At 45.4% G+C, this 72089-nt stretch overlaps 1 long non-coding RNA gene across 1 annotated transcript; it reads right to left on the reverse strand.

Annotated features, from left to right (window-relative positions):
• Positions 1-8900: 8900 nt before the first annotated feature.
• Positions 8901-27700, reverse strand: LOC126505293 (uncharacterized). Its single transcript, XR_007592851.1, has 2 exons — positions 27213-27700; positions 8901-9251 (listed from the first exon to the last, which is right to left on the reverse strand). It is a non-coding gene; the product is annotated as an uncharacterized lncRNA (long non-coding RNA).
• Positions 27701-72089: the final 44389 nt, after the last annotated feature.

The following is a 72089-nucleotide window of genomic DNA, read 5'->3' on the forward strand; positions in this document are numbered from 1 at the left end:
ATTGTCTGTTTTTGTTGGCCTGAAATATATTTCTTTCATCTCTGTTCCTGAAACAAAGTTTTAGCAGCTGGGCATTCTAAGTCATCTTTTTCTAAGACCTCCTATTTTTCTTCTCTTGAGATAGGGTATCATTACATCCTGATGCCTGTTATGGGTGAGTGGATTGGTGTATATCTGTAGCCCAGGATGGCCCTGAACTTAAAGAAATTCTCCTGTCTCAACCTCCTGAGTACTGAGACTTAAAGGAGTGACCCACACACCAAGATTAAATCCTTGTAAACATTATTCTATATCCTGGTTGCATTTGCCACTCTTTAGAAATCAGAACAAATGGCACTGTGTCACAGGCAATGAATCACTCTCTTGTTTTTGTAACCAAATACCTGACAAGCAGCAATCTGCATGAGGAAGGGTTTATTTTGACACATGGCCCAAGGAGTGCTTGATGGCATAGCAGTGGGAGCTTGAGGCAGTCGGTCATATTGCATCCCAAGTCAGGAAGCAGAGAGCAGACAGGAAGTGGGGCCTTAGCCACTCCCGTTACACTTTCTCTAGTTAGGTCCCTCTTCAAGGGCTATCCCCATCTGAGGACAGAGTGCTCTAACACGTGAGTCTGTGTGGACGAGTATTTCACACTCAAAACACAATTCATACTTCCTCTTTGCTCTCAGATTAATCTTTTGTTCTTTCTTTTTAGAATTAAGAACTGTTCTGTAAAAGCCTTAATGAGGATTCATTCTTATGTCTACTGCTTAAAATTCATAGAATTTTAACTTTATGATGCTGAGAGTTTGTGTTTTTCATTTTATTCATGGAATAATTAAGTTAATTCTTACTTCAAATATTACTTCTTTCCATTATCTCTATGCTCTCGTTCCAGAATTCCAAATGACTGCATGCTAAATGTTTTAAAATTATCGAAATTCAGCTTACATTTAATAATCATTCCCTTACAGCCCACCTACAAGGGCTTTATCCAGGGCAGGCTTTGGAGTCTCTAAATCTGTCATATACTACTTTTATTGGCCGCAGCTAGTATTCTCTTCTAGCCGATAAATGTATGAACACTATTTAATATAATCATGGTAGGATAATGCCAAAAGGAATTATTATACTGTGTTCAGAATGGCTAGACTTGAAAATCGGGCTAATTCAATGTGATAAGAATATGCAGGGGGGGAGGAGAGGAGGGGAGGAAAACTCCACGAATCCAGAGGTAAAATAAATGAAAGAAATTAATTAAATAAAAAAGGAATGTGGAGAAACAGTGTCACTTAGCACAGCCCTGTGACCACTACCTACGGATGCTAACTCTTCTCATGCCCTTTGGGCTAGCCCGTCTACTCACAGGTGTGCATGAACTGACATCCAAACATACATGCACTCATAAACCCGCAGGATCTCAGAGCAGCGTTGCTCATTATGGCTCCGAATTGGAAAAATTCAAGTGTCCCTCGGGAAAGAACGGTAATTAAACTGTGACGTATTCATAGAGTGAAAACCTACGAGGGCCATACTGGACAGCCAGGGTGACACCTGATAACATGGGTGCGTCTCCCAAGCATGGTAACGGGTGACAAATGAGAATCAAGAGTATGTTTTGGATGGATGAAGCTGTTTATATAAATGAATGAAAAGCAATCGACCCAGAATTATGAAACTACAGTAGCATGTGTAGGGGTGAGCGCAGAGGAATTTTTTTAAAAAGGAAAGGAAAAGAGCTCCAAAGGTCTAGTAGTATGTGGATCAAGAGTGGGGAGGCTTAGTGACTGAGAAGGGACACTGTTTCCTCCCGTAGTGATTACCCAAGTGTCATCTTATGATAGAGTATGGACAGTATGCTTTCAATGAAAGGCAAAATAATTTTATCTGTAAAATAACAAAGACACTGTAAGCCTAACTGTAAGAGACACTGACATACGGTGAAAGTGGCGTTTGGAGAAGTTTATAGACTTAAGGTGTCTATATTATAAATCAGAATGGCAAATACCAAGGAACGTAGGGAGTTAGTAAAAGAGGGCTGGGGAGATGGTTTAGCAGTTGAGAGCCTCACTGCTGGTTAGAAGCCTCTGCTGAAGTGGTTCTCACCCTGTGGTCATGTCCTCTTTGGAGGTTGCATAGTAGATACCCGCATTACAAATCATAGCAGTAGCAAGATTACAGTTATGAAGTAGCAATGAAATAATCTTGTGGTTGGGGTCACCACATGAAGAACTGTCATGCACTAGGGAGGTTGAGAACCACCACTCTACTGCTCTTACAGAGGACCCGAGTCCAATACTCATCACTTGTACCAGGTGGCTCACAGCCCCCGTGACTCTAGCTTCAGAGAGAATGCTAGCTGTATCTAATTAAAGTTTCCAAATGTTGCTTGCAGACGCAGACCCCACTGACTTGTTTATATTGTTTATTTTTGGAAGTTTTGTTAACATAAACCCCCTTGAGTTCTCTTTGTCATCCCAAACTCATGATTCTCTGCGAGCATTACCAACAAGTAAAGCCAGTTGGGCTTATTCCGTCTGGTTCCTATACCATCTTATCTTCCCCGCTTCCTCGGTCCAGCTGGGAAGTGGTGAAAGCCAGCCTCGTTGTCTTCTCCCTGCTTTCTGCTATTTTACATTGTGGTGTGTTTGCCGTGAGTCATTTTATAGAGACAAAAGTAGATGTCCTTTATCAGGTCCCTGGTTTGCCAAAACTCTTTACCACAAACTGCTATTATATATAATTTGGGTAGGTTTTCCTCTTTCAAACTGAGAGAAATAATACCATGTGGATTTTCTCATTCAACTTGTGAATATAATAAATCCCAGAGACTCAGGAGATTGCAAGTGTCGGATCAGTCTTCCACTTCTGACATTAGTTACAACCATTTTCAAAACTATTGATAAATACAAATGTGTGTATGTATATTCATACATATATATACATGCTTATGCCATATATACATGGATGTATATATATATATAAACCTGTATACCACATACACATATAAATAATTTGCTCAGTCTCTGAAAAAAATTTCCAAACAGGGTCTTATATAGCCCACTCTTTCTAGTTGGCTTTGTAGCCCAGGCCGACTTGGCCTGATAATTTTCCTGCCTCAGCCACCACACCACCCAAGTGGTTTGCTAAAACTCTGTGGTGAACATTGGCATCCATGTTCAAGACTACGACCAGCCTGTAATTTTCCTTTCTCATTGTTTTTGTTCACTTTTGGCATGAAGAATTTTTGTAACCTCAAACTGAATTGGAGTGAGCCTTCAAGTGTTCTCAGGGTTTGTCAAATATTTTGGTAGTAAAGTCTAATGTCTGATCGAATCTGCTTTAAAACTATCTAAGGTGGCAACTTTTTAAAGGGAAGTTTATTTATTTACTCCTAATTCAATTTATTTAGTGATTCTGGAACAACTGAATCTTTCTTTCCATTGGAAACCAATTTCCATAATTCATATTTTCCCACTAATTTCTTCCCTTTTGCTGGCTTCTGTTCACTGGTTTAAGTTTGTCTCGAGCGGTTTTTCTAATCTTGGCGAATCTGCGGTTGCATGTTTCTTTTCTATTGCTAATATTGGTTTAATTTTTTTCTTTCTGTTATTATCAGTATTGCCAGAAGTTTGTTAATTTTGGTAGTCACAGCAAAACAAAAATTCTCTGTATTTTTATTCTATATTTGAACGGTATTTTTAAATTATTAATATCTTCTCAAATCTTCATTGTTTTTATTCTATTTTCATTGAGTTGTCTTGATCTTTCTTCTGTTAATTACTTTTAAAAATATTTATTTTAACTGCTTGGGTTGTGCATATACATGTGAGTACAGAAGCCAGAGGAACTCCTGGGAAAAATTAAGACCCTTAGACATAAATATAATAAAAATAAATAAGATCTAAATAAGTAAATGTGTGTATCTTTAGTAATAGAAAACCCATAGAGAAAATATGTCAGTGGAGGAATATATGGTCTTAGACAGTCTGTCTTTCTTTCTAATTTGAGATCTAGATTGAAACCATTTTTCTTAAAAATACCAATATGGTTTTTCATGAAAGTTGGTAAGATGATTCTAATATTTATTTAGAAAGGCAAGGTTCCAAGGACAACCCACTCTAGAACAAAAGGAGTTGAAGTATTAAGTCTCATTATAAAGAAATAATCATTAGGAGAGTGGATTGTTAGTGTCAGAGTCTAAAGGTGTTGTGGGACACACTTTTACACCTTTAATCCTAGTACTTGAGGCAGAAACAGTCAGAGTTCGAGGCCAGCCTTGTCAACTGATTGGGTTCCAAGGTAGTTAGGGCTATGTAGAGACAACCTATCTTAAAAAAAAAAAAGATAGTGGCTTGTTAGGATAGGGCAGGAAGAAAGCAATCTCATAGGAATGTCAGAGTCCAATATGGAAGCAAGCATTTGCAAACTTGACAAACGATGAAAGTGACGTCATAAGAAAGTAGGGAACTTTAGACTATCCAACCAACATCCACAATGAAAATAAATAACCGGAGCCCCGTACCACATCATGTACAAAGATCCATCCATTCTGTACTGATTAAGAGCTCAAAGACGAAAGGCAGAGCTTAAGTCTTTAGGAAAACATGAAGTGGGCTGGAGAGACGGCTCAGCCGTGAAAGGCTAGGCTCATAGCCAAAAATATAAGAAAAATGCGAAGCCTCTTTAAGATATAAGTAAGAATTTTTTTCTTAAAAATAATGATTTTATTCCTTGGGAATTAATGTATTTCTATCATATTCACCCTAACTCCTCCCATATCCACTCTCTCCACCCTCACCTCCCTACCCACCCAATTTTGTGTTTTTTTTTTCTTTTCTCCACCCATTGAGGTTGGCTTGCGCTGCCCAACTGTTCTTGGATGCCCAAACCTCAAGTTGGCAGCTTGACAGGTATTCAGTCTTGCCAAAACCAGCCCCCCTTATTTATCTCTTAGCACATTATGCGCATATGTTACTATTTTTACATTTCATACACAAGGACATGGTCTGAGAAGTGGACAGGCGAGCATCTGAGCACAGCGAGAAGACATGCAAGGAGCCAGTTTCTGGGGCAGTAGTGTCAGAGATCTTTGGTCTAGTTGGTCTAGTTGGCCTCATAGTGATGAGGGGTCATGCTGAACTCATGGCCCTGCTCCTTCTCTGCTTGCCAGGGCCGTGGTTCTGGTGTGATGCCGAAAGGTAAGGAAGAGGAGAGGAGGGCAAAAAGGGACCTAAGGCAAGGGGACCTAAGGCAAGGGGACCTAAGGCAAGGCAAGGCAGAGGAGGAGAGCTGGCACCCAAGGCAAGGAGAAGGCGGCGGCGGAGAGATGGCAGCAGGCATGCCAGCAGAGCCAGTAGATCCCCAACAGAGCCTTCATTCATCCTGACTGTCCATTTTTCCCCACAGAAAAGGGCCATTCATTAGCTTACAGTAGCTCCTGGAATGCAGCTGGGGAGCTCAGTCCAGGGGACCAGCCCTCCTTTCCCCATGACGCCAATCACAGCCTAAAAATAACCTTCACCATTCCCCCAGTCCTCCTGAGCCAGGCTTTCCAGGGACTCCCTCTCCCATGTTGACTCAGTTTGGGACAGGGCGTGTATTTCTGGGAAAATATTCCTAGCCTGAATTACCTTTTTCTTCCGAGTCAGACAAGCTGCAAGCAGTGATCTCAGTAAAAAGCTGAGATGCTACACAATTTGAGCACCTGATTCAAAACTGCATTCAGCCAAAGGCCAGGTCCTAATGTCCAAACACAAGCAGTTGTGTGGGGTTTGCGGGGTGCGAGTTAGGCCCGCCTGCTAGTTGCCCTTGACAGTCGCTTGTCTTGGGCAGATATATTAGTGCTGGGAATAAAAACTGATCAAGATGGAGGAGTTCAAACAGTGAGCGAAAACGCGAGAGGAAACGCTCACACTTCGTCAGCGCATGAGCAGATGAACTTAATATAAATGTTACCGACTCTGAGTTAATGAAAGGCAGTGTGGTGGCCAATAGGAAGGTCACTCAGGGTCCCTCCAAGTCCAGACGCACCCTTGGGACTTAGTACGAAAGTCTGTCATCGCCTCCCTGCTCCCCACAATCTTAGTAATTGGCTTTATTCATCATTTCCGTCCCCAGTTACCCCATTCTTACCAGAGAAATTTCTAGTTTTTCAGGCAAGGTTATAGACACATATAGACTGTTGCAGTAATTCTTCCTACACTCAAACCTTAGAGCCAGTCTGCCCTCAAGACAGCAATTATGGTTATTATTTTTGAAATGAGAATGAGACAGCCTGAATTCTCCCTACTCCCCATCGTTCTGGCTTGCTCTTCAGGAAGGCTCCCCGATTAGCCCAGCTGCTTCCCTGTAGACCTGTAACTTATGCCCTGAATGTCTTTTTGTCCAGTTGATTTTATCAAAAAAAAAAAAAAAAAAAAAACCGTCGCTTTGGCCATACTCTTTCTTCAGAGCATACCATAGCTCCCCACTGCTCCCTCTACACAGAATTTTGCTTGGATGACTCTTCTGTTTCCACAGTCGCCATGTGCCCTCTGTTCTAGTCAGACAGGGCTCTGTCCTCTGCATCTTTGCTAACATTGTTCCTTTTCTTGGGTTCTGTGTCTGATTGCTTGCTTATCCGTGCTAGATTCTGGCCACCTTATCATAATTAGGCTTTACTACTCGACTCCGTGTTTCTTTTGTGGTTTATAGTACAGGACGGTGTCTCAGGCATAGGTCCTAACTGGACCACACCCAGGCTAGCGAGTAGTAGATGACCCCGAACAGTAAGATGTTGCTTCCGAGAGTCCCAGAACTCCGACATCCCATCTTAAACGTGCAGGAAGATGGGAAGCCAGTGGGTGTGGACATGTGGACTCACTTCAAAGCGAATTTGGACCTGACTCCATAGCTACCAGTCATGTGCCTTTATTAAGTGCCAAACTTACATGAATTCATTCTCAATCTATCATACGGTTTTAGAAATTTAGTTTCCCAAAGAAAGCTTTCTGGGGTCAGGCTTCCCCTTTCTGCAGCCTTTTTTACTTATTCAGGTACAGCTGGGGTGCAGTTTCAAAGTAGGGAACGTCAGTTGACTGACAGCCCTTTGTCCTTATCCTCATAGGCTGAGCAAGGTTTCCCTCCAAAAAGGATGTGCTCCTAGACGCCAGTTCAAGCTCTAGGGATAAATCCTGGTCCCACTGTCAGTGGCCCCACAGACTGCCCAACCCTCACAACTGTCCCCACATTCAGTGGGCCTAATCTGGTCCTATGCAGGCTCGCCCGCTCTCAGTCCAGAGGCAGTGAGCTCTCACGAATATGTTAGTTCTGAAATCCCAGGCTCTGCTAATGTTTCCCTTCTTCTTGAGAATACTCTGAGGGGATTTTAAAATGATGCTTTAGACTTATATTGACATGATAGATCTGGGAATTCACGTCAAGAGTGCTGTTATAGCATGATTTGTCCTTTCCTTTGCCCAATCCTCTTCTGCTTCCTTCGGGGATGTTTGCGAGGTTTTTCTTTCCATCTAGGGAAGGAAGACAAATATCACATATCACTCCTGCACACCGAATCCAGATTCATAGATACAGATATGGATTGGAGAAGACAGCAGAGGGGGAGCATTTAGAGCAGTGGGGAGTGGGGGCGGGGGTTTCTATGATAAGTGGAGTTCTCCCCACACGTCTATCTTTTGACTGATTCTGTAGCATACTAAATATTCTTATTGTTCAGGTAGCTTTTATGTTGCTTTTCTTGAGTTTTCTGACATATCATCATAGATCTTGTGAATAGTGATTTTTAATTTTTTTTTTATTAAAATCTAATTACAACATTTCTTTCCCCTTCAATCCCCCCCCAGGGTGAATATTGGTGTTTTAATTTTCTTCTCAACTTTTTCATCTCCACTTTTCTTGACTTCTTCTAGGCAGTTCAGTTCTTGGAATGTCTATTAGTGGCACATGCGTGTCTCTGTGGTGACAGACTTGGGAGAGGTTCCATCAGAAGCACGGGTATGTCTAGAGGAACAAGGCGGAGACCTTGGCATCTGCCTGGTAAAATCCACTGTTGCTAGAAATGTCCACTGTGGGCTGAGTCGGCCCAGCAGGTACAGGTGGCGGGAATGGATAGTGGGAAGTTCTGGAGAAGAGCTCAAAGAAGGAGTCAAGGTTGGAGCTATGCTTGACCCGATTCTAGATGCCTTGGATGTGAACTTGGGAAAATATGGATGTGGTATATGTTTGCATGTGTATATGTGTGCATTTGTATGTGTACATGTGTATATGTGTGCATGTGTATGTGTGCATGTCTATATGTGTGCATGTGTGTATGTGTGCATGTGTATATGTACACGTGTATATGTGTGCATGTGTATGTGTACACGTGTATATGTGTATGTATACATGTGTATGTGTGTATATGTGCATGTGTGTATGTGTGCATGTGTACTTTCCTTTAGGTATGCATAGAAAAAGTAGGCTTTGATGCCCTCTAACATTTGAAGCTTGGGTTCTGACCCTCTTCCATGGCATATACCATGCCTCGGTATAGTTCTAGGGAAAAGAGCCTTTGCATGGGCCACAGCTGTAGCTGCACTGCCTTTATTTCTGCAGGATGGAGTTTCCACCACTCTGTTGGGTGACTTGTAGATATATCTTTCCTAGTGCTCTGGTATTGGAGGCATGTTGCTTAGACACAGAGACACATGGGTTGAGCCTGGGTCTTAGGGAAGACGGAACAGTGCACACAGCTTCGTCTGCAAACTTCCAACCTGAGGAACTCCAGAGTTGAGCTCATCAGCCTTACCCACTCCTAATAGGTGGTCACAGTGGACACTACGAAGAGCCCCTTGGTGGCAGCCACACTGTCTAATGTTTACTATGTGTGTGCATATGTCAGGGAGGAGAGAGAAAATATTACTACTGAATGCTGAGTCTCAAGGACAAAGAACAGCTTTACAAAAAGATGTTTGTAAAATAGCAAAGAGAAAGGGGCAAGAGGCTGCTGAAATCAAAGACATTTACATTGAGACAGATTGAGAAGATGAACACTGCCATTGGTTGTCTTGGCCTCATATTGGTTCAGGAGATGGCCCGGAGTTTGGTCAGGACCTTGAAGTCCCTTATTCAAGTCTCATGGTGGAACCAGTAAGTCATAGCCGACTCACAGATTCAAGGCTAGTTGGATTTGCTGAGTCTCAAAGAGTAAGTGGGAGGGAGTGAGACAAGATGCAACATCCTAAGATCACAGTCTTGCTGAGGATTTTGACTGACCTGGAGAGCCAACCCTGGAGGGGAGAGATAATGACCTAATATCAGCAAGACTGTCCCAAAGAACACAAGCCATCCCCCCAAATTAAAACTTCACATGTTGGAGTCACTACCTTTTAAAAAATAATGCTTTTAGTTAACATATTAAATAACACACTTCATTATGACATTTTATCCGTGCATACCAATATGGTTTGCTCATCATGATGACCCCATTGCCTGCTATCCCAGCTCCTGCTGGGTCCCTTCCTACCCCTAGTCTCTTCTGCTTTCATGTCATGGCTATATCTATAAATCTAGATTCCATGATTGGGAGTGAACATATTAGTAGCTATCTTTCTTTCCCCAGCTCCATTACCGTCCCTTTTCCCTTGCTGCCTTTTAGACCATTTCTCCCCGCTTCATAGTCCTTCTATTTTTGAGTCATTCAAATCTATATACACAGATTTATATTACATATAGCTGTATTATCTATATTACATGAATGCTGTTTAGATTAATACAAAAGTACAGTATTTGTCTTCCCAAGTCGGGCTTATTTCATTCAAAACTGTGACCTCCGAATCTACATTTATGGCTACAAGAAACTCCACTATGTGTATGCACCAGATTTATTGCCCCTGTTGATGGGTCGCTACGTTGGTTCCATGTCTCAGCGAGTGTGAATCACAATCCTTCACCGAGTGAACCCAGAGATGGTGTGTTAACTTCAGGACTTAGGGTCCTTGGGATTCTGACTCACAGCTAGCAGGGAGCTTGTGTATCTAGTGGCCATGTAGTGAGCTCAGGAAGGACAGCTCTTGACCTTGCATAAGCAATCCTGAGGTTTTTTTTATTTTTATTTTTGAGACAGGGTTTCTTCGTAGCTTTTTTGGTTCCGGTCCTGGAACTAGTTCTTGTAGACCAGGTTGGCCTCGAACTCACAGAGATCCGCCTGCCTCTGCCTCCCGAGTGCTGGGATTAAAGGTGTGTGCCACCACCGCCCGGCCAATCCTGAGATTTTTAAAATACATTTTGAGAAGGAAGGTTCTAGAAATCGGAGTAGCCTGGATGGCTGAGGGCTTTGAGATGAAGGAGAAACATGACTTTCTTTTGTATCAGCCCCTTTCCGTCAGCACGTGGAATATTCCATGGCTATTTCTTGCTCTTTAAATGAGGTAGGGTGGTCTTCATGGCCATGGATTTCTTCCTTTTCAGCGTTCATTTTGCCATGAGAAACAGGCGACCTCGTAGGCCCTGCAACGTGCAGTAGTAATCTCTGGTTTGACAATACTCTTATTTCTCCTGGGGGAAGCACAGTTGCTAAGCCACCGAAATTGGCCAGAAGCTGTGCCGGTAGCTGCCCTCTCAGGCAGCAGATATGTGAGCCCTAGTTCTTAGCCTTGATGTGGTAGCCAGCATGCGAGAATGAAAAGAACCAGAAGCCTCAGTCCAGAGCCTTCCACTCTGGCCCCGTGTCAGAACAAGAAATGCTCCTGGAGCCTTTGCAGATCCCAGTTGCTCCGGCTGCTTCCCCAGAATCTCGGTGCAATGAGTCTGGTCTGGGCCAGCGAGTGAGTCATGTTCAGCTAGCCGTAGTAGCCACTGATCGAGGTGGCCCTTGGCACAGTCGCTACACAGCTGTGTGACCATTGGCAAACTGCTCTCCCTTCCCTGGGTTGCAGTTTTGACAATGACTTGGGCTGGAGGGATAGAAATTGGCTATAAAGCAACATCTCCCAGGGAGTGTTAGAGACACAGACAGATTGCCGGGGCCAGAGAGATGGCTCAGTGGTTAAGGTCAGTGGCTGCTCTTCCAGAGGACCAGGGTTTGGGTACCAGTACCCACATGGGTAGCTTACAACCATCTTCAACCTTTAGTTTCAGACACACATGCATGCAAAACACCCACATATATAAGACAAAACAAATATCTTTAAAGAAAGAGATACAGAATATACAGTCCCATGCCAGAACTCTTGAACAGTAATCTCTGGGACCCAGGCTTGGAGACCTGAAGTTTTAGGAAGTTTCTGGTTGGTCCAGATGTAGCTGCTCACTGGTCAGGACCACTTGGTGTCAGTGACGGCCACCATTCCTGGCCCAATTTTTTCGAGGCAGAGCCTTTCTACATAGCCTTGGCTGTCCTGGAATTCACTATGTAGACTGGGCTGGCTTCAGATTCATCCAAAGATCTGCTTGCCCCGCCTCCCAAGTGCCGGATTTAAGGCAGGTGTCACCATGTCCAACTATTTGTTTAGTTTCTATTCTATGTGTGCCCATGCCATGGCAAGTATGTAGAGATAAGAGGGAAGCTGGTGGGAGTCATCTCTCTCTTTCCACTATCTGTGTCTAGGGGATTGAACTTAGGTCTTCAGACTTTGCAGCAAGCTCTCTGACCCACTGAGCCATCGCATGGTCTTCCTGAATGTATCTGATCCATGGTTGGTTCGATCTATGGCTGTGGAATCCAAGAACACAAAGGGCCAACAGTATATTTGTAGCCCCGGCAGCAGGAATTTCACAGCCATGGTGAGCATCTGCACAGTGTTTTCTAAGAAGCCACCTGACCTTTCATTTTACAAAGGGGACAGTGAGGGTCTTCAGTGGCAATGACTTGCCCAGAGATAGCATAAAACTGAGGATTCAAAGTGTACTGCTACTCTTCACTGGCATTTGGCATGTTCACAGTTTTGTGCAACTTTCAGCTCTTAGGCATTTTAATCATCTCCAAGGAAACCCTATGCCCATTCTGTCACAGTGGATTTACCTATTCTGAACATTTAATACAAATAGAATTGCTGAGTAGGGAACCTTTTGTGTCTGGCTTCTTTCACTTAGCAGAGTGTTTGTGAGGCTAACCTGTATTGTGGTACATATTAGCACAACAGTCACTTTGATGGCTAAATAATATTCCACTGAATAGATGTACCACATTTAAAAAATCCATTCGCCTGTTGCTGGGCACTTGGCTTGTTCTTAATGGTTGATCATTTTGACTAGCAGTACTATAAACATTTGTGCTTAAGAATTTAAACACTAGTTTCTCTGTCTGTGTGTGTGTGTGTGTTGTATGCACTAAGTGTAGGTGTGTGCACCTGTGCACATATGCAGAGGCCAGGGGAGAACATCAGGTGTCCTGCTCTAGCTCTCTGAGCCTCATTTCTTTGAAACAAGGTCTTTCACTAAACCTGGAGCTAGGCTGGTGGCCAGTGAGCCTCAGGGTCCTCCTGTCTCCGCTCTTCGTAGTGCTGGGATAGTGCACATGGTGCTTCATGGTGCACATGGAAGAGGTGGCTTTTCACACGGCAGGGGATTTGAACTCAGGTCTTTGTGATTGTTCAGCAAATGCTCTTTATCTGCTGAGCCATCTCTCTGACCTCCTAAATAATGGTTTCTAATTAATTTGTCTAAGTAAGGGTTCAGCTGCCAAATCAAATATCGATTATATGTTTAGCTTTTTTAGGGTCCCTTATAGCACTTTTGAGTGGACTGGATCCCCTATGGCGCTGAGGAGTGGGCCCGTCTTCTGTGGGCCCAATGCAGGCAACAGAGTTGACATGAACTGGTTGGATCAGATCCAGAGAACAACATTTCACAGCCTTCACTCCTCATCTGACTCTTACATACTTTTCATTCCCGCTTCTGGAATGTTCACTGAGCCTTGAGGAGCAGCATACGGGACTTTTTAAGGCTGGGCCCACAACTGTCACTTAATCTCTGCATTTTGGGCTGGAGCACAGTTCTTAGAAAATCTTCCAGCAAAACCTTCATTTCCTCTCACCTGGTCCAGGAAGGGCTTACCACACAACACACGGCTCTAGCCCATATTTCCGTGCTCCTTCTTGTGTGTGTGTGTGTGTTTTAATTATTATTAGTTGTATTTAATGCTCTACCATATCCGGCCTTATTTGTGTTTCCTCGAAAGCACGCGGGGTTTTCCCACTTCTGCACCTTGGCTCTCTATTCTTGGGGTTGCTTTTGGCAGCTCGTACCTTCAGATTGAAGTGACAGTGGCTGAGACATGACAAGCATTCACACGAGGAGACAGGAGACGTCTGGGGCAGACTGGGCTGTCGCAGCCTCTCAACTGTGTCTGTGGGTGCTTCCCGCATCTCAGCAGACTGGGTCACTGCAGTATAGCTGCATAGAGTCTGTTGAGCAGCGAACATCGTGCCCTTGCTCAAGTTAGGAGGAACTCAAAGGCGTGACCAGCAGTGAACTTCCCTTCTTTCACCCTATAAAAACCCTTTCAGAAGTCCTTCTCTTGGATGGCAGCAATAACATTGTATTCCATAGCCTTAGCCTCACCCCCATGGGAGGGTGGAGCCTGTGTGTTCTGCTAGAAAAGGAGAGAGGAGCGAGGTGGGACTTTGTGGCGAGCAAGGCCACCATCTGTATCTACGCTGCTGTCCTCTTCTTCTCGACCACGAAGTTCCATTTTCTTGTTTACACGCAAGGACACCTTTCCCGGCTCATATGCACATATTCTTATTTTAGCTTCAACCCAAACACACTCTCTCAGAGATGACAGTGAGCTCTTGCTTTTGTATCCATCTTCTCTTCCCTCCTGGATTAGAAGCTTCTCAAGAGCAGAGACCATGTCTAGTTTCTCCTCGAGCACCCAGAAGTGGTCCTTCAGACAAACTCAGCAGGAAGTCACAGCAACTGGAACTAAACACTGTACTTTTCTGCTGCCCGCTAAAAACTCTATGCATGGTTTTCTTCACAGATGTTTCAGAAATACAGACACTACACCCGACACCTGAGTGTCTTAACCATTTGCAAAGGACGTGACGGCAGCCCTAAGCCCTCAGCATTCTTCCAGGCCTGCCCTCTGAGCACACAATGTTCCCCTGAAGTCATGGCTGTCATAATGCTTTTGCCGTCATCGATGGGTCTTTCTTTTCACTCAGTAATAAGCCATGTTGGAAGCTCTGTACTCTTTCTTAGAGAAGGTCAGTTTCTTTTTTTTTTTTTTTTTTAATTTTTTTCGAGACAGGGTTTTTCTGTAGCTTTTTGGTTCCTCTCCTGGAACTAGCTCTTGTAGACCAGGCTGGCCTTGAACTCCCAGAGATCCGCCTGCCTCTGCCTCCCAAGTGCTGGGATTAAAGGCGTGCGCCACCACCCCCCAGCCTAGAAGGTCAGTTTCTTGTGTACAAACATCAGTTATGTTGTAGAAACTGGGATAGGAACCTGGAATCTAAGGACCATAATGTGAACCATTTGCTGTGCTGTTTTCAGACTACATTTCCTTCCCGAACTCTGCCAGTCTCTGTAGTTTAGTATGTGTGGGGTTATGCGCTGGGGCATCAATGTATTAGTCTATATGTTTAGTTAGTATATATTAATTGTCTAACAATGGGCTTTATGGAGGAGAGAGAAATGACTCAGCAGTTAAGATCACTCTTCCAGAGGACCTGGGTTCAATTCCCAGCACCCATAAGATGGTTCACAATTATTTGTAACTCCAGTTTCAGGGGATCCAATGCCTTCTTTTGGCTTCCATGGGCACACACATGGTGCACAGACATACGTGTAAGCAGAACACCCCCTATGTACTTAAAAAGGAAAACAAAAAAATCCAAACCAGTGGGCTTCTTTATGACATTTGCATGCAAGTACATAATGGATTTCAACCGCATCCACTGTCCTCTTTGCCACCCCTCCCCCCACTTGTGCTCAGCCCCTTTCTCTTCCCAACTAGTGTCACGCTAACTTATTATTTTTTTTTTCATATCACTCTTCGTTCACTGGGTCCAGAATTTTGTAGCCCTGACTTAGATGAACCTGGGGAAAATAATTTGTTCTTGTTCGGCTGAGAATGAATGGACACAGCTGATCTTGCCAGCCGTTGGGTTCCGTGACTGAGTCCCCGTAGTAGCCATTCTTAAACAGAGCCAGAAGACCCAAGGCCAGCACAAGGGTCCTTCTCCAGCCAGTCCTGGTGTGAGTCTGTTGTAGTCAAGGCCCAGCGCTTCAGCCCCATTCACGGAAACCATTTTAGGATGTGTCCTTGGCCTTGAACGATTGTTCCTCGATCTTTAACCGTGTTGGCTGTGCTTTGGGCAGTAATCTGGGCTTCTCTAGCTTCACTTCAAAAGCTTTTTTATAGTTTACCTACCCTTTGACCTCCCTGTCTTTGGTGACAGCGGGCCAATCTGAGTTGACCTCAGTCCCGCCGCAGATCTACCTGCTTTGATTCTCTGGAATGGAAGAACCTCAGACACAGAGCTTCAGCCCTGTGAGAATGTTCTCCCGCTTTAGAGATATAAATTGACTTCCACGGAGCGCCAGCCTGCCGCTACCCAGCTCTGGGCACCCTAAAGCTTTATTATTAAAAGCTCACCGTCTTGCACAGTGCCAGATATCTAAAGGAAACCTCAACTGTGTGGATGTTCTTTCTCAGTGTTGCGCAACCCAAACATTTGGCCCTGGAGAGAATCTGGCATCTGTGTGTATTCAGCACACAGACACCCAAACGTTTGGACAAAGAATGGAAAGCTTCGCAAACACAGGGAATTCTGGCATCTGTGGAAAGGAGAGTTGCAAGGCTGAGGCAGTTTCGGGCTGGTGTTGACAGCCCCAGCACCTCTGAGACTCTGATGAGAGACCCATCCCAGCCTCAGGAAGTGACGATAGGCAGCAGGGTCCATACTCACCTCCCTGGACGACCTCTCTGTCCTTTCTAGCTTCTGGGCTAAGAAGCGTGTGTCAACTTGCACAGCCCCCGGCAGTCTGCTTTCTCGGCCCTGGCTTACCTTAGAAGGCAAAAACAATGTCTTTGTTCCAACATACCACAGCTACTTAGGTGTGGAAACTTAGCCTTCTTAAGAGCAAAATCCCATGACTCACCCCGTCTCCTACTTTGTTAGAAAGCCTGTGGCCCTACAGTGAGCACTGTTTGGCTAGCTGAGAATGTACCTATTTTAAGAATGGTGGGGACCAGTCAGGAGCTAGCACAATTGCCCCGAGGTTGGCACACAAGGACCTACACACAGGCGGACTGTTTTGCAAGCTTTTGTCTTCATTATTTTTCAAGGGCAGAAGACAGAGAAGGGGCTAGGCTCTTTGAGCTAGGTGCTTCTTTTCACCTAAATGACTCCCAAAAAATAATTTGCCTTTACTAGTCTGAGATTGATTGCCCTGACATGGCCTTGGCCAGTTAAGGCTCTATGATCTGCAATCCTCCTGCCTCTGTCTCCTGAGTGCTACGAGACAGAGTAAGTTCAAGGCCAATTTGAGCTACCTTGTCTTCAAAAGCTGGGAGTAAAGCGGAAATGCAAGGCCCTGGGTTCGAGCTCCAGCAGGGTCACAAAGACAACTAGAAAAAGAAAAATGCACGCGGCTTCTTGCTACGGAGGTATAACTGGAATGTGGCGTCCCTCATCTTGTCCTTCCCTTTCACTCTACTGTAAGAATTCTGTTTCTCAGAAGGCACATTCTTTATCCAAAACATCAACAAACCCTATTGCCTTTGAACGTCGGAATCAGAGCAAAGCAAACAAGCAAACCAAAGAAACCCATAGTGACCCTGGGAGGAGCTTGGCTCCCAGCCTAATGCTGGTTGTAGTCGGCTAGTAGAGTCCTTGGGTCAGGTCCTTCTATAGTCTCTGGAAGAACAGCGCCTCCTATTGTTAAAACCCTTAACTTTTCTTTCACAACCTCAGGTTGTGAACTCAGTGCTTGCTTGCAATCCGCAAGCTGTTCGGAGTTGCTTTTCTGGGTTGGAGGAGACATGTTTATCATACCACACACGGCAGAAGGAAAACGTTTTCACCCAGCCCCCTTTTCTTTAATTAAAAAAAAATTATTATTCTAACTTTCTGTGCCTTCGCCTGAATGTATGTCTGTGCCCTACATCCTTTTCCAGTATCTACAGAACCTCAAAGAGGGCATTAGATCTCCCTGGAACCGGAGTTATAGACGGGTGTAAGCTGCCATGTGGGTGCCGAGGAATGCAGCCCAGGTCCTCTGGGAGAGCAGCCAGTGCTCTTAACTGGTGAGTTCTCACTCCAGTCCAGGCCTTTTTCTTATGATGGAAAACTGCTCCCTGCTCTTTCCACCCCAGGTTTCTTCCTCTGTCCTCCCACAGGCAGGGAATGTCTGTAGGTGAACTGGGTGAGGGCTCAGAACGCGCGCACTGCTGCACCCGGGTGACTTAAGCATCAACCTGATTGGCCCCATTAGTTTTCCCTGAACCTCCTCTGCTGGAATTGCTGTTTTCTCCTTCTGTGGTCTACTCTTATGTAAGCCAGTGTCAATGTGGGCCTCCTAAAAGCATAACAAATACTTTGACTTGGCTTGACCCTTCAACATCCTCAACTCCGGGGGTCCAGTGCAGATAGGGCCACTGTGGACTCCAGTCCCTAAGCCCTCATTTTGTGCACTCTGTCCCCCATACCAGGGCCACCAGATGTGACCACAGTTGCTTCTTCATTGCCAAAGACCCACTCACAGTATGGCCAGTGGTTCAAATAGGTTTCCTTGTTGCCTCGAAGACTCCTTGCAGCTGACTCCTGCTTCCTCTTCCCTTGCTAGGTTTCCCTCATCCCCTGCTTCCACTTTGCCCGCACCTAGGCCAGCAGCCCCGGTTTTCCTTCATGCCTCTCATCCTGGCCCTCAAGACTCACCATCCGACTCTGGGCTCACCAGATCATCCTTCCAAATAAGGAGCTGAAGCGGAAAGGTTCAAATACCAAGTGTTTCCTTGGTATTTGGTTCTGCGCTGGCATAGGATGGAGAAAAGAAAACAGACCTGGGATGCAGGTACCAGAGAAGAGGGAACAGAAATTCACACACGGCTCTGCCAGGGTACAGAGGAGCCACCCTGCCTAAACCCAGAGGTCTGATTTCACACAGGGATATGACATGGAAAACGTCTCCACTGTGTTCCATTTTCTTCCACTGTAGGCGGTATGTATGCAGAGACTGACACACTCTGAATTCTGAAGGCCACCCAGGAGTCACCTCAGCTGGGCCACCATGTCACTGAATAGCAGCTCCCTCACTGTCCTGGAACCCCACCTTCCTTATTTAAAAATTGTCTGTCCAGAGTTGCTTCAAGGCTGAACTGAAATGAGATCTTCTGCCAGCTTCCTAGCCTGCATCCGGTGCTGAATAAACACCATTGTCTCAGAGGCCTCTTCCCTGCTTGAAGGACTGTTTGCCCATCTCACTATGGGTTCTTTCAACGTGTAAAGTTCTCAGAACCTCCCAGGAGACACAGTAAGAGAATGGGGGAGGAGACTGTTCCTAGAGCTTGTTTGAAGAAAGTCACACATCTATCGAGAGCTTTGAAGAATTTTACCAAGAACCACATCAGCACCTTCTACTCTCATGAAATCCAGAGAGCAGACATCTAAGACATGAAGTCTCTCTAAATGAGTGAGAAGGTCCAGTTTCTCTGCTTGTTATTCCTAATATTGCTTAGTAATTTACATCTTTAGGTTCTAGATCTGGCCTCTTCTAGAGCTTTTTGTTTGTTTGTTTAATTGGATTTTTTTTTAAGACAGGGTTTTTCTGTGTAGCCTTGACTGTTCCGAAAGTCAGTCACTCTGTATACCAGGCTGGCCTCGAATTCACAGAGATCTGCTTGCCTCTACTTTCCGAGTGTTGGTTTTAAAGGCTGTACCACGACCATTCAGTAGATTTTTTTTTTTTTGAGGCAGAGTCTTTCTGTGTAGCCCAGGCTGGGGTCAAACTCTCAACCTTCTTGCCTCAGGCCTCTCAAGTGCTGCCATTACAAATGTGAACCATGGCACCCAGCGCTTTTCCCTTTTGTTGACTTCTGAACAGTGAGCAGAGCTTAGCTACAGATGAACACAAGGTGTGTGGTCTCTGGTGGCATGATGGAGTCAGCCCATTCCGGATGCAGTGGTCATGGCACGTGTCTCTTCTGCAGCTGTGGCATCAGCGATGCCGTGGTCACTGCATGTGCCTCTTCTGCAGCTGTGGCATTGCTGGCACTGCGGTCACGGCACGTGTCTCTTCTGCAGTTGGTGCCGCGGTCATAGCACGTGTCTCTTCTGCAGCTGTGGCATCAGCGATGCCGTGGTCACGGTACGTGTCTCTTCTGCAGCTGTGGCATCGCTGATGCTGCGGTCACGGCCCGTGTCTCTTCCGCAGCTGTGGCATCACGGAATGTTTGTATAAGAAAAGTCAGCAGATACTGAAAACCAGGGCGAGCTCACTCCTAAGAGCAGTGTTGGGAATGCCTGAACACTGTGCGGAAGGGCTTAACTGGGGGCTTCAGACTTAGTTAATGTGTGATATGATGTGTGTGTCTATCCTTCTGTGTACAGGTGAATCTATGTTGTGAAGCACATGTGTGTGTATGTGTACAAGTGGGACCCAGAAGACAACGTCAGGTGTTGTTCCATAGGCACCACCCACTTTTTCTTGGGACAGTGCTTCTCAGTGACCTGGGACTCACCAAGTAAGCTGGCTGCTAGGCTGGTTGGCCAGGGTACGCTTGAGTTCCAACTGTTTCTGCCTCCCCAGGATTAGGTTACAACTGTGCACCACCATGTGTGCGCTCTCTCTCTCTTTCTCTCTCCCTCCCCTCCCCTTCTCTTCCCACCCTCAGGGTCTAAATGGTCGCATGCTTCAAGGCAAGCACTTCATAGACTGCTATGTTCCCAGCACATGCTTTAAAAGTAGCTTTCATTTTGGTTTGCATTCTGGGGTCTGGGAGCTTCTTTATTATCATGGTCTGTTCTTGGCAACATTGTAAAATACTTAGCAGTTTCTTAGGCTTCTTGTAATGCAATGCCTCTGTATATTCTGGAAATTAAAGAGGAGGAGGGCAGAGACTAGGAAATCTGGCCAACTACAAGACTGTGGAGTAGCATATGCCTAACTCCTTTAATTCTCCACAAGATGGCGCTCTCTTCTTAGGAGAAAAGGACCTTTAAAAACCTAGGGCTGAGCCAGCTGCCTGCAGGCTGGGCTCCCGTATGCCTGCTCTAATCCGCTTCGTTTGTGCAGTTGGCTTGAGTTGAGCAACATTAAGGTCAAAATCAGTGGTCCGATACCTTATAAATGTGTCTCTGCGGCCGTTTGTGTCCGCGTTAATTATTGCCAGTGCTAGGGAGGGGAAGGCAGTAGAATATATGCAGCCCAAGGGCGAACCCAAGCTGGTGGTGAAGCTTGTGTTTGCAAGGTTCTAATGTGAGGACATTAGAACTGACCGTGCAGCTCTAGGATGTGACCGAATGGCTCTTCACGGTCCAGACGGAAGGCATCGGAGGTGTCTGAGACCCTTAGTAGGTTCTGAGTTCTTGGCTTCGCCTTGTCCCTCCTGGTTGATCCACACTGACAATGAAACCTGTACTTCTGGGGACTGAGGAGAGAGCCTTGCCATCCTGGCAGCTTGGCACATATTTAACCAACCGTTTACCCCCTTTAGGTCTTGGACATTTTCTGGCCATGGTTGATAGGATGCAAGGGGACTCTTGCCCCTCTTGGTTCTATGCTGTGTCTGGATGCCCCAGCCTAAACAAGCTTTTTCTTTTGGCCCATCTTGGTTACAGATGCTAATGTTCTCTTCGTACCCCTGCTGGAGCAGCATCCTGGATTCCAGTTCCTTTGCTGGTGGCCCTTATAATACTTCCAAGGCTGCTTGCTGAGTCGAATGCTATTGGTGGAGCCTCCGAATCCTCTTGGCCCAGACACACTCAGCCTTGCTTTGGGAGCCTTCCCAGGCGACATTCCTTTGGTTAACAGCTTCCATTTTCCTCAGATGCCGATGGCCTGGGTTCCTGGACATTTCCTCTGTTGTGCCCAATGCTGCAAGTCCCCTCACCAGGAAACCAGGAACCCTCCCTGAGCCCTGCAAGTATGGTCCTTGTACCCGCCCCCATGGATATTGTCTTCAGAAAGTGGGCTATTGGGGGTTTTGTGAAATGGTGCTCGCTGTTCTCTCTGCTAAGTTTCCGAGGAGGCTGTGGGTCGTTGTGACTGTTGCTTCATTTCACATCTCAGAGTCAGGAGCAGCAAGATGGCTTCATCTCTTAGCCTCACGGACTGCAGCAAGGCCAGCGTCCTCCCCAGGCTGTCGTGGCCTGGTCGCTTATGTCTCATTGTGCTGCTTTGAAAGAAGCGACCATGTCAGGACACCAGGATCTCTTGCCCATCCCTTCTTGTTCTCCCCCCCCCCCCCCATTTAGAGAATGGCAGTGTCTGGAGAGGCACAGAAGGTCAAGTGTGTGTTTGTTCAAGGTGAACAGATTGTGTTTGAACGCCAAAGGGAAAGAAGAAGCCGGCTCTGGAAACAAAAGTATTTGAGGTTGTTGACAGAGAAGAAGAAGAAGAAAACAGCCAGGGCTTTTAGCCACCCACCAGCCACACTCTCTGCAGGCTCCGGCATGGAGAATCTGAGATGAAGTCACTAGGTCTGTCTGTAACTCCATCCATCCTGCTGTGAAAGACTCACTTCTCTGGTGACCACGCTTTCCTAATTCTGCCACAGAGCTTTCTCGTCTCAATTCAAGCTCTTGATCTGCTCTTGGTATTTTAGCCGCTTCCAGTCTTTTTCCATTCAGGCTCTGGAGCAAACCAACATCGTCAGTGGTCCGCTAAACGGCCTCTGTAAATCTTGCCCTTTGTGCTGTAATTCTCTGGCCCCTGCCTACTCCACTAGGCTGAGTCTACCCAGTTTAGGGTGTGCGGTGCACTCCCTGCCTCCACCTCTGGCCTCCCTCCCCCACTCTAACTATAGCGGCACATTTGTGAAAAGGAATTTTTCTTCTCTTCATACAAACAGTGGCAAGACGAAATTTGATACAAACCCGAGAGTGTCACAATGCTAAGCTTGTCTTCAATGAACGAGCTCTCCAGTGTTCTCAGAGGATACGGCTCTGGGGCAAGCAGTTGCGAATTTCATGCTTGTGAGTTTTGGTTAAGTCTGAGGCCTGATTATTCTCGACCAGCAAAGCCTTGAAATCATTAATAAAATAGATGTGAGCAGTACTCTTCTGTAAATAGGCCCTTTCTGTATCAAAAGACAAACTGCAAAGCTGATTAAAGAAAGAGCCAGTCCTGAGGTTCTATTATTGAACTCAACACTGCTAATTTGGTTTCAGCAAAAACACCACCATTAAGCTGGTATTGTTAATTTGGATATTATTAGTTTTTCCAAAAGGTTTCCTTAGTGTGCCTTTTCCAGATATCTCCTTGCATTTGTTTGTAAGCTAAAAAAAAATTGAACCAAGTTTTATACTTAGACATGATAAAATCATTTCAAGCCACCCAGGAAGGTTCTGCATTTTCTTTTCCTTTGAGAGGACCCCCTATTCACTATCCTGGTTTGAGAAAACCCAGGTGGACATAAAGACCCTTGGATTACGTACATATTATTGACATCAGAAATTGTCTTCCAGTCTCTCCCGCTGATTAATTTATTATACATCTTTGGTATACTGTACCTGGAATATGTAGGTCAGTAAACACTGACAAAATGGGAATGGTTGCCTTGATCTGAGAAGTGTGAACTGGCTTGGGATTGGTGTGAACTGGTTAGAAACGGATTGGGAGAGAGTGAAGAGTCGTCCCTCTGGTGCAGAATTCCCTAACGAGCCTGTAAGGTCCGATAGTGTCAGGACTGGAGGTGCTTAATTTTATTGCCACCTTGATTAGATAGAGAGATGTCTAAGCGATTAGCAGAGCACACATCTGGGTGTGTCTTTGAGGACTTTTCCAGAAAAGATTGAGGCCGGTTCAGTGTGTGTGACTGCAGCTGAGACCAGTTCTGAACATGGGAGGCTCCATCTAGGAGCCAGAGGCACAGATGGACTGAAAGGGAAGGCCAGGTAGCATATGGGAACCCTTCTTCCCAAATAAGCAGTCTGCCAAAGCTGTCATTCCCCTGGAGCTCAGTCTGACTTCAGACTTCGGTTCTTCAGGACCATCTAGCAACTCTCCAGGGAGGAGGTTCTAGGCCTTCAGCTTTGGTCTAGGGCTATGTCATTGGTCCCCATTGATATGTGGCTTCTAGCTTCTCTGACTGAGTAGCCATTGAGTTTCTGCCTTACCTATGTGCAGAAAGTCACTGTGGGACCTCCCAACCTCCAACACTGTAAGTCAATCTCGTAAAAACATCTATTCTCTCAGTTCTGTCCTGGAAAAACCTGACTAATACAGCACTTTTTCCTCTCTCATGGTTCAATACACAGATGCTCTAGTGGGCATGAGGATGAAGGGTTTTATCTTCAACTAAAGAAGGATAAAGTAATCACCCCCAAAGTTAGACACACACACATACACACACACACCCATACATATTCTCTCTCTCTATATATATAATATATATCTCTATAAAATATATAAAAACATATTTTTATATATCCACTGAGAGCCATTGTTTCTATGCACTCCAAGTCTGTGAACACACACACACACACACACACACACCACATACACACACAAAGTTGAACACGGTAAATGACAGAGGAGCCTTGTCCCCACACGGCCTCTCCTGCATCTGGAAATCTGACCAGACCAGCTCGAAAAGGCGGTCATCTAACCCTGGCCACACTGTCGGCGAGTTCTCGAGTGTCACAGTTTTCCTGACACATACCCGCAGCTGAGTTTCCCCTCAGGTGAGGCCAGGCCAGCTGGCTGTTTCAGAATAAGGAGATCACAGCTCCTGCCAGTGTAGGTTTAGCTACAAGCCGAGTTTTGAGGGCCAGCTGACCTACCGGAGGCTCACTTCTCCATCGCCATTTCTTACACGCCAAACAGACCGTGGCTGAGGAGCCTGTGAGGAAGCCATGAAGAGACTGTGTCATTTCCTAATCACTCACAAACAATCTAGTATTGGGGCAAAAAGCCACTGTGGGAGGGCACTGGGCGCGTGAATTTTAGCAAGCTTTCTGGGTGATTTTAGTCAGTAAAGCTACGGATGCGCTTTGTGCTCTCATATCCGCACAGGTCGGAGCCCCTGCCTTCTCTCAGGGCAAGGCGCTGCTCTGGGAGGGCCCGGGGTTACCCACCAAGCCAGGCCTTGAGCTGTAGCCCAAGACAAGCTGCTCCAATAGGCGTACCTCACTCCCCTGACGCAAAATGTCTTAATTGCCCACTGAACGTTTCCCCTGCCTTGGCCTCCTCCTTGCCTCTGCAGCTGACCCCCCCCCCCTTTTCTTGTGTGTGCAGAACCACACGCCTGACACGGGGAGAGAAAAGAGCTCAAGTGACTGGTGGTTGTGATATCCTATCTCTTGCTCGTGTTAAGAGCTACGAGCCTCGTCTAGATCAAGGGAACCCCTGTCAATTGTTAGCAGGGCAAAGTGCCAAGGACACCTAATTTCCCTAGTGGATGTTGTGGGGAACAAAAGATTAGAAAAGGTCCAAAGACTTTTCTCTACCTTTCCAAACCTCCCTCTTCGGGCACCTTATTGCATTCTGACATCTAGCAAACATGGATGACAGAAAGATGTGATTGGCCAACGGCACCGATTGCTGTCTTCCTATCCTTAGGGTGGCTTTGTCCCCTTAATAGCCACGCTCCTTTTCTGTACCTAAAAGCTGATGGAAGGATTTGGTGCTTGGGAGTTCTTCATTTACTGTTCCTGTCACTCCATAAGTAACAATTAGAATCCTGAAGGGCAGATATAGTTATTGCAGAGGGACTAATCAGAAATGGAAGCCAAGAAGCAGACCCGGCTTCACTCCTCCAGCCTGGACAGCCATGGGATTTCTTCCTCACAGAGAAATTCTTTCCTTTCTGTCTTCTTTTCTTTGCTGACTTGGTTGACCAGATGGTCAGATTCCAATATACAATCAACAGAGGAGTACCTACCGTATGCTTTCGTTAAACCGTGTCTTCCGAAGCTCACCTCTCACTAGAATGAATCATTGGGGAACTTTGAAAAAGTATGGCAAACTGAGTTTGAGCCCATGTGAAAGCCGGGTGTGGTGACACAGGCTTTTAATTGGAGTTTGGAGGAGGTGGAGAAGGGGCATTCCCCGAGGCCTGCCGCACAGCCAGGCTAATTTGACAAGGGTCAGGATGTCTCCGTTTCCTCTCTCCTTTCTTTAATGAAGGACCCTGGTGAAAGTGATGTAAGGGAGAAAGGGCCTATTCTGGCTCACAGTTCAAAGCACAGCCCACCACAGAAGTCATGGCTGCTGCTCATGTCACATCCTGTCAAGAAGCAGAGAGCAAGTAGTAGAAGCTTTCCGCTGCCCAGCTCCCTTTCTCCATTTATACAGACCAGGGTCCCTGCCCAGGGCATGGTCCCACCTATGGCTAAGAAGTGTCTTTCCTCATCAGTTCATGTAATCAAGATCACCCAAAGGCACACACAAGAACCTGTTTCCACAAAGGCACACACAGGTTATTCCAGACCAGTGGTTCTCAACCGGTGGGTTGCGACCCCTTTTTACAAACCTCTTATCCCAAAACTACTTGCATTATGATTCATAGTAGCAAAATTACAGTTGTGAAGTAGCAACGAAAATATTTTATGGGGGGGGGGGCGTCACCACAACATGAGGAACTGTGTTAAAGGGCCGTAGGTTGAGAACCGCTGCTGTATGTTCTGTCAAGGTGAACGAGAGACAGTCTCTTGCAAAACAGGTAGATGACAACTGGGGAAAGATCCCTGAGGTTTTCTGGCCTTTAAACTTTATGCCCACGTGTGTACACCTACTGGCATACACACATGCATGTGAACACAAAGGAACACACATATACATAAATGTACATGCATGCATACACCAAACCCTGCCCCCAAACCAAAAAAAGCAGAAGCCCAAAACAAAACAGTTTTCCGTTCCTCAAGATTCTGAGCAAGCTGTCCCTGAGATGAAGCACAGTGCCTAGGCTTTTGCTTTAATACATTTGAGAACCTGCACCCTACTCTATGGGGGTTGTCGTGAGGACACGGAAGAGTCCTGGCAGGCTCATCAACTTTGAGGAGCTTAATGTCCAGTAGGGGACTATTAACCTTCCAGTATCATGTGCCATTATATTTATAAGGTTGCTGTAGAACCTACCTATGTTGGAAAAACCTTAGTATTGGGCAAAAAGCGGACTTTCTCCACAGTGTATCTGTGAGTAAAATGTGTAGACTTTTCTATTGCCTTCGCAGCAGTAACGCTTTCGGGGTCCGAGGAAGGGAGAATGTACCAGGGTCACCTTGCTGAAGTGTCTTAATCCCACCTGAACTCCTCTGTTGACAATTGACACACTGAGTTCCGGAGAGGTCATGTGACTGCAGAAGTCTGTAGCAAGCTCTTGGCGGTGGCCGCCTGTGTGTGAGAACTTAAGGCTCACGTGAGTGTCTTGGCATTGCGTATCCTGGGACAGACAAACTCAACTCATCACCAGGCAGAAGCAAGAGCTTTAGGACAGAAGTGAATGGAGAACATTCCCCAGAAGGCTGCCAACCTGCTCCTCAGAAGTTCACACAGGTCTGGTGCCCTGGGCTGTGTTTCTCTTCACTTCCATTTCCCCAAGCTGAGGGAATTCACAGGAAAGCCTGTTAGCTTTGTGCCATTACAGCCCCGCTTGCCACTTGAAATGACTGCAAAGTGTGTTGCACACTTGGTTGCTAAAAACCACCCCCAAAGGCATTAGAGGGGAGAACATCCCACACCATGGGACACCCTGCTCTGACCTGTAGTGCTTCTCTTCTGGAAAACTGTAGCTAAAATAAGCACCCAGAGAAGCTGCTGTCATTGGCATAGAACCCACAGATCAGCCAGGGTCCTCTAGTCAAATACATCCAGTAGGATGTATGGAGAAAGAGATGTAGGGAGGTAAAGAGACCTTGCCTCCTGCTGTAGGCAGGCTTGAAAACCCAGTACAGATGGTTCCTAATGTCAAAGCCCAAAGATTTGAAAGCCCAAAGAGCCAGTCCAAGGACATAAAAAGATTAGAACTCCAAATATCAAGCGGGTGGCAGAAAGTATAAGAGAAATTCCTTCCCATTTTACCTTTTTGTTCTAGTTTTGTGGGTGGCAGAAAGTATAAGAGAAATTCCTTCCCATTTTACCTTTTTGTTCTAGTTTTGTAGACAGGATTTGGCTATGTGTCCATCCAGGCTGGTCTGAAATTCCTTGACTCGAGGAAAAAAATGCTCCTGCTCCATCTTCTGAGGCTGCCAGGGTCGCCACTACAAGTTCTCACTTTTTTGTTCTTCCCGGTTCTTCCACAGACTGGATGATGCCATCTGCATTAGGGAGGGTGATCTACCTTCTCGGGTCCACAGATTGGGATGCTGGGAATACCTTCACAGACACAGTTTAATTTGGGTACCGCCACCAAGGTGCAGATTGACAATTAAAATTAATCAGAGTAACCAGCCAGCAGGAGAACTCACAAGGAGGCCAGAGAAGCCAGAACGAGAAGTGGCCTCTGGGGTCTGGAACAGGGGTTGGAGTGCAGGGCGTAGGATAGAAACACACACCCTTGGTGCAGGAAGCCAGAACAATTGTCCTGCCTCTGATAAAAGGGGAGGCGGTGCTGAGAGCTTAGATTCATTTTGAATTGTTTCTGTGCATGCTATGGGGTCTTCCTGTCACCTTCACTCACCTGTCCTGAGTGACGTTCCACATGGTGAAATTCTTGAGGGAGCCCTCTGGTGACTGTATTTCCAGCAGCCAACAGTCTTCCCACATTTTTTGTTAATCTTCATAACGGGTAGCAGTATAATTAGCATCCTCTCAGGTAGAGGGGCTGAAAGGAGTTGGTCTAGTGTTAAAAATTAAAGGCACACACACAGCACAGCACAGGGAAAGGAAGCAGGATTCTTCCATGGTTCAGTATCCCGAATATTTGCAGTTAGCGATGGTGCTGCAGTGAGGTGATCTGAGGTGACGAGGACTTCCCTAGCGCCCTCCTTCCAACTCCAAATTCATGCAATAGGAGCACGGGAAAGCGATCTAGCTCTCTAGGTTACCCTCTTCTAAGTCATGCAGTTGGAAGGACCTCTGACTTGGCAGTCCAGGAAGTCCAACGCTTAGTCAAACTTCTCCAGGCTGCTCTGGCTGTGTGAGCGCAAAGTCTATGAGATTTTCCCAGCAGCAGTCTACTTCCTGTTTGGCTGCTCTGGTTTACGAACGCCGCCTGGGCTGTTTACATTGCGGTCCATCTCCAAATGGTGGCACCTTGGCACTTTACTAATTCTTTCTTAGGTCTGGAGGCCTGCCTCTGAATTTGGTCTTTCTAGTTTCAATTCTTTGTTGCTGTATCCTGCTGAAAATATGGGTTTTTCTAGCACAGAGCAGGAAAGTCATTCATCACCAGGAGTGGCCCAAGAGATGGCCTCCAAAGATGCCCACATGCAAAACCCAAAGCCTTTGAATGAGTAGATTAGAGAACATAGCAAAGGGAACTTGGAACATGTAATCGAGATAAAAGTCCCTGAAACATGGAGATAATCATGGATCATCTGAATGAGTGGACCCATTATGATAACACAGGGTCTTAAGTAGTGAGAAAGGTATACCAGATGCGGCAGAAGCTCAAGGCAGAGATGTTGCGGGCAGAGGCATATTTGACATGTCATTGCTGGTCCTGAGATGCAGGTGCCCCCTACAAAGACCTATGCAAGGCCTCTGAGAGCTAAAGACAGCCTTGCTTCCCACAGCGAGCAACACAACGGAGACCTCTTTCCCAGAACGCAAGGAGTTGGATTTATGTGTCCAATAAGCTAAGGGAGCTTGGAATAGAGTTCTTCCTCAGGGCCAGGAAGGAATGCCGCCCTGATACATTAGCTTTGATTCCAGTCCAGTGAGACCCACATTGGCCTTATGAACCGCAGACACCACAGCAATAAGCTTGTGTTATTCCAATCTCCCGAGTTTCTGGCAATTTGTCAGGGCAGTAATAAAAACAGGGGTATTTAAATAATAACAAGTATAATTGTCATGGAATACAAGAGCTCAGGAAAATAGCGGCGGGTTCTTTGCTTTTCTATTTGCAGTTTCCAACAGAGGTAAAAATTAAGACGCCTACGAACCATGCTTCATCATGCCTATCTTACATTTATCAGTGTTTTTTACGACAGACATATTCCTAACCCAGCAACTTCTGACTGCTGCAGAGAGGCAAGGATTGTGGGGCTCTGTGGGTGGTAATAGCTACTGTTTGGTGCTGCTTCTTATGGACCATCAGCTGTGCAAGCACCATTGCATTTGCGATGCATGGTAGTCATGCGAGGAGACAGGGACTGATGCAATTACATTCTTCTTGTGTGGATATCTCAAAGGCTGATGAAGGGGAATTAGAGCAAAGCAAACAGTCAGGAGTCTCCCTGAGAAGTCAGAAGGGGATGAGGCAATGATAAAGAGCCTTGGTCTTGTTCTCCATGCAGCTAAGGTGTCTACCGGAAGGAGATGGAACATTCTTGACAAGGTTTAATGCACGCCTGGTATCTTAGATTCTCCTGTTTCTGTGATAAAAGTCTTACAAAAGGACTTTAAGGGAGAAACAGTTTGTTCCAGTCACAGTTCCAGAGTACAGTCATGATAGCAGAGAAGTCAATGGCCCCCTCAGTGAGTGGGGCTTCCCACCCTAACTAAGGCGATCAACATAACAGGCATGCCCGGGGGAACCCTTTTTCAGGTGGCTCTAGATTAGGTCAGGTTAAGGTTAAAGCTGACCGCCACACCCAGCACTGGGGCTCCTTCTCAGTTACTCTTGGTCTGCATTTCCTCATGAAGGTTATTAACAGTCTGGGAATCTAATTAATATTTTCATCTGGTTAGTTTATTTGTGAATAGGTTTTTTTTCCTTCATAATCATGAGAAATGCAAATAGCATCTGGCTTCTGAAATGGATCTTGAAATGACAAAAGACAAGGTGGGTGCTGGGATGTTCCCCAAGGAATAAAGGCAGCCAAGGGCACTGGCAGAGACATCGTGTGCCAAGACTCCACTTGGGTGGGACCAAGGAGAGAAGTAAAAGGCAGCTCCCCCGGCTCCGTGATAACTTTAGGCCGATACGAGTTGCAGCAGCAGTCAGAGAGCCTTGCCAAAGCTCTGCTTGTAATCAACCATGCTGCTCTACAGTACCCTGGGCTCATCAGGCTTCCCTCAGCCAAGTTTCCCAGAGCACTCCATGAACTCAGAAATTGTTTGGGAGAAGATCAGTCCCCTAGAGGCAAGTTCTCCATCACTACCATCACCACCACCACTTCACGATCGTCATCACCATCATCATCATCATCAACATCATCCTCGTCATCAAAATAATCACTGCTACTATATCATCATCATAATAAAAATTATTGTTATAATCACTGTCATCACCATCATCATACTTATCACCATCAAAAATACTCCACACATGGGCCATGCTGAAGATCCTGACTTTAAATCATGCAATAAAACTTCAATAGAAAGTTAGAACATGACTCCTACCAGGAAAGAAATATTGAAACTGGGCCGGATCCCTGGAGTTAGTGTTAATGCCTCATAGAGGACTCTAAATTTCTTATTGGCCAACAAGAGATTCATGATTGTGTCCAAATTAAAGACTTTTACACTTCAGGGTCTGGGGAGTTTGGTTTATAGATAGAGTGCTGCTGAAGATGGCCGATTTGGGTACCAGGTGTCTGATGCTGAAGATAACCGATGTGGATACCTCATGTCTGATGCTGAAGATGGCTGATGTGGGTACCACATGTCTGATGCTGAAGATGGCTGATGTAGGTACCTTATGTCTGATGCTGAAGAAACCGATGTGGGTACCTCATGTCTGAGATTATTCTGGCCTTGAACACTCCATCCACATCTCTTCGTTTTTCCTAGTTAACAAAGACTGTGTAGAGAGCTGTCCTTGGGCATCTGTGGGCAGGAGCATCTGTGAGAGCAAAGAGGGAGCGTGTCTCATCCAGCTGTGTTCTCTGAGATGCTTGTGGGGGTCCTTTAGCATTGCAGTTTGAAAGGAAGTTGGTTTTGCTTTGACAGAAGTCTGGAACTAGAGGACCCTGGATTTCAACATTCTTGGCTTTTGGTGGTTCCAGGACCTTAGCCTTTGCAGTCAGCAGGACTTTTAGAATCTCTCTTTTTCCTGCCCTGCTCTCTCAAGTTAACCAGTCTCAAATAGTTTTTTATAGTAAACAGGAAATAGCGATATATTCTGAAATCCCCCTCTCTCTTATAAATTCCCCATTCTCAGGTATTCTGTTAAAATAGGCATGAAACAGATAAAGATACATTATGGTTAAGACCTAGAAGAATATCTGGTTTAAGATATGTGTTTTAAGACTATTTGTTGAGCAAGTAATTGTCTCTCCCAAGGAGGCGCTGTTGTGTTTTCGGATGATGGCTGACATTGCTTGCTCCATGCTGTACCTAAGGTGAGTGACTATGGAAACAGGGAGCATAAGGGATCCCTGTCTCAGTTTTGAAAGGTTGTTTTGGTATTTTTTTTTCCTGTCTTCCTCTGACTGTGTTAATGAGCTTAGACTGTGAGATGGAGGAGGTCTAGGAGCCATTTTGGGGCCATTTAAATGAAGCACAGAAGGAAATGCTTCTGGGGGAGCAGAAGAAAGGGGCCTCTATGTGCAGAGAGCAGGTTGGTCCCAGGTGGGACCCTTCCAGGCTCATTAAAGATGACTGGCTTCCAGCCCCTCTGGCCTCCTCTCCACGGAAGGTAAGTGACTGACTTACTGGAAGCTGGGGAATTCAGAGGGGCTCTGAGGCAGACAGATGAGCAATTGCTCAGGGCCCCTTCTTGGCTGGGTAAAATGAGTAACTCCTGGGTGCCAAGGGAGCCAGTGGATGTTACATCTATGCCCCTTCTCCTCCTGGTTAACTTGCCAATTAAACCTCCTCTACCATACGGAGTTTGGGTCACAAGAAATGGGACCAATCTCACTGACCTCCCTGAAGGCCAGACACAAATAGAACCTTATCATTAGCGTCATGGGTACCTATCTTCGCTGGTGGCTCCCTGCTGTCTGTTGTAGGGTGGCTGTTTCTTCACTAGCTGAATCAGAGAGCATGCATTCCTGTGTCTGAGAGTAGTTGCTAATGGTAGGTCATGAAATAGCAGGGGAATACATTTAACATACACTCAAATTTGGAACCTTCAAGCCAAACGACCCTTGTATTCTTTAAACAGAAACAGATAAATCCTTCCTGTCCTGCTGTGTTGCACGTAGTCCTGGAGATAATGATGCCTGGGCTGATAAAAGACTTGCCCAATGGAGACTTTCCCAGGGTGGCTTTGTCTTTGTGTAACCCCAAGTCAAACTGTGTGTTTAAGTAATGAGGCCCTGCATGGTCTCTGAGCCAGGAGCAGGGACTCATGACCAGACAAAACGATGATCTAGGACTTAGTGTCCCAAGGGGCAGTGGTGTCTCTATCTGGCCTTTGTTAGGTACCTAGGCAGGTTCTGTGATACCTATTGTTTCACAACAACTGACCAGGATGTGCTGTGCTCTGGGAAGAGTCAAGAAGGCGCAGAGCAGTTTTTTTCTCCTGAAGTCCAGATAGTTTTAAGCACTTTGTGAAGGCTGGCGGAAGGTCATCTGTCGATTCTGATCCTTTGGGGTGCTACGTGCCCCTTTATGCTCCATCCCATCCACCTGGCAAGGGAACAAGAGGCAGAACTAGGCAGAAATGGGGTTTCGAAATGCACTGTGCATCACAGCTGAGGAAGCCACAGGAGGTCGGCGTGCTCTGGCTCAGTGATCCGCCTCAGGGCACAGGTCTGGGCTGGGGGTGCCTTTGCATCTGGCCAGCAATTCCAGCCAGTACGGAAGCAAGCAGGGCCTCCCCGGCCTCCTGTTCTCTCAAGAGAGCAGTTCTCAGCTGAGCAGCAGCAGGCTCACAGACTGTGGCGTCCTCCCTCCATCCCTTTTCTGATTTGGAGGGTGGTGGTGGTGGAACGTGGGAGTCTGAGTTGGAATGAGTACAGACCTCTGAGAACCTCCACTGTGGGAGTAGGGTCCATCTCAACACTGACAAAAGACCGGGCTTCCCGGAGAGCGAGGAGTCCTTCGGGCTGGTCTCCTTACTGAACAGGCTGCTGAGCGAGGGCACACCAGATAATCTCCGTCTGACGTTTTATCATCGAGCCTCAGCCTTGTGCAAAGCCATTTTATTCCTCTCTGTGAAATGAAAGCGGGTCCTCATGTCCTTGCGACTGTCACCCTTTCTAGCTTTGCTTTGCCTTTTATTGTCCACAAGGCAAGTGTCTTAGGGATCCTGCCTCTCATGTGCCTGGCAGGACGAATGGCAAGCAAATGGTCACCATGCTCTCAAAGGTCAAGCCATGTGCCAAGCGTCTAGTATCCGGGCCCCTTGTCCACCACTATTCTAATGCCCGTGTTGAACGGTGGCACTTGAGATGGTAATGAAGGTCAGTGCACGAGAAAGCCCCTAGCAAGTGTGTGTGTGTGTGTGTGTGTGTGTGTGTGTGTGTGTGTGTGTTCTTTTATTTCCACAGCTTGGAGGAAACTCTCTAATGAGATTTTCCTGAATACTCTCTGGTGGAGGGGAACTGCAGAGAGGCGGAGGTTATTGCTAAGGACACAGGTCCAATTTGCCTTAATCTCATTTATACAAGGGCACAATGGAAGCCTTTGAAAGGGCAAGGTCATGTTGAATCTTGAACCCCGGGCCCTGCCTGTGCTTAGGACTCGGCTCTGACCAGCAGTCACGCTCGCCACTTGCAAACACGCCGACTCTTGACGGTGGCCCACCCAGGTCAGGCTGGCTGCAGGTCTTTTTGTCCTCAGCTCGGAACAAGATGGGCAGATACGGGCAGGGACAGCTTCCAGCTGTAAACCTGAGCAGTCTCCCAGGGTTTCCGACACTCTGGGCAAGAGTTTAATTCTGAAGTCATGTGGCCCTCAGGAAAATGGGAGCTTAGAGAGGCATCGGGGGCTTTGACAACATCCAGCAAATGGGCCCCATCTTCTGCTTCTGTCCCATCCAGGCTCAGCCGGAGCACAGGCCACTGCCTTCCAGGCACACTGCTATGGCCTCATTGGTTCCCTTGTAGTTGCAGACGCAGGGCAGGGCTACCTCCCGATAGCCACAACGAACACTTTCCTTAGCTTTTTACAAACTCTGCTGAAGACCTAAGGGTCCTTGAGATCTCAAAGTGGGGACAGTGGGGACATAGGCCTGAGGATGGGTCCTGTGCTGCCGACGGTTCCCTTTCCCCTGGCACCTGTTCCTGGCTTCACCATAGTGAATTTCACTTTGAAATGGGCTTTAAAGAATCTGTCCTTTATAACTCAGTAACGGGCCTCCAGGCCCACATGCTTCCACGCCCCAGGGGCTCCACTTCAGATCCACAGCGTGGAGTAAAGCAGGTAGGCGCTGGACCCCATGGTTCAGCAGAGAACAGACAGGCCCTGTCTCTGGCCAGAATTCCAGGCTTCCCGTGGCAGCCCAGAAGGTGACCTCTGCATCCCCACATTCTCTGCTGGCGTTGCCTTGCACTGGAGCAGACTTGTTTCTCAAAAGAATTTCCCTTGGGCAGTTTCCACGCAGGGAAGGCAAACACCAGGACTTATGCTTAGAGTTCCCTGCATGGGGGACTTGTGAAGGGGCAACGGTCCCAGTATCCTTGAAGAGCCAGGTCACTCCCTCCCCAGCTCCCTTTGGGGCTCTGCTTGCCTCCGTTGATGCCTGGCTGAGGTTAGCAAACACTGTCTTCCGTCTATTTCTGAAGGGTTCCATGGACTTTTCAGAATTTCCTAGGGTGCCTGAGTGTGTTTGGAGAGGGGGGCATTATTAAACTTAAAGCCCCAAATACATTTTAAAGAGATTTATTTTATTGTTGTTTTGTTTTGTTTTGAGACAAGGTTTCTCTGAAGCTTTGGAGACTGTCCTGGAACTAGCTCTTGTAGACCAGACTGGCCTCGAGGTCACAGAGATCTGACTATTCTGAACATAGCTGAGCACATGTCCTTGTGGCGATAGATATGCCTCTATTTGTATTCTTCTACATGTTGACATCCAGTTGTGCCGGCACCATTTGCTGACCGAGCTTGTTTTCATTCTCTCAGATGACTCCAGCTTGGGTCAAGTTGACCCAAAACCATTCAGCACAGTGTCTCAAGGTGAAACTTTGAGAACTTTGTTGGAGGAAAAAAAGGACTTTTAACCCCCCTCTTCACTTTGGATGCTGTATTGTTAATTTTTTTTATGTGATATAATTCTGGGCCATTTGGGAAGAGGGAACTTTAATTGAGAAAATGTCTTTATCACATTGGCCTGTAGGTAGGTGGTCCTGGGTTAGATAAAGAAGCAGGCTGAGAAAGCCATGAGGATAAGCCATTAGGCAGGATCCCACCATGCTCCCTGCTTCGGTTCTGGCTCTGCCATCCCTTCGTGATGGACTATTAGCTGTAAGGAGAAATAAATCCTTTCCTCTTCACTTTGCTTTCAGTCATGGTGTTCGTTCCAGCAATAGAAACAGACAGAACAGATGCCATCACTGTTCCTCTGAGGTCCCTGCCTCATATAAGATAAAGAAGGTTCCAGTGTCTCCTATAGCGTTTTTTCTCAGTTGACCAGGCCTGGATGCCCAAAAGAACATGTTATGGGTTTAATCCTGAAGGCAACCAGCTAACTAACCAAAGGGAGAGCTAGCCATAGAAGACATTTTGCAAATCATGTGCACAGGTCTAGAAGAGAAGGCTTAGACTAACCCAATATATAACACGATATCATAAAAAATATATATGATTCTTCATCCAAGACAAACAAAATGTGGTATTTGTTGAATTATTTGGTCTTGTTTAACCTTTTGTTATTTACATATTTTAGATATTATCTGTTACAGGTATACCTGGCAAAGAATTTTACCCACTCCACAGCCTGTCTCTTCGTTCTTGTTTTCTGTACAGGGCAGAGGCTTTTTAATTTCATGTGACCCATATGTCAGTTCTTGCTATTATTTCCCAGATGATGAGAGTCCTTCTCATAAAGTCTCTGCCTATTTTTCTTTAGTGTTTTGAAAGCTTCATGCCTTACATTAAGGCCTTTGATCCATTTTGAATTGATTTTTGTAAAAGGTGAATGATGGGGACAGTTTCATTCTACCTGTGGATACCCAGCTTCACATCCTTGCATCATTAAAATAGTTTAATGATGCTAACACATCTTCAGCTAATATTCCACAACACTTCTCCCTTCTTGTCTGGTCTCCAAGCTCAGGCCCTTGCAGCCCCCTTTTGACTGTTCCCCTTATCCTCATAGTAAATCAAAGTTTTCTGTGGATTAGAAGTATCTTCGCTAGGAGCAGCTGCAGGACTGTTTTTAGTCAGCTCTACCCATTACCGTGAGGTTCATCTAGTCTGGTGCAATTGGCCTCTAGCTCTGCCTTGTCTTTTTCTCATTCTGTGTCTACACTTCAGAGGGGAAAATGCTAGTTTGAGGCAATGAGTTGGCTTCATGAAGGGAACCTTTGGTTGCCATGGACACTGAAAGTTGCTGGGATACAGTTTATCTTAGTCAAGGTTTCTATTGCTATGACAAAAAAAAACAAAAAACAAAACAAAACAAACAAACAAACAAAAAAACCATGACCAAAGAACAAGTTGGGGAGGAAAGAGTTTATTTGGTTCACATTTCCATATCACTGTTCATTACTGATAGGAGTCAGGGCAGGAACATGGAGGCAGGGGCTGATGCAGAAGCCATAAAGGAGTACTTTTTACTGGCTTGTTCCCCATGACTTGCTCAGCCTGATTTCTTACAGAACTAGAACCACCAGACCAAGGATAGTACCACATACAATGAGCTGGGCCTTCCCCTATCAATCACTAATTAAGAAAGTGCCCTAACAGCTTACCTACTGCCCTGATCTTATGGAGATATTTTCTTAGTTGAGGCTCCCTCCTCTCGGATGACTTTAGCATGTGTCAAGTTGCCACGAAACTGGCATGGTTGTCATGTGTTCCTTCATTCCTGTCTTCACCTGGCTTGGGTAAGACCACCAGGGATCATGATGATTGGTGCTACGGTCAGAACATCAAGCCCACAATACCAACCCATGGGGCTTATCAGGGCAAAGGCAATAGCTTTGTCTCGCATACATGAAGCCCAGAGTCCAGCCCATCTCCAGTATTGCATAGCAACAGAAACAACCCATAGTTTAAAGAGAGGAACATGAGACAGTTTCTCCAGGACTTCTCATTTTGGACTTGACCTGGATCTGTGTGTAGAATCCTAAGGCCCCAGGCCTGAGTAGGTGCATAAAATGGCGGCATCCCAGCTAGGCCATGTGAAGTTCACAGGGGAGAGCAATAGGCATAGACCACCCGCCTGCCTGGCTTTGGCTGAGGCCTCACCAAGCACTGTCTTGTCCTCGTTTTTTGCCTCTCCACAGTTTCCTGTGTGGGTACAGAGATGGCAGCTTGACATTTGCCTGGCCTCTTGTTCTCCATTTTCCCCCAGGAAAGTAGGGGTTAGGGAAGTCTTAGCCAGGGAGAGCAATTCATTTCCAACGCTCTCGCCAGCCTGTGTTTGTCTTCCCGACCTCTAGACTATTTTAATCTTGTAAGCGGTAATGATGTGTGCGGGGAACAATTTTGTTGTTTACCGAAGCAGTTGAATGATAATTGCAGAGACAGCGGAAGGCATTTCCCACAGACCCTAGTTCTTGCTGTAGGTCTCTATGCTAATACAGGCTCCCAGGTTCTGTCCTGGGAATCGTGATGGTGGAGCCCAGAAAGGAGCCCAGCAGGAGGTGAGGGATTGCAGAGGCCTCTCCTGCAGCGCTAGCTTCCCTGCGGGGCCAGAGTGCCGAGGGGCGCGGCGCAGCTAATCCCTCTGCCCCCGTGCAGATCACCTTCAGAGATACAGCTGTAGGCGGTGAGATGAGCTTCCTCCCCGATTTCCACATGGATATGCACTCTGTGGCAACATGATAAAGACGGGCAGAACAGAATCTACGCAAAATGATTTCTTCTTGGGTTAATGTGCTTAGCCATTTCTGTCTGACAGTAGCTCATTAAATATTTTCTCAGCTTGAAGACTCAACACATATTTCTCCTTAATGTTTCTCTTGAATGAGTTTCCAGTCCTTGCCACATATGCGATTTATTCAGTTCTTAATGAAATTCTTTTTGTATATATGTAAAGTGTGCAACATAATGTTTTGCTATCTCTACATGCTGTCTCTGCATGCCCAGAAGCTGAAGGGTTGGTTGTATGATTTGAACAGGTGATACTCAAGGCCGTTACATGATTTAGCATGGTATAGGCAGATAATCTAAGCCTATCCTCTTATATATTAAATAATCCCCAGATTACTTGTAATACCTAAACACTGTGTTGCTATGCAGAGACTGTAATGTTTCGGGGAAGCAATTTCTGAGTGAACAAATTTGGAAGAACATTGCCCATGGGGAGAAGAAGTGCACCATCGTGGTCTTGATCATACAGTATGTGAACAAGAAATGTTTGGGCAAGCAAGCCCCAACAGAGACAGGCACAGAGGCCGAGGAACCATGAGACTCCGGAGGCTGCTGTGGCATTCACGTGTCCGTCACACACTTTGGTGTAGCAGTGCAGCGTTTGGAGTGGGAATTTCACGTGTTGCTTTTGGAACTTCCTGGGCTCTCTCCCCAGTCTCGGCTGTTGGCTGACTCCGTGGGTACAGCAGCATGACCGGTGGCTCTGCACACAGTGAAATGATTCCTGCAGTCAAATAGCTTCACGGGTCTGTAGCCTCGCCTCGTTTTCTTTTCGTGTGTGCCTGGTGAGGTCACCAGCATTCATCCTTCAGTTAGCTTTGAGGATACGGCACAGTATTTTTTTATCTTGTTCTCTATAGTAAACACCCGATGAAAGACCTTCCTCGGGCTTATCTTCTGCTTTAGATTTCTGGATGTAAACTGCACTCTTTGATCCACTTCTTCCCATTTCCTCCCAACCCTCTTGCTGGTAACCACCATTCTAGCTTCTGTTTCAGTTTATTCAACTTAGAAAGGTTCTGCATATAAATGAGGGTATTTATCTCCCTGTGTCTGGCTTATTTAGCTTACTTATAACAGTGTCCTCTGGCGCATCCTTCCCTGTCCCTGTCGTAGCAAATGACAGACCCTCCCTGTCTCAAGTCTGAACAATACTCCATCAGCTACATAGACAATTAACTTCTTGGTGTGTGTCAGAGTCTACACAGAAGTTAGAATCTGGAGTCAGGGTGCCATTTAGAGTTTTGTGAGAGAGCCCGTGTTCTGAGAATAAAGAACGTCTGAAGAGCAATATAAAGGATTACAAAAGGCTGTGGGCCATGTTGCTGGTGGGTGGGCAAGACTGGGAAGCTGGCAAGGAGCACAGGGAAGCGCTCGAAGACGTACAGGGTTGGCCCGGAGCTTCTGCTCACTCGGACAGTTATATAAGGTGAGTTCTCAGATTTCTCTCATTTGAACCACTCAGGACTGGGGTGAGTAAATGGGACAGGCTCGTGAATCAGAAATCTGCAGGCAAAGAAGACTTCTCCTTGACATTGACCATACTGACTTCAAGGACCTCTGGGTTTTAGTATATTCGGGGGCAGCCCTACAGTGGAGGCTGGCCAGGGGCTGCATGGATATAGTTTTGGGATCGAGATGATTTGTTTTATGAAGAAGGGAGCTCCCAGCCCTAACTGGCGACCCCAGTCAGCCGCTTGCCCATAAAAGGGGCATCATGGAAAACTTGGCTGTGGGTTGACTCAAGGTTATGAGCGGTTGGGCTTGGGGACATCCGGCCTTCAATGCAGGTGCCCAGGCTCATTGTTAGCACAGTCTGCTCTGTATCCTTCAGGTGTCTCAGAGACTCAGTTTCTCTTTCCTGTTTAGTCAGGGATGACTGAGGTTGAAGCGGCAGAAGCTAGGCACTGGCAGGAAAGACTCAGGGCTCTGGGAAGGGAATCCAAAGGTCAACAGGACAAAGGTGACCTTGGGATTTCAGCCAGTAGGAACTTCACAGAATAGTTTTCTAGGACCCCCTTTCAATCTTTTCTAAGAGGCCACATGCAGAGTACGAATTCTGTCAGTTATGGTTACAGAAATACGGGAACAGACCATCTGTTCTTCCATGGCTTCTTCCACATCCAAACAGTCCAGAAGTGTTAATTTCCGGAGCAGACCCGACCACGCTCAGGAAAACCTTGACTTACCAGCATGGCTCATGCCAGACAGTGAAGAGCCCGTGGACTTCTTTTGAAGGAAGCTAAATCTCTCAATATTCTACTCTCAGTCTGAAACCAGAGCTGCCTTTAAGAAAGCATGGAGACACAGCTCAGCGGTTAAGAGAGCTTTCTGTGCTCCCAGAGGACCGGAGTTTAGTTCCCAGCACTGACACTGGGAGGCTCAGAAGTGCCTCTAACTCCAGATCCAGGAGACCAACGCCCTCTTCTGGCCCTCAAGGATATCTGCATTCATGTGTGTATTCTCTTTCTCGCCCCTCTAATTTTAAACTGGTTTTATTTTTTCCAAACATTTTAATATTTTTTTATACATTTAAATGACATCACTTTCCTCCCTCCAGCCTTTTCCAAGTCCCCACAGTCCAACTCCTTGGATGCCCTCCTCCCAAACTAATAGCCTCCCTCCTCCCCAATTATTATTATTGTAATATACATATATGTATGCACAAATACATAAATGCAACCTGCTGAATTCATTTTCCTTGTGTACACACACACACACACACACACACACACACACACACACACATATATATATATATATAGTGGGAGAATTGTCTGTATTCTGTCAATCATGTTTTAAATAAACGCTGATTGGCCAGGCAGGAAGTATAGGTGGGTCAACCAGACAGGAAGTAGAGGTGGGGTGATGAAAAGAGGAGAATTCTAGGAAGGAGGAAGCCTATTACCCTCAGTCCTGCCCAGACTACTGATGAAGCAGGATGTGACCTACCCTGCTTAAAAAGGTACCGAGCCATGTGGCTAACATAGATAAGAAAAATGGGTTAATATAAGCTACAAGAGCTAATATGAAGCCTGAGCTAATGGGCCAGTTTATATCTAATGTAGACTCTCTGTGTGATTCTTTTGGGGACTTGCTGTCTATGGGGACAGGGTAGGACAGAAACCCAAACAAGCCCAGCCCTCATGTTACGTGTGTGTGTGTGTGTGTGTGTGTGTGTGTGTGTGTGTGTGTGATTTCGGGGTTGACCCCTTTGTATTGAACAACCTTAGAAGGCCCCATCCTTGGGAAATGCCAACTCTTTCTCTCATCAGTCATCCGTTGCCTGTAGTTTCTTGTACAGGGCTGTGACCCATTCTGTGAGATTTCCTCCTTCTGCATGTCTGTTGGTGCTGCTGTTGTTGAGACTATGTTTATGCACCCATTTCTATGAGAGACTGTTTCACAGCAGACTTCCTGGTATTTTGACAATGTTAGGTCTGACAATCTTTTTACCTCTCCTTTCCTAAAATGTTCCCTGAGACATGGATCCAGGAGCTGTAATATAGATGTATCCATTGTGGCTCTCCACAATCTGTTGATTTCAGCATTGTGTCCAGTTGTGTGTTTTTTTTTTTCTTTTATTGTATTGGTCTCCATTTGCTGTAAGAAGAAGCTTCTTTGGTGAGGGGTGAGAGCAACATTTATCAGTGGGTATAAGAAGATTTAGAGTGTCGTTAGGAACTCTGCTGGTCTAGCAAAATAGCAGCTGTAGATACTTTTCTAAGATCCATGGCCTCAGTCTTGCTAGCCCCAGGGAATTTGCTAGGTTTCTAGTACAAGACATAGTTTCCCTCGTGTTGGGTGGCCTTAAGTTTGTTTGGACAGCTGTTGGTTAACCTCAAATGTAAGTGCCTCTTATTGCACCTTTATGGAGATCTGTCATGTGGGTCACTGATGTGGCTCACAATGTCACAACTGCATAGGGCTATCAATTGCTTCCCTCCCTTGGCACCCTGCACAGTACTTTCTGATACCATGGAAACCAGATCACAGGAAGAAGTCTTTCAGGCTAGATCAAGCTTTAATAATCGGAGCCTCATGCCATAAGTACACAGTGTCTTCAGCAATATGGGCTTACCGTCAACCTCTGAGGGACAAAAGTGGGCAATAGCCACATTCTACACTGTCTTAGGAGTTAGATGGACTACTCCGGCCAACCATTCTAAAGAGGATTTCTTGTTCCTGGTCTGAGGTTTTTGTTACTCTATGGTTCTTGTGGGGAGCCCTGTCAGTCCTAGTAGCAGAACTTCCTTAATTGTAGTACGTATGAGTGTGTTTATATGTAAACATGCTTATATGTATTGTGTGTGGTTTTAGCAAAATATAAAACGATTTCTTGAGGATTTATTGAACAATCTTGCTGCTATTTCCCCTCCTCCTTCTGTACTGACCTCCCTCCCTCCTTCTTTCCTATTGGAGCCCCTCTTCTCATTCATCCATTTCCTCCTTCATATCATCTGCATCCTGCTCTTCCCCATGTGAGTTCCCCGCCCCCCCTCCCCCAGTTGTGGTCCATTCATACTTTCTTGGTTTTTGCTGTTACTCTATGTTCTTTACTCGTCTCTGAGAACTTGGAAATGGGAAGGAACATTCAGCATTGCTTTTCTGGGTCTGGGTCATTTCATTCCATATAATCTTCCTAGGTAAGCCCACCCATATGCTTGTAAAGTCTATGATTTCATTTTTCTTCACAGCAGATTAATATTCCATAGCATAGGTACACTGCATTTTCCTTAGCCATTCTGCTAAAGGACGTGTAAGCTGTTTCCGTTTCGTAGCCATTGGTAACAGAACAGCGATGAACATGGCTGAGCAGGTATCTGTGGAGATAGGATGTCAACCCTTTGGGCAGGTGCTAAGGGGTGGTATAGCAGGTTGACTTATTTTTATGTTTTTGAGAATTCTCCATACTTATTTCCAGAGTGGCCACACCAAGTTTCATTCGCACCAACACTGAGTAAGCGTCCCCTGTCCCCACAGCCTCACTGGCATTTGTTATCCCTTGCTTTGGTGATCTAAGCCATTCTGACTGGGAGGAGACGGAACCTCAAAGTGGTTTTAATTTGCATTTCCCTGATTGCTAAGGATGAGGAACACTAAGGTAATACTTAGCCATCTTTATTTCTTCAGTTGCGAACTCTCGGTTTAACGACTATTTTAATTGGGTCATTTGTTTCCTTGACTCCTTTCAGTTCTTTGTACATCCTCTGCCAGATGTATACCCGGCAAAGATTCTCTCCCATTTTGTGGGTTTCTTCTTCATTCCGTTGATTCTTTCCTTAGTTTGAAAGAAGCATTTTATTTTTATGAAGCTCCACTTCTCAATTGTTGACCTTAACTTCTGGAAAAAGGGAATCCTGTTGGTAAAGTCCTTCACCATAGTTGAACCTCGTAGAGTACTGTCTGTTTCGTTCTAGCAGTTTTGGAGTTTCGGGTTTCAAATTGAGGCCTTTGTTCCACGTGGAGTGAGGATTTGTGCAGGGTGAGAGATACACGTACAGTTTCATTCTTCTGCGTGTGGACATCCAGTTACCCCAGCAGCCTTGGGGTAGATGCTGTCTTTTCTCCAGTCTGGGTTTATGCTTCATCGTCAAGTATGAGATGGCTAGCCTCATGTGTGGGTCTTCTGTTGCTCCATTGGTCTACATGTCTGTTTTGGGCCAGTGCCATATTGTTTTTCTTTCTAAAGATCAATAACATCTTGAAGTCTAAGATGACAGTCCCTCTAGTCATTCTTTTTTTAGCTCAGAATTGCTTTGACTAGCTGGAGTCTTTTCTGGTTCTATATGAATTTTTACAACATTCTGCCTCCACATATACCCGCATGCCAGAAGAGGGCGCCAGATCTCATTACAGATGGTTGTGAGCCAACATGTGGTTGCTGGGAATTGAACTCAGGACCTCTGGAAAAGCAGCCAGTGCTCTTAACCACTGAGCAATCTCTCCAGCCCCTATAAGAATTTTTAAAAGCAAGCAGGCTCTATTGCAGATCAGCTCATCTGGGCCACTGCAGATGGACATCAAAAGTTACAGACTTGCTGGGTATGGGGACACACCTCAGTAATCTCAGCTGTCAGGAGTCAGAGACAGGAATATCCAGAGTTCAAAGTCATCCTCAGATACATATTGAGTTGGAGGCCAGTCTGGGGTACACAAGACCCTGTCAAATAAAAAACAAAACAAAACAAAACAACAACAACAACAACAACAAAACCAGAATGAAAACATTTAATCAAACAAACATAACTCTAGACTTTTTCTGCCTTTAGTTTCTTTAAGCTAAACATCCTCTTGGTTAATTCTCCAATGCGACTTCAACAGCACTTCTGTCCAATTAGAGGCTGCTTCCCTCTGAGGAGCTTACAGAAGGCAGAGCAAACCCTTTCTTACATTCAAGCCTTAGTCTCTTATTACCCACAGTTTCTTATTTGTTCTGTTGTTTTTCTTTCCAACAATTCCAGAGTCAGAATAAAGGGCGGTTTTTATGGGACAAAGCAAACGATGCCTGAGAAGCCTCCGCTGTCTCTTGAGTTGCTTAGCGTGTCAGGAAGGTAAGGGCTCTTCCCTGACTGCTCCTAACACACTTGACCAAGTCAGCCTGACTCCAGGCTGCCCCGCCCTTCAGAGCCGGCACATCCAGGGTTCTCTGACTAAGGAGGCAAAGGGCTGTGCAGACTCTGCAAACACTATTTCTGTCAACCAGTGAACAAACAGATTTATCTTTTACAAAATATTTAAAAAATTAAACGTACGAGAGTAGCTTCCCCTGTGTTTTGCTCTTATAACCCAGAAATCTTTCTTTGCCTTCTGCTGGGCCTGCTTCTAGAACATGGGATGTGGGAAGGCGTGGTTTGTGTCAGGATGGGTTGGGGAATCAGGCTTTGCTAAACTTCCAGCTGCTTGCCCCCTCTCCATTCCCGGGCTCCCCAACCAGACCCTTATCTTCTTATATTCTATTCTCCGTATTGCATTGCGTATTGTTACTTAAGTCACATGGCCAGAGTTGGCCATGTTGTTTCTAAATGAGTAGGTTCCTCCCACTTCCCCCCTCACCTGTGGTGTGTGTATGTGTGTGTACGTATGCTTGTGCATGGAAGCAAGAGGAAGGCACTGGGTGTCTGGGTGTCCTCTTTTACTCTCCACTTTGTTCCTCTGAGGCAGAATCTCTCTCCCAGTCTAAGCTAGGCTGCTGGTCAGCAAGTGCTGGTGATCCACCCTGTCTCTGTTCCACATAGCATGGGATTACAGGTATGCATGAAGTTCATGCCTGGCTTGCTCCGTGGAGCTGGGACCTGAACTCAGTTCTTCACGGCTGTGCAGCCAACACTCTTATCTGCTAAGTCACCTCTCTAGCCCACCCTAAATATGTTCCTATGCTGAAGTTCCAAAGCTACCAAACAACCCACAAAACCTAACTTATTCCATGTTGTAACCCGAGGCTTCAAATAAACCCAAGCAGACACAAGAGGTTATTACAAAGCAAGATTTAATTCAGGGCAGCACAAAAGAAGGGGGGAAAAAGGGGGGGCTGATCGGTCAGGGCCTCAGAACAGACCCAGGAGCCGACACTGAATGCCTGTTAAAGCATGTATTTAAGCATAAAAGTCACAAACATTTACTACCAAGTTACAGTCACAATTCTCACCAATGAGGATTTAGAGATTGGGGGCTTCCTTGAATGTTTCACCATTGTCAATTGACATACGATGCAAGCTTCTCAGTTCAGCCAATCAGATTCATTTGTTCCTTCTGTTGTTAGGAACAACCATGATGCTTCTAGAGAACTCAAGATGCATAAGGACTATTTCTGTGATTAAGGAGGAGGTGGGTCAGCTATCAGAAGGTTCCCAGCTCCCCTAGGGCTTGGGAGCCTGTACAAGCACAATGGAGTCTGAAGTCAAAATGGCAGCACTTAGGACAAGGTTCGTTTCCCCTGTTCTCCACACCCCTCCTTTCAGAATCCGTGGGCAGGTCTTCTCACTTTGTTGATTTAGCTCTGGTAAGAAATCAAAAACTGAGACCGTATCTGATTAGAGCATAAAACTATTGTAAACAAGAGCTATTGGATTGGATCCTCAGCAAGCAGTGATCTCTCTGAGCCGACAATGACAGGCCATGGTCACAGACTTCACCCTGACCCAGGCTAGCCGTTTCTCAGACATTTATGTACAGCTCTCTAAGACTGATTCTTGGCACTGGAGATGTAGCTCAGTTGGTAGTGCTTGCCTAGTGTGCAAGAAGTTCTGGATTTATCCTCAGCACTGCATGAGCTAGGCACATGCCTGCCATCCTGGCACTCAGGGGTGGAGGCAGGAGGATCAGAATTTTAAGGTTATCTCTGGCTCATAGTGGAGAGTTTGAGGCCAACCTGAGCTACATAAGAACCTGCCTAAAACAACAACAACAACAACAAAGTGGTTCTCCCAGAGTGGCTCACTGCCCAAGAGGCTTCTTAGAGATGCATGTGACAAGACCCAACTGCAGGCCTGCTGGGTTGGAAGCTGGGCATGGGTTCTAGAAATGAATGTCTTTATAAAACCACCCACAGGGTAGAGAATCACTGCTTCCATAGCCTGGACTGGCCAGTTCTTTAGAACTATAACAAAACACACAACATGGCCAGCTTAAAAAGAGACAAGACTTATTTTGGCTTCAGTCATGGTGAGTTGCTTTCTGGCCTGTAGCAGTGTGTGACTAAACAAAACAACAGAAAAAAATAAAATAAAATGGGCCCAGGACCCCAAATCCCCTTCAAGGTCACATCTTTAGTGATTTACCAACTTCCTACTAGACCTACTCTCTAGAAGGCCCTACCACATTCCCCCCACAGACCAAGCCTTGAATGCATGGGCTTTGAGGCAACACCCTACATCCAACCACAGCGTAGACCAACTTTGTTTTTCTGTTTTGAAAACAGACAGAGGCAGAGATAAGACCCTCCTGTTGTGGGCAAAGAGGAGCCGGGGCCCTGTCTGGGAACACCAGAAGCTGCTGCAGTTTGGATCCTCTTCTTTCCTTGACTCTGTGTCCCTAGGATCATCTGACGTGGACCTGTCTCCCCTACCACATGTGTAACCTTTGCCACGGGACTGGTTGCTGGATACCAACAAGGAGTTTATGTCTTTCCCGTTCTCACTTTCATGGTGCCCCCCCTCTTGGCTGCCCTGAACACAGGTGTGAGCCTGCCGCCCCCAGTCAACAGGCTGGTGTTTGGTGTCTGTGGTGATGAATCACACGCTCTCGGCTTTTACTTCTATTTCGTTTCTGCTCCATCACCTGGGGCTTGCCGATGTCTCTGTCAGCTGTGATGGTTATTTCTCTATATAAAGGATGACATATTTGCTTTTGAATATTACACCATGGACTGCAAATCTCAACTCTGTAAATTGGTACATTTAAACCAAGTGTCATTACTGTGATGGCAGAAACCTGAATTGAAAGACAATTCTTTTGTTGGCTTTCTCTGACACTGAGAGCCCCCTTCAGGCTCACATTGATTTTACATCTTCCTGTGTGGTGGGGTCACCACCAATCTCAGAGGACAGGGGAAAGGGTCCATACGCATTCCACTCTGGTTATCTGTAATGAGGAGAAAGAGTTGGTTTTGCATGGGTTAGTATTATTTTATGGACCAGATTTATGCTTTCCTCCCCACAGTCCTGTGATGGATTTCCAAATCCCAGTTCCTCAGATTGTGACCACATCCGAGTGAGGGTATTTAAAGGAGCAATCAGGATAAGTCCATCAGGGCAGGTCTGGGCTGCAAGCTTTGCTGAGCGGCATGCATTTCCTCCAGCAGAATGTTTCTTATTAGCTCGTGAAGCCCTTGATCCTATCCTGCCTTTCCTTACTCACCCCTTCTCACTGCCTCGTGACTATTGATGTTCATGCTTACCTCTGTCCACAGCAGTTCACACCATTCCCCCCTCTACTACGCTACCCTTCTCCAGCTCCGCAGGAGCATTGCTCAGGGGTTCCCAAACTTTGCTGCATATTAGAATGCTACGGGAGCTTTAAAAACAAACAAATAAGCCCGGCAGTGATGGCGCACGCCTTTAATTCCAGCACTCAGGAGGCAGAGGCAGGCAGATCTCTGAGTTCGAGGCCAGCTTGGTCTACAAGAGCTAGTTCCAGGACAGGAACCAAAAGCTACGGAGAAACCCTGTCTCGAAAAAAAAAATATCAGTGAGTACATCCCATGTTCCTCTTTTTGGGTCTGGCTTACCTCACTCAGGATAATGTTTTCTATTTTCATCCATTTGCCTGCAAACTTCAAGAAGTCCTTGTTTTTTACTGCTGAGTAGTACTCTAATATGTATATATTCCATACTTTCTTCATCCATTCTTCAATTGAAGGGCATCTAGGTTGTTTCCAGGTTCTGGCTATTACAAACAATACTGCTATGAACATAGTAGAGCATATACTTTTGTTGTATGATAAGGCCTCTCTTGGGTATATTCCCAAGAGTGGTATTGCTGGGTCCATCGGTAGGTTGATCCCGAATTTCCTGAGAAACCTCCACACTGCTTTCCAAAGTGGTTGCAAAGTTTGCACTGGACTGAAATCTCAAGGTCCAAATCAGGAGCAGAAGGAGAGAGAGCACGAGCAAGGAACTCAGGACCGCGAGGGGTGCACCCACACACTGAGACAATGGGGATGTTCTATCGGGAACTCACCAAGGCCACCTGGCCTGGGTCTGAAAAAGCCTGGGATAAAACCGGTCTCGCTGAACATAGCGGACAAGGAGGACTACTGAGAACTCAAGAACAATGGCAATGGGTTTTTGATTCTACTGCATGAACTGGCTTTGTGAGAGCCTAGGCAGTTTGGATGCTCACCTTACTAGACCTGGATGGAGGTGGGTGGTCCTTGGACTTCCCACAGGGCAGGGAACCCTGATTGTTCTTTGGGCTGATGAGGGAGGGGGCTTGATGGAGGAGGGGAAGGGAAATGGGAGGCGGTGGTGGGGAAGAGACAGAAATCTTTAATAAATAAATAAATTAAAAAAAGACAATAAAAAAAGACCAAATAAACAAAAAACAAGCAAACTCCCAAACATACAGGTGTTTCCTCACCAACGGCATCAGAACATCTTCCGTGCTCATGCATGAACATGTTTTACAGCCCTGGGAACTCAGTGCACAGCCACGCGGACAGTGACTTCTGTATTGCACCAAGACTGCTCCAACACTGGTGTGTACACAGGTCACAGAACTCAGCAGTGATCTGTATCACTAGCATCTCCATGTGGTGCTGATGTTGCTTGCTCTGGGAATATATATATTTGGTTGGGCGGGGGAAGGGTTTGTTGTAGTTTACAGATTGTAGTTTGCCGAGGAGGGATGGCAGGGCAGGAGCTCCAGTCAGGAGCTGAAGGAGAGCACAGGGAGGAACGCTGCTTTCTGTATGGCTGCTTCCTCTCACGTATTCAGCTAGCTTTCTTGTATGGCCACGGTCTAATGTAACACTGCACACAGCGGGCTGGGTTCTGCTATATCAGTTAGCGATCAAGAAAATGCCTCGTAGGTATTTCCAGGCTATTTGGATGGACACAGATTCTCAGTTGAGGTTTCTTCTCCCTGGTGTGGTCAGGTTGACAGCTAAAGCTGACTATGTCAATCGCCGAGAAAACTGATCAGCAGCAGGTGTATGAGCAAGATAGCGTGACTGACGCAGGGGTTAAATAAGCAGTCTTTACATTTTCTTTTTTACCTTTTACTGAAAATAGATTTTTTAAAATATAATATATCCTGATTACGGTTTCTTCTTCCTCTATTCCTCCCCCCTTCTCCTCCCATCCAGATCCTCCCCTTTTCTGTCTCCCAGTAAACAAACAGCCTTCTAAATAATAAAATATAATACCATAAAAATAAGATAAAACAAAAATACATTGGAAGAAAAGCACCCAAGAGAAGGCACAAGAAACAGATACAATATCTACTTGTCCTCATACTCAGGAATCCTATTACACAGGAATATATAATATATACACAGAGGACCTGTAGTGTAAAAAAAAAGAGAGGAAAAATATAGATTAAATAAAAATATTAAGATAAGATTTAAAAAACAAGTAAAAAAGGAAAAGCCCTAGCACAACATTTTGAGACAAGGAACCTCCAAAGATATCATTGGCCTCATCTTCTGTTATGTAGCCCTGCTGTCCTCTGTAGAACTTGCTCTATAGACCAGGCTGGACTCGAGCTCACAGATATCCGCCTGCATCTGTCTCCTGAGTGCTGGGGTTAAAGGTGTGCGCCACCACTGCCCAGAGAAAGGTAAATTTTCATTTGCAAGTGGTTATCAATTAGAGATGGTTTCTGGGCTAGGGATGGGGGCATGTGACCACTTTTGCTTTTGGCTCTAGGACTCCATCTGGTACAGGCTCGTACAGGCTCTGGGATGCTGTGGAACAATCTTTCCGTACACTGTGACTACGTGTGACTCTCATTGGTTAGTAAAGAGTGAACTAGCCAATGGGTAGACAGGAAAAGTTTAGGTGGGACTTGTGGACAAAAAGAGATCGTGGGGTAGAAGAGGGCAGAGTCACCAAGAGATGAGACAGAACATAGGTAAGAAATGTGGGCTAATTTAAGTTGTAAGAAATGGTAATAAGTTAAAACTATCAGCTGAGCATTTATAATTAATATTAAGTCTCTGTGTGGTTATTTGGGAGCTGGCTGGCGGGATAGAAAACTCCACCTACACTGGGACTATATTTTAAAATCAAAGTGGTACACAAATGAAGGTATTTACACCCATCTTGTCCCTTTAGAACTTGTGAATAGCCCATGGGAAGTACAGAAATAAGAATTAGCAGTTGGTTTTATCTCCCTTGTCCAGGCATGGTTATAGAGGAATTTAGAAAACAAAAGAGTAGGGGTGGAGCAAATCAGCATGTGGGGTGAAGGATGTGTTGACTAGCTTGATGGTGGGGCAACCATTTCACAGTGCATACCATGCAAGCTTGAAAACCTAGAACTCATGTAAAAAATCCAGGCATGATGACACATTTATGTTGATGAATGTTTTGTCTGCCAGTGTATGTGGGCACGATGCGTGTGTAGTGTCCACAGAGGCCAGAAGAAAGCATCAGATCCCCTAGACCTGGAGTTACAGATGATTTCCAGCTACTGTTGGTTGCTAGGAACTGAGCCCAGGCCTTCTGAGAGGACAGTAAGGGCTTTGAACTGCTGAGATGTATCCCCAGCTCCCGTAGGATATTTTTTAATCCCAGTTCTGAGGAGGCAGCAATAGGGGATCCCTGGGACTCACCAGCCAGTGGCCTAGTAGAACTGGTCGCTCCAGATAAGAGTGAGGGAGCTGGTGTCCAAATACAGGCTGGAAAGTGACAGAAGAAGACACTTGGGGTTGACCTCCGACCTTCACACACATCTGTAAACGTATGCATATACCTTCACACAACATTCACCCACAGACGGGAATGTGCACACCCACACACATGAACATGCATAATCAATGCGTAAACACACAGAGAACCAATCAGTCAGTCAATCAATGGGGGAAATCACTAAGCAGGTTTTAAAAGAAAGAAGAAAAGATGATGCCAAGCATGGCAAGCAGTGGTCAGAGGCGGGTAAACCCTAGGAGCCAGAGGGGACAACCTGATCCCTTGGAGGAAGTGGAGGATGTCACAGCGCCCCCATCCCTCCAAGGAGGTTTGAGACTGGAGACTTTGGGACTTAGGACAGGAGGCTTTATTTTTTTTTTCATGATCTTTGATGGGTGGGATATTTTCGGGCGATCTCGGACTTTGACGTTAAGGAAAACGTCGGCTCTGTTGCCCTCTCACGCCTCATCCAGGCTGGAGGAGTGCTGTTGGTTTCGGAAAAGCCTGTGGTTTCAGCAAGATATAATTTTAAACAAAGGCCTCTCTTCTTTAAGTAGGTCACAACAGCCTGGAGAGCAGGGGTTTCTGCTTAATTCCTGCACAGCGAGGAGAACAGGGCCCATGCCAGGGTTTGCTTATTTTAACAAATTGCAACGTGGATACTTTTTTGTTGTTGTTGTTCATTGTTTGGAGGCTGCTTCTGAAGCCCAGGAGCATGGTGCCTTCTGGGTTCTTATGAGACTCTGGGAGGCCTTATAGGGACTCTGGCCACAACTTGCTTGGAGCACTCTTTATAATCCTAAAGCCACTAAGGTCAGAGAAAGAGATGCTGATGGGGTGGCGATTTTGCCTTCTAGCGTCTTTTGCAGGCAGTGTTTTTGTTTTGAAGACAGTGTCTGATAGGCTACATAGAGGAGGATGATTTGGAACTTTGTGTCCTCTTACTCCTACCTCCCAAGTGCTGGGATTACAGGCACCACTGTGCCTGGTTTATATGGTGCTGGGAACTGAACCCGAGCCAACCACTCTGCCAGCCGAGCCACATCTCCCGCTTACCTCTGGATTCTTTTTTTTTTTTTTTAATTTATTTTTATTTATTATGTATACAATATTCTGTCTGCATGTATGCCTGAAGGCCAGAAGAGGGCACCAGACCTCATTACAGATGGTTGTGAGCCACCATGTGGTTGCTGGGAATTGAACTCAGGACCTTTGGAAGAGCAGGCAATGCTCTTAACCACTGAGCCATCTCTCCAACCCTACCTCTGGATTCTTAAAAGAGACCCACATCATACAGACTTCTGAAACTTCCTGCTAGGGGCACATATTCACCCCGTGACCTCTCTGCACTGGCTCGCACAATCTATGAGGTGAATTTCTGCTTTACCCCCTTTGAGCTAGAAGAGACCAGCAATCTTTCTATCTAATAATTTTTTTAGAATTGGCAATTGCCCTTTCTTTGATGTTCAATTACAAAAAATGGCTCAGATCACGGGCAATAACTAAGATACTTGTCACTTCTCCAGGTGACAGGGTCTGCTCACCAGGGACACTTGGGGGCCTCTATTTAAGAGGGATATGCACCTTCAAGGGCCGTGTCATCAGAAGGCTTCCCAGAGGTTGGCCTGATGGCCAGCTTGGAGACTGGCAGGTAGAGCTTGGTTCCACGTATAAGGCTCCATCAGTTCATCTCAGGACATGTTGTCCCACTGTGCCAGGCTGGTGCCTAGGTACCCGCAGGCGGTGACCGTGCTAGCAGAGGCCAAGCAGTGACACCTTCGTGTGCTTAGTACATACCTTTTCAGCTCACACTTCGCCATTGCACGTCCCCCTATGTCCACGGACATATTACATAGTCTATGTATGCTCAGCGGACAGAATAAGTATGCATCCCTCAGTGTTTTAGGAGACACAAGATGTAGTGACTAAGCTAAGAACCTGGGGAGGCCGTGGAAATCCAGTGTGCCCATGATGCAGATATTCTCTGCATTCCCCCAGAGAAGGAGGGGTGAGGTTGTTTTGGATGGGAGAAGGTCCCTGGGTGTGATGAGGGGACAAGGGACGGGATTTGATCGTTGACTCAGATGTTGTGCAGCAGCCAGGAGCAAGCCCCGGAGGAGCCAAAGCAGGCACAAAGCCTCTAGGGCGCATGTTGTCTCAACTCCTGGTAGGAATCCCACAAAGATACCCTAGGAGCTTCGGGAGCAGAGGCTAAGCTGTGTGAGCTGAGAGTGTACATTAGAGGTCTCCGGGGAAACAGACCAAGATACCGAGTTAGGCACACCTTGAGAGATTTATTAGGAGGGGTCGGCTTACCTGCTATGGAAGCTGAGAAGTCCCACAGCCACTAGCTGCTGACTGGAGACCTACAAGAGCTGGTGGTGCACGGTCTGCAGCCCTGAGAACTAGATGCTGAGAATTCTATCGTAAGATGGACAGATAGCTCAAGCAGCGAGGCTGAAGGTGAAAGTGCACAGATTCCTCCTGCCCCACCTTTAGATGACACCCACCACCTGATGTGGACACTGGGAATCCAACATAGGTCTTTTGCAAGATCAGCCAGTGCTCTTAATTTCAGAGCCTTTTCTCCAGCCTCACATGCCATCCCATAATTTTCATCACGTATACGCCTAAGTCATGTGATGAGGGCATAAGTAAATAGGGATTTCGTTACAAAAATTCACTCTGAGGACCCAGTTTACTGTTCATGTATCTAAAGCTTGTTCTGGATGGCTCTACCCATTTCCTTCTAGTTCCCGGATGTGTGTGACTTCAAACTAACTGCAAGTGAGTAGGTGCTAGGGAGTTGTTAGGGAAGAATGACCAGTCGCTTTGCTTAGACTGATGTAGGTGGGGGTCCTGGGTTGCTAAGTTACCCATGAAAACTACCTGCCTTGGAGGGAAGATGGTGTGGCAAAGTCTTCACTAAGTGGTTCTTGACTGGAGTGATTTTGTTCCCCAGCGGACATCTAGCTCTATTGTAATGGCAGATGTATGGGCTTTTGATGTATGCGTTTGGTGCATGGGCTTGAACCCAGGTCCTGCGCATGCTACACAAGCATTCTACCACTGAACCACACTCAGCCCATGAGATAGTCTTCTTCTATTCATATAGCTGGAGAGGTCCTGCTGGCATCTAAGGCGCGTAGAGCCGGGATGCCGCTCAATATCTTACACGGACTAGGGCAGCCCCCACCGCAAGGAATTATCCTGCTCAAATGCCAAGTGTGAGGAATCTGGGCCTAAATTAGGAACAAGCTTGGCCCACTTAAGGACCAGAAAGGAGGTCAGTGCCTGGCAACTGGTCTGCCAAGAATGAGTGGTGGAACATGAGTCAGAGAGATGGGCAGGACCAGGGCCAGCTGACGGAGTCTGCTAGGGCTCTATGAAGGCTTGGAGCTGTTAGGGTGTTTAAGTAGGGAGGCGGCTCGACATAATCTACATCCCAGAATGATGCTCTACTCTCCGGACATGGATGGTAGTGGGATGGGACCGGGAGGCTGCTGCAGTTGTCAGCCGAGAGACACGAGAGAGATGGTGGCTCAGGAAGTGGGACTGTAGGAGAAAAATGGGATGTAAATGAGCCATGAATAGAGCTGATAGGGTTTGTTTGATGGGTTGGGCTAAGGTTGAGGAAAAGTAAAGATGCAAGTATTGGTTCAAAGGATTTGGTTTGAGCAAGAGGGTGAGTGAAGTTAGAGTTCACTATGATGAAATGACTGGACAAGGTCTGGATTTAGAAAAGGCATAGAATGTGAATTCATATCACACACACACACACACACACACACTCACACACTATAACCCTAGCTGGCTTGGAACTTGATATGTAGACCAGGCTAGTCCCCAACCATCTGGATCTCTCAGCCTTTGCCTCCTGGGTACTGGGATGAAAGACCGCACCACCAGGCCAGGCAGTGAAATACATATTAGGAGCATCACTTAAGGACCAATGAGAAGTCTCAGTGGTTAAGGATGTTTGCTGCCAAACCTGATGACTTCCATTTGGCTCTTGGAAACCACATGATGGAAGGAGAGAACCAGCTCCCCCAAGTTGTCCTGATCTTCACATAGATGAGGTGGCACTTGTGTGCCCTCCCAAACACACACACACACACACACACACAATAAACACATGTAAAAAGTGTTATAAAACCATTATTCAAGTAGCGAATGAGAGTTCAATTTCTGTTATGTAGTCTGATGCAATTGAAAACAATCTAATTGCCCCGTCATAGCAGACTGACTAAATTATGGAACCAGTATAAAGTAATAATATATAGATATATCCATTATGATGGAAATGTGTGGTCACAGGGGACAGGTGGGTTTTGGGGGTGGAGTGGAATTTGTAGATTACTTGGTTCAATGAGGGGTTGGAGTAGTCTACCTGTAGAAGGCTTGCCTACTCAACTATGTTCATAACAGCATTATTTATAATAACCAGAGCCTGGAAACAAACTAGATGCCCCTCAACCAAAGAATGGATAAAAAAAATGTGGTCCATTTACACAATGGAGTACTACTCAGAAGTAAAAAAAAACTATAACATCTTGAAATTTGCAGGCAAATGGATGGAACTAGAAAAAGCCATGCTGAGTGGTGTAATCTAGACCTAGAAAGATGAACATGGTATGTACTGACTCACAAGTAGATATTAGATGTGAAGCAAAAAAAAAAAAAAAAAAAACAGCCTATAGTTCACAACCCCAGGAAAGTGAGATAACAAAAAGAACCCTAAGAGAAACCATACATGGATCCCCTTGGGAAGGGGAAACAGAAATCTCCTGAGAAAATTGGGAGTGTGGGGTGGGGGAAGAAGGGAGGGCAGAAGGCTAGGAGGAGGGGAGAAGGAAAGGGAGAAAGAGAGCATGAAGGAATGTCGAATGGGGAAAGGACAGAGAGGGAGAGCAAGGAAAGAGATATCACGATTGAGGGAGCCAGTATGGGCCTAGCAAGAAACCAGGCACTAAGGAAAGTCCCAGGAATCCCTAAGATGACCCCAGCTAAGACCCTAAGCAATAGTGGAGAGGGTGCCTGAACTGGCCTTCCCCTGTAGTCAGATTGATGACTATCTTAAATGTCACCATAGAACCTTCATCCATCAACTGATGGAAGCAGATACAGAGATCCACTGGGCTAAGCTCCCAAAGTCCAGTCAAGGAGAGGGAGGAGCAATAATATGAGCAAAGAGGTCAAGACCATGATGGGGACACCCACTGAAACAGCTTACCTGAGCTAATGGGGGTTCCAGAATCCAGATTGGCAGCGGAGGAACCAGCGTAGGATCAAACTAGGCCCTCTGAATGTGAGTGACAGTTGTATGGCTAGGGTATTCTGTGGGGCCACTGGCAGTGAGACCAAGATTTATCCCTAGTACTTGAACTGGCCTTTTTGGAGCCCATTCTCTTTGGAGGAATACCTTGCTCAGCCTAGACACAGTGGGAAGGGTTTTGGTCCTGTCTCAAAGTGATGTGCTAGACTTTGTTGACTCCCATCTGAGGAGTGGATGTGGAGTGGGGTGAGGGGGAAGGTGGAGGGAGCAGGAAGAGGGGAGGGAGTGGAAACTGGGATTGGTACATAAAATGAGAAAAGATTTTTTTAAAAGAGTAAATTAATTAATTAAAAATTTAAATATTAAAAAAGTTGGAAATGTGATCGCAACCATTCCATGAAAGGATGACTGTGAACCAGGTGGCAGAATCTGGGTCTATGGGATGCTGATTTCACTTTTGCTTCCAATATCAATACCCCAGGAAGCAACCTATAAAGTGAAGTTATACACATATTAGAAATGGATGACTCTTTTTTTATAATTATGGATGGTAAGAACCTGAGAGTATGATCCAAAAAAAGGGAAATCATGAAGAAAATATAAAGATAGTTGAATGATGAAAAGTTTAATCTCTTCTAGAAGAAGAAACTTAAAAAGTGAAAAGGCTAGAAGGAAGTCTGGGATAATAACTCATGACGAACACCACCACAAAGTAATACTCTAAATAATTTAAATTTAATTAATTAATTTTATTTTATATGTATGAATGTTTTAATGTACATATACCGGATATGTTCTCTAAGTAAATTTTATAAATTTACAGATAAGGCAAATAGTCTGTCAGAGAAATGGACAAGACAGGAATAGGGGAGCTAGGCTATTTGCATGTGGGAAGTTCCATACTCTTTTTACAGATTTATTTATTTTACTTTATGTATATGTGTGTCGGGGATATTATTTTAAGATGTGTTACTTTTGTTTATGTTGTATTTGTTTAACTCTGTGAAACTGTGATTCTTTGCCTTTTTTTTTTTGAATAACTGATGGTCTAATAAAGATCTGAACAGCCAATAATGAGGTAGGAAAAAAAGGTAAGCGGGGCTGGCAGGCAGAGAGAATGTATAGTGGGAAAAACTGGGAGAAGGGGTTCGGAGTAGTAGCCAGAGAAGGAGGAGGGCATCAGGCGACAGCCACCCATCTATCCAGCAATCCACAGAGTAAGAGTTAAAGAAGTAAGAGAATGGGAAAATCACAGAGGCCAAAGGGTAGACAGGATACTATAAACGAAGCAAAGCAGGCAAGAAACAAGCCAAACGAAGGCCGGACGTTTATAACCAAGAATAAGCCTCCATTTGTGATTCCTTTGGGGACTGGGTGAAGGGCCCCCCAAAAGAGTCCGAAGAGCCCAACATCATATTACTACATATATGTTTTGCCTGCATGTGTGCGTGTTCAACGAGGTCAGAAGAAGGTGTCAAGTCCCCTAGAACTGGAGTTACTGATGGTTGTATGTTGTCATGGGGTGCCAGGAAACCACTCAAAGTCTTTTGCAAGAGCATCAAGCACTCTTAACCACTGAGGCATCTCTCCAGCCCCAAAATTTCATAGTCTTGATTATGAAGAAAATGCTGGCTGGTACTAGGGGTGTACATCTTTAATCCTAGAACCAGGGACGTGGAGGCAGGTAGATCTCTGTCTGTTCAAGACCAGTCCAAGATACCTAGCAGGTTCTAGGCCAGCCAAAGCTGCATGATGAGATCCTACCTTTAAAAAAAAAAAGCTAATTTAGATTATTTTGCATGATCAGATTGGTAAAGATGTAATGCAGCTTAGTGATAGTGAATTTGCCTAGTCTATACAAGGTCCCCCATTCCACTCACAACAACACAACAAAACAGAAATGGGGAGAGTGAATTAGTACAGTTTTTTTAAAGCATCCTTGGGTACCATAAGAATGTGTCAGGAGGCTTGTCACCAAAGAAAACTGATTCTCTCTCTCTCTCTCTCTCTCTCTCTCTCTCTCTCTCTCTCTCTCTCTCTCTCTCTCTCTCTCCAGCAGCTGTCTGTAGCTTTTTATCTAGGGATGGGACCTTGGGAAATTTCTCCCATATACACTGGCATTTGATGGGTGTTGTCATTACGAAGGTCTTCTTTTGTGCCCACAGGCTGCTCTGAGTATCTCAGCCATGAGCTGGTTCCAAGTCCTTTCAATGCCTCAATTTCAGCAGACATTTATTAATCTCTTCAAGCTATCCCAGTAAAGCTCCCCTACTGGCTTGAGGTAAATGGGGTATCTGCTTCATCCTCCAGGTCTTAGCACACGAGATTTTCTACTCTGAAACTTCTTTTGGGTCTTAGCCCTTTTGATGCTTTTAAAACTTCATGTCGATGAGGCGGTTTAAATGTCCGAATCCTGGCTCTTGGAATGTAGCAGCTGAAATAGATCGGCTTCTTGTATCCCAGCCTCCAATATAACATTGTATGACGTACAAATGGTGATGACTCAAAGCTAAGAGTGGGGGAGAAGCTGGTGCAGGAGGAATCATTTTAGAGGGAAGCAGAAGCCTCTTTTCTGTTGGGACATGATAGAACGTAGGAAGAAATTCTTACATTCAAGGAGGCATACACACGTACATACATACATGCATGCATATATACATAATGTATTCTGATTATTTTCCCTGCCACTATTTTATCTCCCTCCCTGTCAACCTCCTCCCCACCCTCCCTATAGGACTATCCTCTGAACCATCTTTGGGAGTTCCGCTATGCCTGCTTGCAAAATATCCCATTTGGCTTGTTGACTGTCTACATCCCCCCGTAGAAGGTCAGGGAGGGTCACAAGCCTTCATGCTTGTTGGGTAAAGTCTTTCTGGTATAGCCTTTTGGGGGAAGCACCCACATTTCATTAAGTGTCCCCTTGTCTTTGCTCCGTAATTAAGCTCAATAAACTCACTGGTTCCCCAGAAGGAACTCTGGTGAGATCATACCTGGGTTTGTCATTGGGACCATAGGAGGATGGGGAGACATTGCTCACATCTCTTGAGAAGAAATTTTGGCACTAAGGTCCTTTGCCATGTTCGTGTCTTTTTGTTTTATGACCCACTGGGTTTAATTAGGGTTTCTGTGTGACCATGGGTATGGAACTATCCAATTGAGCCTGATGGGATCACCATTGACTGCAAGTCTGAAGATAATGAGACTCACTTCGCAGAATCCATTGTGTGTGTGTGTGTGTGTGTGTGTGTGTGTGTGTGTGATGGTTAATCTTTATTTTCAGCTTAGTGGGATCTGTAATCAACTAAGAGACATGTCTTTTGTCAGGACTGTAAGGACATTTCTAGAATGGATTAATGGAGGGACACCCTCTCTCAGAGTGGGTAGCATTTTCCTAGATAGAAAGAGTCTGAGAAAGGCCATGTTTCCTGTGTGTCTTTACTTGCTGGTGAGTATTGTTACTGCCACATTGCCTGTTGTTCTGCTGCATTGGCCATCCTTCATTGATATGAGACTCCAGCTTCTTCAGCCTTGACTGAAGGTCAGGGACTCTCCAGGAATCTTCTAGGCCTTCAACATCAGACTGTTGAGGCTTTCCAGCTTCATTGACTGAGCAGCTACTGGCCTCTCAGCCACTCCACTATGTAGATACCCATTGATGGGCTATGCAATTTCCGTGGTGTAAGCCATTCTAGTGGCTTCTCCCTTTTTTAATATATACACATCCCATTCAGTTCTGGGGCCATATTCACAAGAGAAGAATTGTCAGATCTTTCCCGATATTTCCATTTCCTCCTTGAAATGAGAGCTGAAAACTTTATTGACATACCGTGATGAGGGAGAATCCTCTGAACTGGTCTGAGTCATTTGTATGATAGAATTCTGAAGGTATTTCCAGTTCTGCTTAATGCTATGCAACCCCACAATGGTAAAGGGCCAAAGGGCTATGAGTTCCCTCTGATAGGCAGAAGCCTAATCCAGATTAGCCGTTTCCAGTCCAGTGGGAGAAAAGAGTGAACATATACAGAAGAAGAAAGAGGAGTGTTTTGTGACAGTGGGATGCCAGAAAAGACCAAAGATGTCTGGAATTCCTGTTTAGAGAGGAAACATTATTATTATTATTATTATTATTATTATTATTATTATTATTATTTTGACAGTGTCTCACTAAATTGCTCAGGTTTGTCTTAGACTCATGATGCAGTCCAGGCTGCTGTCCAAACAGAGGTTCTCCTGCATCACCCTCTTGAGTGCTGGGGCCACAGGTGTGCACAGTCACAGCTTAGAAAACTTTGCTGTGTTTACAAATAGACTCAGACGACAGTTCTGAGATACAAAAGCCTCAAGTACACGCTAACCAGAACCCATGAATTCCATGGCAGAAGAAGAAAGATGAGTGCAATGAGAAGTCATAATGAGATTTCCAGTTACCCACAGCTTTCGGGGGCTGGTGGGAACGAAAGATGAAGCCTCCTGGGCGTATTCAATCTCTGACCCATTCAGACCCGGTGTGGAGATTTGAATGAGAATGGTCCCTATAGGCTCATATATTTGAATGCTTGGTCCACAGTTGGTGGAACTGTATGGAAAAGATTAGGAGGTGTGGTCTTGCTGGAGGCGGTGTGTACTGGGAGTAGACTTGAGGTTTTAAAATCCCACACCATTCCCAGTTAGCTCTGTTTCTGCCTCCAGCTTGTGGATCAGATGCAAGCTCTTTGCTACTGCTCCAGGGCTTTCTATGCCTGCCTGTGGCCACGCTTCCCGCTGGGATGCTCTTGGATTTACCCTCTGAAACTGTAGGCAAGCCCCCAATTAAATGCTCTCTTTTATAAACTGCCTTGGTGTCTGTTCACAACAACTGAAAAGTAACTAAGGCTTCTAGTTAGAGTCTTATTTGGGGAACAATAAACCCTTAAATTGTCCCCCCAAATCCATCACTGTTTCTTAGAAGATTATGTTAGATTAACTATGGGGACATGGGGAAACCATTTTGAATGTATGGGGAAGGAAAAAAAAAGTAATGGATTTTTCTTCAGAGTTCCCAACTCTTCCCCTGTGACGTTGCAGAGACGGGGGGGGGGGACAAGTCCCCAGAGCTGTGACACTTAATGGGTATACGGAGTCTGAATATGCTTTTCACTCAGTGGATCACAAGCTTTCATTTGATAAGGAAGCAGTTGTGCCCATGAGTTTTCAAAGGCTCACCCTGCCTAAGGGTGACCCTGTGACTGTCCTGGGAATAAAGGAAATAAACAGATTTCTACGGTAAAACCGAAGGCGTTTTAAACTCCAGTTTGGTTGCCGACTCCTGTGATGATTATTGCCCGGGTTCTTTGCGCTGAGGTGCTTCGGACATCCGCCTGCCGGAAGTGCAAGGCTCTCCGTCTTAATGCTGTGAACCCCCTCAAACAGCCACAAAGGCACCTGTTTATTTCCATCACCACTTAACACACCTGCTGACTGATACTTGATTATGTGTCGTGAGGCCTATGATTGAGAGCCTAACACCTGGCTGATTGGGTTGTTTGCGAATGTTTCGGAATGCAATTTCACGGCTTAGCAAAAAGTTCCATGCCGCAACGCCTTTGGTGGCTTGGCGGCCTCAAAGCTCTTATCTTTGCTTAAAAAATAATTATCACATAATAATAGCTTGTTTTTATTAAAGAGGAAACGAACTTAAAACCTCTTGTACTGTGATGTAGAGTCAGCCTTCTGGACAGTGTTTTCAAACCATGCCACAAGAAGCTCCGTGGGGAGTATGCCTCAGGTGCTCTGGAGGAGGGGGCATGTGAGGAACGCTACAAACGGATTCTTTAGGCTGAGATTGCTACGTTAAGAGACAGTGCTTTCAAACGGACTCTGGGGTAGAACAGGTAGCTTTCCGTTGTGAGAGTTCTGTGATCCCAGGCTGCACGGAGAGTTCAGAGTGGTCTGTTTTGTAGAGCATTATCCCGTGTGAAACCTGAGTCGTGATGGCTTGGGTACTGAGGCCCTGTGTCCAAGAGGCCAGTAAGATAGATGCCTACAGATGGTAGTCAGTAAAAACCCTCTCCATTTACAAATGAGGAGATTGAGATCCAGAAAAAATGAGATAATAGAAAAGAGAGTTGATTTAGATAGAGTCTGAGCCCTGTACTTGCTGTCTATCTCTCTTGATACCAAGGTCCTAAGGTGAGAACTCTTTAAGACCATGTGTTTTTGGGGATGGCTTCCATTGCCCACCCCATCGGCTTCCCCAGCCTGGACCCACAGGGATCTTTCTTTCTGCTTTGTGTCCAGGAGATTGACCGATTTGGATGTTAGCCAAGAGTTCTTTGCCTTCTGGCTTCTGGTTGAGTTTAGTCAGTGGGAATCCTCAGTGGAAGACAGGAAAGAGGAACTGATTGGCTGACCATTGGATACTGCATGGGTTTGGTAAAGTCCATAGTGTAACCAGCTGTGCTAATTAGTCCTTTCCCAAAGAAACAGAATCAACACATATCTATCGATCCAACATCTATCTATCTATCTATCTATCTATCTATCTATCTATCTATCTATCTATCTTTATTATTATTATTATTCAATTACAGATTATTATTATCATGATTATTCAATTACAGAGGTCGAGAAGGCCCACATATGCCTTCCATCAGCTGGAGACCCAGGATAGTGAGTAGTATAGTTGAATTCTTGTCTAAAAGCCTGAGAATGGGTATTTTGATGGACATAAATCCAAGTCTAAGGGCAGAAAAGGATGGATATCACAGCTGAAATTAGCATGCAAGAAGGAATGGGGAAATTTCTGCTGTTCTTACCTCTTGTTTTGTTTAATGGACTGGATGATGTTCATTGATGATAGGAGGGTAATCAATCAGCTGAGCTCAAAAAACTGAATGCTGTTCTTCTCCAGAAGCATCCTAAGAGACAGACCTAGGAAGAAGGCTCTTAGTGGGCCTAAGTTGTCAAATAAAACTGACCAATCTAGATCACCCTTGTCCTTTGGCGTACATCTCTTTAAGCCATAGTTAACCTCTAAATAAAGACAGTATTGAGGTTATGATGTGGGAGTGTCATATATCAATCTGTTGATTTCATTGGTTAAGCAATAAAGAAACTCCTTGGCCCTGATAGGTTAAAACATAGGTGGGAGGAGTAAACAGAATAGGATGCTGGGAGGAAGAGGAAGTGAGGTCAGACTCTGCTCTGCTCCCGCAGAGACTCAACAGCTCTGCTCTGGAGCAGAGACGCCAGGCTCTGCTCTCCCAGGCAGCTCCGACCCAGGATGGACGTAGGCTAGAATCTTCCTGGTAAGCGCACCTTGGGGTGCTTACACAGATTATTAGAAATGGGCTAGTCCAGGTATGAGAGTTAGCCGAAAAGAGGCTGGATATAATGGGCAAGCAGTGTTTAAAAGAATACAGTTTGTGTGTTGTTATTTCGGGCATGAGCCAGCCAGGCAGCTGGGGTGCTGGGGACGCAGCCCCGCCGCTCCTATTTCAACAGGGTTATCATTTCTTCGGCTCTGTATATCATTCTTACTGCAGAAGTAAAGTTCTCAAATAATATTTATTTTTTTCCTCATGCTGTATAATATAAACACTATAGTATAAAATTATCAATGCTTAATCTTTTATGGTAAGAGAATAAGAGATGAGAAATGTCTACTGACACAAGCATTTGTTGTGTAATAAGGAAGGGAATCTTCATGACAATTAGTGTGTCTGTAATTTACCACATGGTGGTGGCTAGTATTTATAACCACACACTTCAAGTTTACTGTGTTCCTTTGTGTTCAGGAAGTGCCTCAGCTAGCTTTGGTTCTTTCTCTGGTAGACTGGCCAAAACCTTCATTCCTACAGAGTCTGGGTAATTAGTAGTCCTGTCTGTATTCAGTTGTCTCACTGGCCTTCATCCTAGGGTTTAAGACGGAGAGAAATTCAAGGACTCTTGTCAGCACTGGTAAACAATAGTAACCTTCGTTGGAAATTGTCTACCTTCCAGCTGTAGTCAAGGGAATAATATTTTTAATGCTTTTAGCTGTTTATGGTTCTCCTTCCCCTCTGTGAGAAGGTGCAACAGGGAGTCTTAGAGGCCACTTGAGATAAGCCTGCTGAGGTCAGAGAAAAGGTGCCAATCTCTTATTCCCAGAGTCTACACAAACAGTATATGGTAATATATATATTGTAAAAGTAGCAAGGGTCATTGCATGTGTGTCCTCTATGGGAGTATGAAAAATAGTTCAGGTTTTCCTTTTTTCATGGAAACAGGAGCTCTTGACTCCGGACTGGTTAGTCCAAGAGTTCAGTGGTAGAAATAAGTATGACATCTATGTTATCCCGAGAGACTCACTAGCAAAGGTTTTGGTTCTGTCACTCTGCCCTTTTGGCCTACAGGGTTTGGTTCTAGAGGAAGGAATGCTTTCACCAGGAACACAGCAATGATAGTGATTCCTTTGAACTGGAAATTAAGATGGCCGTGTTTAAAGAGGCTGTCTTATAGTTTTATTGCTGTGAATAGAACACCATGACCAAGGTAACTCCTATAATGCAAAACATTAACTGGGGCCAACTTATAGGTAGAGTTTAGTCCATTATCATCATAGTAGGAAGCATGGCATCATGAGGCAGACATGGTGCTGGAGAAGTAGCTGAGAATTCTACCTCAGGATTGGCAGGCAGCAGGAAGAGAGCCACACTGGGCCTGGCCTGAGCTTCTGAAACCTCAAAGCCCACTCTCTGTGACACACTTCCTCCAACAAGGTCATACCTACTCCAAGGTCACACCAAAAATAATACCACTCCTTATGAGCCTAAGGAGACCACTTTCATTCAAACCACCACAAAGGACCTCTTTGGTCTGTAAGTGGAGACTGCTTTTTTGTTTCCCAGCTGCCCAGACCCGAATAATCACACAGAAACTGTATTAATTACAACACTGCTTGGTCGATGGCTCAGGTGGCGTATTTCCAGCTAGCTCTTACATCTCAAATAAACCCATTTTATTAATCTGTATGTCACCACAAGGCTATGGCTTACCGGTATGGTTCTGGCGTCTTTCTCCTTTGGTAACTATGTGGCATCTCCCTGACTCTGCCTTTTTTCTCCCTATATTCAGTTTAGTTTTCCCACCTCACTATATTTTGCCCTGCCATAGGCCAAAGTAGCTTCTTTATTAACCAATGGTAATAAAAACATTCACAGCATGCAGAGGGGCCTCCCACATCATTGGCCTCCTCATGTCTCTGAATGAACAGGCAAAGACAGGATTTTAGACACTGGCTGGGGGGAGTTGATCTGGGTTGCCAGGGAGATAATGGACTACAGCTCCCATCAAAATGATGATCAAAATTAACCATCCTGCCTATATTAGGAACTCTTTCTTGTTTCTTGTTTTATTTTTTTAAATCAGTTTTCTTCCTCAGTAGTTGAGTCTACCTTTTTGAATATTTTTCCAAAGATATGTCCACTTAGGTGTACCAGAATATTATTTTAAATAGCCAAGTGGCAGAATACTGCAGTTTGCCTTGCCTTTTGCACTAAATAGCTTTAAGATCATTCAACAACAGGACACAAAGAATGGCCATCCTCTTTTGAGTGGTTGAATAGTACTCATTTGTCTGGATTTACAGCATTGTCATGTATAAGTTTAGCAAATTACCTTAAAAGAGACTTTGAGTTTGCATCTAACCCAGGATTACAAGATCAAACAATGTGGCCACAAGTATCCTTAAGCATCTAGATCACAGGGAATAGGAATTCAAGTCTGTGAGGTTCAAGGTCAGTTGTTGTCCATAGAGGTTGAACTAATTGACCTTTTACCGATAGTATAGGAAAGAATATGGCTGTCCACAGTCTCAATGGACATACATCCTGTTGATGGGCCAAAGTCAGGCCAGAAAATCTTCATCTTTGCTAATAAATCAGATCTCTCATTTTGCTCTCTAACTGGTCTGGACCAGCCACCAAGGCAATAACTCCCCTCTAGCCAAGGCTGTTTCCTGCCTCTTTTTTTTCCCCCTGCTTTTGCTGAGTCAGCTCATTAGCCTTAATTGTTTATAAAATGATCCCCAGCTGTGTCATTCTTTCCGGACCTGCAGTTATGGGAAACGTTGTCAAAGCCTGGGCTGTGACTGCAGAGACAGAGTGCGGTCTGCGCAACCAGTAGCCAAAGCGGGCAACTGGAGAATCAATCAGCAGCTTTTTTCTGCTCTCAAAATAGGTCAAATCCGCATTGGTGGGAGGAGCTGGAGCACAACACACCAGGGGCCACACCAGAGCCCAGACTCCATCCTTCCCAACAGCTGCAACTGCTTGTGGAGACAGAAAACATCTGGTGGAGTAGTTGGTCCAAGTCTGCCACCCATCTTTCCCATCTCCAGAGAGTCTTTGTATAGGGATAGGGAGGCGTGACTCTCTCTGGGCTCCATTGTGCCCCATGCTCTGAGGACTGGAAGCTTTTAGTAGTTTTGTGAGCTGTGTGTGCCTGTGTGTGTGTGTGTGTTGTGCTGTGTGTGAATATAGATTTATATTTTGGTTGTGAGCCAAGCCTTTAATTATAGATTTATAGAACCAGTCCATAAATATAGATTTATAATGAAATAATTTAGTAACAGCTAAGGTAGAAGGGCTTGGGGGATGGCTAAGAGGGTAGAGTGCTGTTGTACAAGCATAATGCCTTAAGTCTGGATCATTTACACCCACATCAAAGGCTGGTTGTGGCAGCACATGCCGGAACTAGGGAGGTGGAGGCAGGAGGATCCTTGGGGCTTGTCAGTTAGTCTAGGTGCATCAGTATGCTTTGGTCCTCTGTTTGCTTGCTCTTTTTAAAAGAAATATATATATATGAGAGTTTATAATATAATTATATTATTTCCCCCTTCCCTTCCCACATATGCCCCTCCCCTTTTCTCTCTTTCAAATTCTTGGACTCTTTTTCTATAATTGTTGTGTGTGCATGTGTGTGTTCCTAAATACATAAATACACACTGCTCAGTCTATACACTATTACTTGTATGTGTATATTTCCAGGGCTGATCATTTGGTACTGGATAACCAATCGGTGTGCTTTCCCTGGGGTAAAAAGTCTTTGCCTGGGGTTGAGGTCTCCTGGGCTTTCCCCCTTCAACATTAGCATGTCTACCGATGTTGTCCTTGCTCAGGTCATGTCTGCGCAGTCATGTGGGTGAGTTTTCATAGGTGTAGCTTCCCTATCGTTTGTAGGAGATAGAGTCTCGCAGTGGCTTCCTGGCCCTCTGACTCTTATAGTCTTTCTCCTTTCTGCAATGATCTCCGAGCCTTTGGTGCAGGGATTATATCATAGGTGTCTCGGGTGGGATTGGATTCTACAATTCTGCATTTTGATCAGTTGTAAGGTTCTGTAGTGGTCTTTGTCTGTTGCAAAGAGAAGTTTCCTGGATAAGGGGTGAGAACTACACTTAGCTGTGAGTATAAGAATAAATATTTAGAATGTAGTTAGGGATTATGCTGGTTTAGTAAAATAATAGGGATAGGTTTTCCTTCAAGATTCATGACTTCACTAGAATTGAGTAGTTTGCCAGGTTTCAAGTACCAGGCTTGACTTCTCTCTTGTTGAGCAGGCCTTAAATCCAATCAGAGAGCTGTTATGATATGCATGCCATTATTGGACCCTTAGGTTGCTGTGCCATGATGGCCATCGTTGTGGTGAGTAGGCATTGTACTTACGTAGGGTGATTGGTCCTCTCTGGAAGCTTACATGGTACCTTCTTGCTAGAAGCTAGTACTCGGGAAGAAGATTTCAGATGAGAGACAGCTTGGATCCTTTGAGTTCTGTGTTTGAAGTGCAAGGTGTCTTTAGTAATAAAGACTTATCTTCTGGGGCAACTGAGGAGAACAGTAATAGTCTATAATATTTTGGGAGTCTTTTGAACAATTTAGAACAACTCAAAAGGGGGCTTCTCATCCTTAGTATTGGAGTTTTGGCTAGATAGTCTATAGGTTCTTTGAAAGACTCTGTCTCAAAAAATAGGGTAGAGAACAATAAAGGAAGACACCTGACATTAACCTTGTCCCTAGAAACACTCTCTTTCTCTCTCTCTCTGTGTCTCTCTCTGTCTGTCTCTCTGTCTCTGTCTCTCTCTCTCTCTCTCTTGCACCTGAATATGCATTCACATGCGATGTACATGCATAAATGTAATAGATAACCCCACACACGGGTTGGCATAGTTATTTTACATTTTCTCTTTTGACAGTATTTCCAGCCCTGCTGTCATTCATCACTCTGGTTTAAGTATGTACAATGGCTTACTACTGTGTGTCTCTTCTTTAATGACCAGCAAAAGTCAAAAGCATCCCATTCCATTAGCTGTGGAATCTACGGGAAAGACTAGTGTGCACTGTATTATCTGTAAGCTATGTCCTATGTCCTGAAGGAGAAAAACAATACAATATCCTCATGTATGTTCTGTATAAACAACTCCAGCCTCACAGCTGGTGATCTTAGGATGGCTTCAAACTGGCCATTGTAGGACCATGGATGCCACAGGATTAGCAAATGCCATAAGTAGTGCTTGGTTCATTGTTTTGTTGGTTGTCTGGGCTTAACAAAGTAGATAAGAAATGTTAATAATGCAGATTAAGTATAAAAGTCTGGTGCCTGAGATGGCTCAGCAGATGATGGCATTTGCTACAACAGTCCCCAGAACCCAATGGCAGAAGGAGAGAATTGACTCTACAGGTTGTAATCTGTGCCCATGTGAGAAGGCATGTGTCCTCCTCCCCTGTAACATACAAGCATAGTAAATACATGTCAGAAAAATAAATAAACTTAGATACTTGCCTTGACTTCCAACTGAAACAAGAACATATTCAGTACAGTGAACATGGGTTGCACAGATTTGTCAGGAGATATCATTGTTTGTAGTGACAATTAACTCCTCGGGAAAAGAGTTCCCTCACTCAGACAGAGCTGAGTTCCACTTGTTGGATGAAAGTTAAATTCTATTCATAGATTAGCTACAGATATGAGAGTTGAACAAAAACTAAGAAAACTGTTGGATGAGTTAACTATGTGGGGCCTGAAGAAAAGAACTTTGTGCATTGTGTTATCTGTGGACTATATTATAGTCCTCATCACAGCAAAATCCAACATGTCCACATGTATAACACACACACATGCACACACATGCTAAATATGCCTCTCTGACATATTTAAAACCAGTCATGGTTAAGATTTTTGGATTATTTGAATCTGGATACACTATGAGTTATCTTGGGGAGGGAACCCTAATGTAAGTCCAAAGTCATTTATATATTTCACATGTACCTTATACATCTGGCTGGAAGACAATTTTGCACAATGCCTACTTAGAGCACTGATGACCTGCATCCTAATGGACCCATCTGGGCTGGTTAGTCTTTTGTCTACTTGACACAAGCTGGAGTCATTTTGGAAGAGAGAATCTCAATTGAAGAATAGCCTCCACCAGATTGGCCTTAGGCAATTCCATGGGGCATTTGCTTTGATGTGGGAGGTCTAGCCTATAGCAAGTGGTGCCATCTCTGGGCAGGTGATCCTGGATTGTCTAAGAAAGTGAGCTGAGCAATCTACTAGACAGAGCCAGTAAACAGCATTCCTCTATTGTCTCTGATTCAGTTCTTGCCTCTGGTGCCAGTTCTGCTTGAGTTCCTGTCCTGACTTCCTTCTGTGTAATAAACCCCTTCCTCCCTGTTCTTCTTAGGACTGCCAGTCCACAACTAATAACACAAACACTCATTAATTATGCAAGTTCAGCTTTAACTTAGGCTTGTTCTCAACTAGCTCTTATAACTTAAATTAACCAATTTGTATTCATCTGTGTTCTGCCACATGGCTTTACCTCTCTTCAATCTTACACCTCCTGTTTCCTCTCTGTGTGGATGGCATCTCTGCCTTTCTCCTTCCCAGAGCTATCTCTTTCTGTCTAGAAGTTCCATCTATACCTCCTGCCTGGCTATGGACCATCCAGCTCTTTATTACACCAATCACAGCAATACAACTTCACATAGTACACAAATATCCCACAGCACCTCCTCCAGTTGCCATTGGTCATGGATTTATCACAGAATAGAGAACAAACCAGAGCACCATCACACGGGCCTGGTGTGAAATTGCTGACTTGCATCATGTCAGTGCTTAGAAAGCTTTGATCTTGGGGACATTTAGATTAGAAACACCCAACCTGTAAATGTATTCCCCTGCCCACTGTGAGAGCCAGCACAGTGTTGTGTGGCTGTTTTCTCTAAATCAAAATTCCTTCCTGGAGGAAGTGGAGAAAGTCAAATCCTTCAGGCTTACTTGGTGTGCGCCAGGCCAGTAAGAGACCCTGCCTCAAAATAAAACAAACAGCAACAATAAAATCCAAGGTAGGTGGTGCTTGGCAGAGCCTCACGTGGAGGGTCATCTGTTGGGGTCCAGCCTCAACAGGTTTGCACGGTCCAGGGTAGGAGTGTGTGGGCTAGAAATATTAGGCAGGAAAAACAGAGACACAAAAGAAATGGACAGAGACACAGAATAGAGTTGGGAGGGCAACCTAGTGAGGACTGAATCTGCCCATGTATATTTTTCAAATGCTTTATAGACTCCAATCGAAAAGGGGGCAGGGCAAAAGACTGCTTTACCTTGATACAAAGAACAAACTGACAAACCTCTTCAATACCTCAAACATCAAGTAACTATATCCTGAGTTAGGTATTCTGTTCTTTAGCCACGACATGCAGAAATCACATCTTAGGCCAAGGATCCCATAGGCATTCACACTCTGGGTCAAACCTCCTGTCATAACCTTGAAGGAGCAGGAATAGGCCTGAACTCTCTGACCTTAGGTCAAGGTGGAACAAATCCATTTCCGTGGGCTCCAGCATCTGAGAAGCAATAATTCTGCATACACATATACATGCAAAAGCAACAAACCATTACTGGGGACAGGGCACTCCATTTGATGGAGTAGCCTGTAAGTTGCACATAGAACCATAGGAGTTCAGTTTTCAGGTCACCTGTGCTAGGGTGGCTTTTCCTGAGATTCAGCTGCCTCTCAGGTACCCACATTCCTGTAAGTAACCTCAATAAACTTATTGGTTCATCAAGCTAGACCAGGTGGAACTGTTCCTGTGGTCTTGGTGCCTAACCTAGTAAGAACAGAGATGATTGCTCAGGTCTCCCTGGAAAAAAGTCACATAACTGTGAATATTCATTGACTATTTATGACTCAAAAGAATTTTTGCCCTTTCCCTTAAGCCACACCTGTGCAGCAGGATTGAGAGGTGATGCAGATGCTACCTGTCTCCTTTCTCAGGGTGTCTGGCTGGTGTAGGAGCTCACTGTTCACCAGAACCACAGTGAGTTACCAGGGCTAGGAC

The sequence above is a fragment of the Alexandromys fortis genome, unplaced genomic scaffold (genome assembly GCF_014885135.2).
Source record: "Alexandromys fortis isolate MF-2015 unplaced genomic scaffold, M_Fortis_MF-2015_v1.1 scaffold_57, whole genome shotgun sequence".
Classification (NCBI taxonomy): domain Eukaryota; kingdom Metazoa; phylum Chordata; class Mammalia; order Rodentia; family Cricetidae; genus Alexandromys; species Alexandromys fortis.